General features: G+C 40.5%; 1 protein-coding gene across 11 annotated transcripts; it reads left to right on the top strand.

The window, feature by feature from the left end:
• Window positions 1-29368: 29368 nt before the first annotated feature.
• On the top strand, window positions 29369-71773 carry b4galnt1a (beta-1,4-N-acetyl-galactosaminyl transferase 1a). Of its 11 annotated transcripts, none has more exons than XM_077219185.1 (12): window positions 29922-30018; window positions 48690-48749; window positions 49311-49528; window positions 49830-50006; window positions 50435-50541; window positions 50987-51027; window positions 52497-52677; window positions 53891-53983; window positions 54070-54257; window positions 54357-54497; window positions 70002-70239; window positions 70322-71773. In XM_077219185.1, exons 3-12 carry the CDS (start codon window positions 49317-49319, stop codon window positions 70537-70539), a joined length of 1596 nt encoding a protein of 531 aa, XP_077075300.1. In that variant the 5' UTR covers window positions 29922-30018; window positions 48690-48749; window positions 49311-49316; the 3' UTR covers window positions 70540-71773. The 11 variants fall into 11 exon arrangements, with proteins under 11 accessions (XP_077075296.1, XP_077075294.1, XP_077075299.1 ...); XM_077219188.1 differs by having other exon boundaries at window positions 48690-48758; XM_077219182.1 differs by lacking the exon at window positions 29922-30018 and adding an exon at window positions 46731-46777.
• Window positions 71774-72089: the final 316 nt, after the last annotated feature.

Below are 72089 nucleotides of genomic sequence, written 5' to 3'. Positions count from 1 at the left end.
TCTACCATTATTTTGTAAACCACAACTTCATGCTCATTGGCCTGCACGCAGGGTCAACAGTTTTTCATCAGCCATGGTCCCAATTATTTTAAACATTTGAATATAACAGGATTAGGCTATCATGTCGTAACTTGAATAACCCTTCTCATCAGTGTCTATAACGGTGGACTATGTACTGCAGACACTTTAGTTAGCTTTATGCTACTCACTTGGGAGATCTTTCAAAAAGCGTTGCACTTTGGCTGGAGTGGAAAAAAACTTGACTGTTCCCAGATGTTTAATGCGAAGCTGAGCTGGGAAAATCAGCGCGTAGTCCATCTCCTTCTCTCGCAGTATCCGCTACACGTCACGGAACTCGTCTCTCCTACGTTGCAGGTCTGCGCTGTAATCTGGATAAAACGATATCCTTTTGTTTTTGTGTGTCATCTCTCCTTTACTTCTGGCCAGTCGAAGGGCTTTTTCTTTGTCTCTGAAGTTCAGGAATTTGGCGATGAGGGGCCGCGGTCTGTCAGACTTCTTCCCGATGCGGTGTGCTTTTTCCAGGGTGACATGTGAGGGGAAGTTTTCATTACCCAGGATTTGCGGTATGAACTTTTCTAAAAATCCTACAGTATCACTGTCACGATGTGGGTTTGTGTCCTGTCATGTTCTTTGGTTCCCTGTCTTGTTCATTAGTTTTCCCAGGTGTTTCTGATTTTCCCACGCCCCCTTGTTATCCTGTTAGCTCGTTTGTCCCTGATTATTTAAGCCCTGTGTTTCTGCCCTGTCTTTGTGAGTTGTTATATGTTTCAGGATTAACGTGAGTGTTGGCTTCCCAGTGTTAAGATTCTTGTTCCGCGTTCTGAGTTTCTGTTTGAGTTTATTTAAATAAAGCGTGTAAACTGCGTTTGGATCCAGCCTCCTATCTGCCTTCACCTCGGAACGCTACAGAACAACTCACCGCAAAATGGAACCAGCAGTTGCTCCAGCAGTCTCTCCCATAGTCGTCAGCAACCGGGCCCTGAGAGAATATCTCTCGGTAATGTTTCAAGTGAACCAGTCCGTCCAAAGCTATGCTAAGGACTTCCTCTCCATTTGCCATCTCGGAACGCTCGATGAAATCCAGCTCATAGGCCTGTTTCGGAACGGGCTGGATTACCGGATTGCTCGATGGATGCCGAGCAACATTACCAATTGGACTCTGGACCGGTACATTGCTGAGGCTTGCTTCGTGGACTGTTCCATAGCCAGGTTCCCGTCCTATCCGGCCGAGCCAGCTCCTCACTGCAGTCTTACCAAACCCGCGACTCACGTATGCCCACTCGAGCCCGTATTCCGCACTGGTCCTGTTGGATTTGCCAATCCGGAGACCGCGGAGGTTCCGCCGGCCGAGCCAAGTGAGTCAAGTGCTGCCGAGTCAAGTGAGTCAAGTGCCGCCGAGCCAGGTGCCGCTGAGCCAAGTGAGTCAAGTGCCGCCGAGTCAAGTGAGTCAAGTGCCGCCGAGTCAAGTGAGTCAAGTGCCACCGATTCAAGTGAATCAAGTGCCGCCGAGTCAAGTGAATCAAGTGCCGCCGAGTCAAGTGAGTCAAGTGCCGCCGAGTCAAGTGAGTCAAGTGCCGCCGAGTCAAGTGAGTCAAGCGCCGCCGAGTCAAGTGAGTCAAGTGCCGCCGAGTCAAGTGAGTCAAGTGCCGCCGAGTCAAGTGAGTCAAGTGCCGCCGAGTCAAGTGAGTCGAGTTCCAAGTCAAGTGAGTCGAGTTCCAAGTCAAGTGAGTCGAGTTCCAAGTCAAGTGAGTCGAGTTCCAAGTCAAGTGAGTCGAGTTCCAAGTCAAGTGAGTCAAGTTCCAAGTCAAGTGAATCCAGCCAAGTGATAGTTTCAAGCCCAGTGTAGCGCCGTCGCAGGAGGAGGAGGACTCGTTTTGCTCGCCAGGCTCCGGAGGGCGTTCCCAGATGCCTCGCCCTGCCAGCTTCTCCTCTGCGCCTCGCCCTGCCGGCCCCGCCTCTGCGCCTCGCCCTGCCGGCCCCGCCTCTGCGCCTCGCCCTGCCGGCCCCGCCTCTGCGCCTCGCCCTGCCGGCCCCGCCTCTGCGCCTCGCCCTGCCTGCGCCCTTCAAGCTCCGGGAGGGCTTTCCTGAACCCGTGGATTTCCCCAAGTATTTTTTGGGGGGGGCCAAGGGTCCGGTGAGGAGACCATGAGGGCTGCGCCGCCATGGTCGTCTGCAGGGGCTTCACCTCCATGGCCGCCATCACGTCCTGCTCCGCCCTGGCCTTCGCCTCGTCCTGCTCCGCCCTGGCCTATGCCTCGTCCTGCTCCGCCCTGGCCTTCGCCTCGTCCTGCTCCGCCCTGGCCTTCGGCCCAGTCTGGTCCGCCCACGCTCTGCGGCCCAGGCCCGCCTTGCCTAGGTCCAGGTCCCGTTCCCCTGCATGGGCCTGGCCCCCCATCCCTCCCCCAAGACCGCCCTCCTGGACTTTTGTTTGTTTTATTGGGCTTCAGGAGCCGCCCTTAAGGGGGGGGTTATGTGACGATGTGGGTTTGTGTCCTGTCATGTTCTTTGGTTCCCTGTCTTGTTCATTAGTTTTCCCAGGTGTTTCTGATTTTCCCACGCCCCCTTGTTATCCTGTTAGCTCGTTTGTCCCTGATTATTTAAGCCCTGTGTTTCTGCCCTGTCTTTGTGAGTTGTTATATGTTTCAGGATTAACGTGAGTGTTGGCTTCCCAGTGTTAAGATTCTTGTTCCGCGTTCTGAGTTTCTGTTTGAGTTTATTTAAATAAAGCGTGTAAACTGTGTTTGGATCCAGCCTCCTATCTGCCTTCACCTCGGAACGCTACAATCACGACCCTCTGCTTGTTCCGGCACATTTATTATCCTAATGTTAGACCTCCTGCTGCGGTTTTCTAAATTGTCAGTTTTGTCTTTGAGGTGCGTTATCAGTTTCTCCATTTCGCCAACACGGTCGCGCGTATCTTTGATATTGTCTCCTCGACCTGTTCCGCCAGTGTGGAGAGTGAGGACTCGATTTTTGTTAATGTTGTTTGTATGTCGGCTGTTTTCTTGTCAATATGCTTTGTGAGGTCGTCTTTAGTTTCTTGAATAGCGTAGAGAAGTTTGCTGAAGGATGTTTCCTTTTCCCCCGTCCGCCATGTTTCTTGTGATTACCACGTGTAGTTGTCGCGAAGTTCGAGTTGTAGTTTTTTTTTCGCTTTTTATGTCGAAGATTGTAGCTTGCCATATAAAAGTTCGGCAAAGTTCTTGCGAACAAATTAAAGTGATGAGAGGTTAAATAAGGATAAAGGCAGATGCTAGGTACCACCACCGAGAGCTCACGAACACACGACTACTCTCCTCCGCTGCATCCGGCAACTCTCATATCCTGTTGTTTTTTATTAGATGCTTTGACTTTGCAGATGAGTGTGGGAAAACTTTCCACAAATGGCCAGAAATGGCTCCGAAATGCACCATACCATGTGGGCGGAACTGCACATCAAACAACTGCAACTGTTCCTTCGGTGCCTCCAGAAACAAATTAATTTTTTCTTTTTATGTATTTATTTGCTTCACTTTTGCGTCTGTATGAATTTTTTTTTCATGACATGAAGTGCTTTCAGTTGACTGAATTAAAAGAAAAAAGACTGCAAAAATAAAAAAGAATGTGACTGAACTAGTGGAAGTGTTTTTTCTTATTATTTTTTACTAATATAGTAGATTGAACATTGATTCAATGGTATGAGCATGTTTTTCGCCTTCAATATTAATATTGTTTCAACAAAGGGTGCTAAAGTGATGCTCAAAAAACATCACTGTAATGTGTAATCAATAGTAGCCTACCATTGAATTCTGAAAGAAAATGTCAAAATTGAGTGTGCAAAAATGATGTTGAAAAAATATAGCTTTGTAATGTTGATTTAATAATATAGTCATTGATTTATGGTTGAAATATAAACATTTAAACAATAACTGAGTTTGCAAAAGAGTAATGTTGATAAAATAACAATTTGTAATGTTGAATCAATGCTATTACCGTTGATTTTATGGTTGAAATCTCAACAATATTAACTGAGCGTGCAAAAGTGATGTTGAAAAAATATCACTTTGTAATGTTGAATCAATACTATTACCGTTGATTTATGGTTTAAATCTCAACATTGTTTCAACAGTGCTAAAAAACTCACTCTGGAAAAAAATATCTCTTTGTAATGTTGAATCAATATTATTACCATTGATTTGTGGTTAAAATCTCAGTAGGCTATTCCTATAACATTAACTGAGGGTGCAAGAGTAAAGCTAAAGCAACAACACTTTGTAACGTTAATTCAATGTAAATAGCGTTACCGCACCCGGCGCAAATGACTCTGTACACTGACTCATGTATCATTCCTATTTTGCACCCGCGCAAAGCGGACTTTTCCCTCCACAGACACATGTCGGTTAACTAAGAAATACACTTGCGCTCCCGGGGCGGTTAAGCGCAAAGAGGAGGCGTGTTCCGGCGCAAACTTTCCCTCATGCTATTTTGCTGTCTTATAAAACAATTGTGCCACTGACCAGAAAAAAACTAGTCTAAAGTCAATGGCGCGTTGCGCGTACATTCAGATGCTATTTTAAGCGCGCATGCTTGGCCATAATACAGAGTGTGAACAACGCGCACACACTGAAGATGATTCTCTCATCTTCACAGATGCATTTAACTTTTTGCAAATGATACATTATTATAAGGAAAAATATTAAAACACGATGGAAATCATTGTTGTGTCCATGACGATGGGGAAAATAGGCATAAAGCTTACACATTTACCCAAATTATTATATGCATGTTTAACCGAAGCTAATTTGGGTGGGTTTGTCCCATCCCCAATGTCACTTCTCTTTCTTTTACGGCCCTGACGAGAGCATCGATCTCCTCGGCTGTGAACCGATTCTGAAGCGCGCCTGGTAAATGAGCCATTATAATAGTATTGCGCCATGGAACAAGCGCACCTCGTTCATCATGCTCTTAAAGGGAATGTAATATAAAGCTCTTATTGGTTTGTTTCCCATTACGCCCAAACCACACCTATGAATAATGAAGCTACTTCAGACCAACCCCTTTTAGATTTGCACTATCCCGCCGGGAAAATAGCAACAGCGCCGGGATTCGCCCACAAAGTTACTTGTGCTTTCCGCTTTGACACTTGCGTTTCAGATCGTTAAAATAGGGCCCAATTAGTTTAATATCAACACTTCTATAAACAAAATTCCCTCATAAGCAGTGTTGTGGTAGTTACTAAGATACACAAACACAAAACTGACTTAAACAGAAAGTAATTTTTAAACACTATTTTATTTAAGTCAGACCAGCACAAACGTCTCAGGTTACGACTGTAACCTATGTTCCCTGAGAACAGGGAACGAGACAATACGTCAACGACGCTATGGGGAACGCCTCAGGCGTGACAGGTGTCTGAAATCACTATCAAATCACGTCAATCATATTGACCGGCGACAGCCCGTGAATCATTAGCGTGAATGATTAACGTGCGACCTGGAAGTATAAAAGGGCGCCTTGCAAACATGACAAATCACCTTATCGTCTGAAGGGACTGTACGGTAGGCAAGCACCGCGGCATGGCAGGGAGACGTATTGTCTCGTTCCCTGTTCTCAGGGAACATAGGTTACAGTCGTAACCTGAGACGTTCCCTTTCGAAGGGAACTCAACAATACGTCAACGACGCTATGGGGAACGATATACCAACGCCGCCATGCTAAGGGGAGTGCATGCCAAGTGGCAGTGACAACTGTCAGAACCAGCAACTTCAAATGAAACGCTAGAACCACTCACCCTCAGGTCACACTGGGCTGTCAGTGACAGCATTCCCTACGGTCATAACCCAAGCTACAGCCTCACAGAAAAACCTTCATAAACATGGTTAAATGAAAGGTCTACCTGGGCCGGCTCCGGGCCTGGAACCTCAGCTTCCAATTAGAAGGGGTCCCTTCTAGGGAATGTGGCTAGGGAACCCAAGGGAACCCCAGCCAGTCACTATTCAGGGGAACGTACTCACCCCGAAATGCCACCAGGACGGCCTGACCTGGCGCCAGTACATAGACACTTAGTCAGGCCAAATCCTGTCTGTCTGAAGACAGAGCCTCTGGACAAATGCCTTAAGTAAGGCATCCAACCCGAGGGACTGCGAAGCTGGCAGTGAACCACTCGGCCCGGATCTCAGAGACGGGATATCCCGGAGAGTATGACTCAGCATAGTGCTTTCCGACCCTTGCTAGCGAGGGGAGTTTCTCTACTCGATCCACGGATCAACCCAGTGTCTGTGTTTCAAAACACTGAGGAGGCCTGTGAAGGCCTAAGGGCTGATCTAACTGGGAGGCCTCACGAGAGGCCTACGACCGTCTGACCAGACTCAGGAAGCCGCATGCTCATAGAGACCCTCGTGAGGGGAGCACAAGGTCTGCCTGGTAGGCAAACCAGGCTGTAGGCAGAAAAGGTTCCGGGAGGGAACCTTTAGCAGAGAATGAACACTTTAGCGAGCCAGGGCGCAAGCTCGCCTTCAGCAGCTGCCTATTAAGGCTAGCTGAAACTGATAGCAAGAGACCACTAGCTTCATAAACCCAGCACCACTAGGGAGCGTTACAGGGAGGCCCGGAGAGGCCTACTACCTGATCCTTTAGGGAGGCACGTGAGGCCTACTACCTGATAACCACAGTACGTGGGAACTCACCTTCAGGGAGGCCCGGTGAGGCCTGCTACCCTACGACCACAGTATGTGGGGAGCTCACCTTCAGGGAGGCCTGGAGAGGCCTACTACCTGGTAACCACAAACTGTGGGAACTCACCTTCAGGGAGGCCTGGTGAGGCCTACTACCTGACCGTTCTCAATCAAGGAGGCCTGGAGGAGCCTACTACCTGATAACCCCAGTATGTGAGATGCTCACCTTCAGAGAGGCCAAGAGAGGCCTACTACCTGATAACCACAGTACGTGGGAACTCCTCCTTCAGGGAGGCCCGGTGAGGCCTGCTACCTTACAACCACAGTATGTGGGGAGCTCACCTTCAGGGAGGCCTGGTGAGGCCTACTACCTGGTCACCACTATCTGTGGGAACTCACCTTCAGGGAGGCCTGGTGAGGCCTACTACCTGACCGTTCTCATTCAAGGAGGCCTGGAGGAGCCTACTACCTGATAATCACAGCATGTGGGAACTCACCTTCAGGGAGGCCTGGTGAGGCCTACTACCTGACAGCCAAAATATTTGGGAGCCCACATCCAGGGAGGCCCAGAGCGGCCTACTACCTGACAGCCACAATATTTGGGAGCTCACATTCAGGGAGGCCCAGAGAGGCCTACTACCTGATAGCCAACGTAAGTGGGAATTCGCCTTCAGGGCGGCCGGGGGTGAGGCCTACTACCTGATAACCATCTTAAGTGGGAATTCACCTTCAGGGAGGCCTGAGTGGCCTACTACCTGATAACCACTGGTAGCTTTGAGCCCTGAGTCCGGGTGAAAGTATAAGGTGGCCTGCTAAGGCCAGCCAGCTGGGGACTCGCCTATCAGGGAGGCCTGGTCGGGCCTACTAGCTAATAGCAAGTCATATTCTGCCATAAAGTACACTGTTGGAAACCATACTACACAGCATAATTCACTAATGGGCTTCCAGTAGCGCTATAAGGTATGTCCCACAATGTTGGGACTCACCTCCGAGGAGGCCTGTTTAAGGCCTACTACCCATCAGTGAGTCAACTGCCCGTACCACCAAGGCCAACCACGTAAAGTGAGCTGGCCTACAGTGCCCTCTGGGGGGCTGTCCAATCAAGGAGGCCTGCTGAGGCCTACTACCTAATGGCGCAGCCTTCGTTGGCAGAAAAACTGTTTACACAGCGCCTACAGCATCCTGGTGCCTAATCACATTGCCCATGGCAGTGTACTCCGCAAGAAAACTAGCACCCTTAAAACAAGGGGAGTACAACATACGCCACTCTGCCTCAACGGAGGCCCCAGTTAGCCAGGGGCCTACCATCTATGCATGGGCGTCAGCTCAGGGCAATGCTCTGGCTTCAGGGGAGCGTACTTCGACCAAAGAAGAAGTGAAGCTTACTTCATACTCGACCCGAGCCATAGTGGTGCGAGGTGGGATAAAACAGAACTGGGAGTGAAGTGCTCAGACCTACCCTGTATCACAGGGGAATACTCACACCTCACCCTGAGGTTATCAGGGTGCGGGCCTGCCAGCGGCTCTAGGGGTGACAGAAATGTATCTGTGCCCAACCTAGGGGAGTGGGGCTTGAATGAAAGCCAACCACCTACAACCTAGCGCTCGAGCAGTAGCTCAGCGAGGTGAGTGAAGCCTAAACTGGCGGCCTAAATCCGTAGGCCAGTTCTGCATGGGAGGGTCGGGCAGGAAACCCAGTCTTCTTCGTGAAGCGAAGACGGCCTAACCCTGCTCAATAAAGACATATATACCACGGAGGCCTGTTTGAGGCCTACCATGTCCTTACAAACCATCCTCAGCACCACGCTGCATTACTCTAGTCACCCCAGAATGCAGAGAAGGGGGCGGGCCTTGGCCTAACGACTCCCACGGGAGGAGGCTGTTTATACAGGGATGCTAGAAACCAACATTCACACAGTGAAGGGTCAGAGGAAGAAATGCTAAAATTTTTAGGAGAGCGCCTCTATTATCCCTGGCACAGCCTAGGCCAGCTACAGAGGCGGCCCTGGTAAGGGCCAGCCTGCAAGCATAGACCTATCTGAGGGCTCGGAGGAGCCACAGCCTTACTAAAGAATATAGTCTGTATTATTCCATACAAAGGGCTGCAGAATCGCTCAGCCTAATGAAAACCCAAACAGAGCTCAAGGGGCGACATACTCAGGAAGAAGTCAAACGGACCTGTGGGCCGGACATAAGATCTATCTGAAGCTCTAGCGTCAGTCAACACTCTAAGTAAAACAATTTAAAGAGAGAGACCAACCACTCTACCCTGAGGTGGCTAGCAGCCCGAAGGCTAACACAGTTACCGTTCTGGCCACCTAACGGGGAACTTCAGGGCCCTGATAATCCAATAAAGTTCTCTTACCTTATTACCTTGACATGACCCCATGACTCTATACAGGGAACGAGGTCTGTAGAGAGATACATTTCGGAATTTTAATTCACAAAAATTTACTCTTGAAAAGACCAGACAGCTCACCTGCGGCGTGCGGAGTGAAGACTCGCCAGATAGTTCTTTATGAACCTGGGGTCCACCACTTTACATGCCTGAAAGAGGCGTTTCTACTAACCAAGCCTAGGCGGGCCATTGGAACATCGTTCTTATCATAGGCCCAGCGCCAGGCCTGATGTAATGAACGTCTGGGGAGTCAGAAGAGAGGAGAGGGCTGGATTCTCTTTTTAATGAAGCCCTCCGGGGAGATTATCCATCAGCAACGCTGTATGCGCTTGTGCTGGATAACCTCCCTCAGATCCCTCTTCTAGCGGGAGTCACGCCTTTCCTGCGCAGTGTTCCTCCACAGAGGGGGCGCACGAGAGGCGACACTGGCTCTCTGGCCCTGTCTACGGTCCTCAGATCGTGAAGGGCCAGGCCCTCCCGCCTGCCTGGGCGTGGAACCGGATCTCAGCGGTATGTAGGTTTTTTCCTAAAAGCAGCTGAGCGCGCCTTCGCCTCCCTGAACTTCCCAAGCCCCGCCTCCACGGCGGGGCCAAAGAGTTCAGAGGGCGAAACCGACGAATCGAGGAGAAAGTCCTTCTCTTTCTCCTCAACGTCGGCCAGGTTTAACCAAAGCTGTCTCTCCGTGGCCACCATCGCCGCCATCGACCGACTGATCGTGGCAGCAGTATGTTTGGTGGCCCGGAGCGCAAGAGCCGTGGTTCGGCGCGGCTCAGTAACTGCCTTAGGGGACAACCCTGCCCCCTGGTAGAGATCCTGCAGCAGGTCGGCCCGGTATGCCTGCAGCACCGCCATGGTGTGCAGGGAAGCACCAGCCTGAACTGCTGCCGTGTATGCTCTGCCATTCAAACGCGCTGTTGTCTTTAGCGGTTTGGATGGCAGAGTTGGAGCTCTCAGTGTCGACGCCTGCCCAGACACGAGATAGTTTGCAAACGACTCGTCAAATGGGCGGCATCGACACATACCCATGCTCTGCGATCCCATCAACATCAGCGAAATTAACCCGCTGATGTCAGTGAATACGGGCAGAGCATGGGCTCTTCCATGCCCTCTCGATCTCCGTGTGAAGATCAGGAAGGAATGGAAGGCTCCCTGAGCTGGTGGTGTATGGCCGGGGAGAAACCGATCGCCGAGCCTACCGCGAGCGGTCTCTCCTCTAGCGCGTTGCCACGGCAGCTACAGCCCCACAACATCCACCAGACCTGCATACACGGGGCAGGGTGGCTGAGAGGGTTCAGGATCTACCTGATTATAAACCTCCTCAGCCATCTCCTGCACGTCCTGAAGAGCAGCAACTGCAGGAAACCGTCGGTGAAAAATCCTCGTCATCGACCTGCAGTTCGCCCTCGTCAGCCGTCGAATCATCTGAGAGGTTTACAGCACTCTCAAGATGATCGACGAGCTCTATCTGGAAGCCCATGATGCAAGCCGCCGCTCTGCCTCGGCACGAGCGGGACCATGAGAACCAGACGTTGAACCCCCTTCACTCGAGAAGAGGGCCAGACGAGAGCGAGCGTTTTAAGAGAAAAACGCTCACAGTTCACACAGAGGATTCCCTCGAGAATCTCCCGTGCGCGCTCTTCTCCCAGGCAAGAAAAGCACACTCGTGTGCTGTACATTTAATTTTCTTACCGTTTCATTGAATAGCGTTTTCAAACAGACAGTCCCTGAAGACGATGAGATGATTTGTCATGTTTGCAAGGCGCCCTTTTATACTTCCAGGTCGCACGTTAATCATTCACGCTAATGATTCACGGGCTGTCGCCGGTCAATATGATTGACGTGATTTGATAGTGATTTCAGACACCTGTCACGCCTGAGGCGTTCCCCATAGCGTCGTTGACGTATTGTTGAGTTCCCTTCGAAAGGGAACTGAATATATCACAAGGATTTCTGAGGTGACTTGCTATGCTGACTCGCGAACTTCGCAGTAGTTCGCCAGAGAGAAATGCACATTTCATACGGATTACATAAGCAGAGAGCAGTCTGTAGTCTGTTTTCTTTCGTTTTGAATTGTTCTGTTTAAAAGTAGACACGTCTGTGAGGCAAGTAGGTTACCTTATACGCCGAGCTTCGGTTCATTTATGAGACAAGCTCCAGTTCACGCGCTGGCGCCTCCGTTTCGTGATTATCTATCGTCTGCTATATTTACTTCTTATTTATTAAATCCAGGCAAATGGTTGATGAAACATTGATTAAAATTAAGATACAATTAATACAAAACGAAATTCACTTTAAAGAAAGGTTTTTTGCTTTTTGTTTTATGTCTCTGTGAAAGTTTTCAGAGCGCTCACGTACGGAGAACTGTCACGAAATTGTAAATTGAAATGAAAATTGTTTCTTCCTCATAAATGCGAACACTAAAAATAAATAAAAATAAAATAAAATAAATATTTTGTTCTGTGGAGAGCCAACCCTTCTTCATCCGGTGGGTAGTATTACTTTGGTTTGCGGAGTGTAATTCACAGAATTACTAAATATTTTAGGCCTATAAAATTCAGCCCGTATAAATGTGCATTTTCTAATCTTAGAAAATGGAAAAAATTAATTTGATTCTAATCATAATGTAACATTATTGTGAAATTGATTTCTTTATAGGCTATTTGCTATTAGTATAGTAAATCCTTATGTTTTTATCCGACTAGGCTATGTGTGGGCCTTATGTAAAATACGGGACAAATCGCTTCCCTTATTGATTTGATACAGGACGCATCATTTTACTTGTAAATATGGGACAATTCCTTATTTTAAGGGACGGGTGGCAAGCAACCCTACCACCAATCCTACAATGCGTCGCTGCTGCAAACAGATTAGGCTGTAGGCTATACTTCAGCCAAAATTAATTAATTTAAAAAAGTAACGGACAACGCACCGGTAACGGAGTTAATTTATTTAAAAAATAATGCATTACAGTATGAGTTACTGTCAAAAGTAACTGCGTTACAGTAATGCGTTACTAGTAACGCGTTACTGCCCAACACTGCTCATAAGGCAGTCAACATCATGTTCCTGATATAAATGAAAAGGTTTTGTTACTGTCTCCACAACAAATAATGGCAATCACCTCATGGTATCAGTTGGCTTTTGAAAGCCCATTCCCATTAGCTCTTTATCTATAATCTCCTTTTCTTCAGGGTGTTGTCCCCTGGCATAGTTGCAGGTTGTGGACACATGTCACAATGAAAAACAAGCCATCCAAGGAATGTGGTTTCTGGGGAGTGCGGTGGTGATGGCACAGTGGATAAGACACATGCCTTTGGTGTGAGAGACCTGGGTTCGAATCCACTGTGAACCACCAATGTGTGAGCAAGACATTTAACTCCTAGTTGCTCCAGAGGCGTGCAACCTCTGACATATATAGCAATTGTAAGTCGCTTTGGATAAAAGCGTCAGCTAAATGAATAAATGTAAATGTAAATGAGTGGTATGGAGGAACATTTCTGGGTCAGACTGCTGTAACTTCTCACTGTTCATCCCCCCTTAATGATGCTGCTGGCCTAACAGGCATCTGCTCCACACTCACACACATCTCATATAAAACACCTCCCTCCCTGCCTTAGGTTGTCCCCTGTTTGGCCAAAGAGGATTCTTACCCGTCATTGAGAAATAACCTCATGCACACTGGTAACTGCTCTTTTCCATTACGAAATCTTTGACCTTTTTCTTCAACAGAATGTTTTCTCAAGTTTAGGGAAGGCACATTCAAGAGCCTCCAGAGCCATTTGGACTTCCTAAAAGTGTTAAAACAGTGAGACAGGTTGATGACACCATATTTAATTACTAAAATGAGAATGCAACCTAGCAATGCTGAGATTAAACTCAGTGAATTTAGATCACAACCATCCATTCAGTGTACTGCTACGTCTGTAACAGGAGCCATCAGCCCTGTATCATGGTGGAGACTAAGATAAGATAAAGTTATTGGGCCTGAAATAAACTAGTCAAAATTGTCACTTCTCTTCTAAGGTTTAAGGTCTGTATTATTATTTTAAATATTTCTTTAAAGTCATTCAGTTTTACTTTTAAAACATTTAAATACAAATTACCATCTAAATGTATAAAATCTGAACTGCCTGTAGCATGACTTCTTTTAACATGTCTTGTGTCTATGATTTTCAACTGAAACACTTGTGATTTACTGTAAATAGCTTGTTGTCACTTATGACACAGGGTCAGATAGCAGCTTTTAGCTAACTTTATATGAGAGAGACTGAGGCATTCATGACTCGTACACTGCATTTTCATAAACTTGAAACATCAGATTGTATCTACTATCTTTTGACTCTAGCCCAGTTTAAGACATCTTTGCCAGAAATTATCTACTTTCAAACCCACATTAACATCAGAAAGTTTACAACAACAGTCTGAGAAAAGAGCTCGGGAGAGGAGGGGACAGAAAATACCGGCTTACAACTACTGGTAGTATCTGCTTTTTCAAAAACTACCTCAAGCCCTTTACTCAAACTACCAGATCACATGCCATTTTTTCACCTTTGGCAATCAGGCTGTACAATCCATTACTTCTGGGATTTTTCTTTCTGGGGTTACAGGGACCCCACATATTTTACAAATCCATGAATAGGAGAAAACAGTCAGAAATTAATATTTTTTAGGTTCTTTCTTGGTTTGTAGCCAGTCAAGTTGTTGTGTAACTTGCCAATCAGAATCAAAAGCTGACTAACCATTCAAATTCAAATTCAAAAAAACAGTGATAGAATTTTGTCTTTGGTTAAAAAGGCTCTCATATACACAGTACAATCATACACATCACAAAACACAATTAATACAAAGAAGAAAGTACCTTAAAAATATGTAAATAAATATAGGCTTAAACCCAATATACTAATAAAACTTTTTGGTCTTATTTAAAATAAAAATAGCAGTAGGAATAAAAGAGTTCCTGTAAGCTTTCTTTTTGGCCAAATGAGCTCTAAAGCGGCAACCTGATGGCAGTAACTGAAAAGAGGGTTACAGAGGATGAGAGGGGTCAGTAATGATGGAGACTGCTTTCCTCTTTACTGCACAGTTATAGAGATCTACAAATTGAATCTCCGGGGCCCCAATATTTTTAGATGTCTGTTTGATTACTCTGGATAATTTTTCTTATTTTCAGCAGAAAGAAAATGCGGGGTCCATATACTCAGCTACCTTGGTGGTAAGCTCCCCCGCCACCACCTTCTCCATCCACTTACAAAGAATCGAAGTGAGTGCCCAGGTCTAAAATTTGTTATTTGTTATAAAATCTCCTTGACATGGGTTTTTTAGGAAAAGGAATAATGGTTGTCTCCTATGCTCTAGGTACATACCCTGTGTTCAGTGACAGCTGGAAGATCTGAGTCACCATACCACCTAGTTTGGCCAAGCTTTCTTTCAACATACGGCCCTCAAGTCCGTCCCGACCAGGAGCTTTACTTGTCTATAATTTGGAAAGGATGGAAACAACCCTTTGCTCATCCACACTGATTGGTGTAGAGGTATCAAACTGGTCTCAGTTGTTCCCGGGATTAGTCAAATTAAACCTGGCATAAAAAGTGTTTAGCTGCAACAAAGGAAGCAGGGTCTGGACTATGAACTTGAGTTGAAGCTTTAGTTTTTCCCATCATCATATTAAGATTCTGCCATGCTATATTTCCTCCAATAAACCTCTCCTCCATCTTGTCTTTAAAGCAAATTTTGGCCAGCCTAGTTTTGTCTCTTAGTTCCCTTTTCAGTTCATTAAAATTACTTTTATCTCCCTCCATAAAGGCCAATTTTTTCAGGTTAATACAATGTTTAATTTCCTTAGAAACCCAGGGTTTATTATTTGGGTAAAATTATTTTCTTAATAATTTCTGCAAATTTTTTTGAAGTGCAGAGCTGCTTACACCATTTGCTCTCTTCCGTCTCACTATTCATATCAGGACTGATCAGTTTACTGATCAAGTTACTCAATTTGTGAGCCATATCTGTCACAGTTAGAACTCACCTGAAGTTATAAGATAGGGGTGGCGATCTTTGAAACAACACATCCTTTGCAAAAAACCCTATTAATTTTTTAATTTAGCTCATCTAATACCTAAATCCCAACCTGCCTGAATCACTAAGTTTAGGATACCCCTATCTGGAATGGGAGAGAAATCGAGAGTCACGTTCACGATTTTACACTTAGAACTTCTCTAAGTGTCTTTACACTCTGCTCTACTGGGGGTGCCTACACCCTATGCACGGCCTGTTCTCACTACAGGCCCTTCGTGCTTCCACTCAGAGTGCGTCTGGTGCGCCACAAGCGACTTTAGGACATCATTACCCAATTACATATGTGGTGGTTACAAAAATATGAAAAGAAAAAGAGTATAAATGAATAATGAATGAAAAGAATATGTTGTGATTGAAAAAGAAATTGAATGTCATTAATGCATACTGTATGGTTTTGGATGATGGCGACTGATATTCCTTGCCAATGGACGATCGATTATTTGATTACTTTTGCCTTGGGACTTGTTCACCTGCTGGGGGAGTGGGAGCTGCTCAGACATACAGTGACTCAGAAGATGTTGCAACAGCTCCGTGTCCTGTGTCTTATTGACTGTTATATCTCCCCTTACCAGGTGGTGAGGGTACTACATATACACCACCCAGCAACTCACCGGAGCCGCCGGAACCTGCTGGTCCTCGTGTATATCCACTCATGTCTGAGTGAAACTATCACTGCCCCTTTTCTCAATCTCTTCCACCCAGACAGTCCAACTAAAATAATAAAATCTTCCTACCTTGTTTGTTGATTAGCCAAGGATGTCACAGACGAATAATTGTCAGCTTCAAGACTCACAAAGTCCAGTTCGAAGGCCGCACCCTTACAGTTACAGAGATCACAGCAATTATACCCTTCACCAAGGTCTAAGCTACGTCATTGCTTCAGGTTGAAAGATTCTGATTGGCTAAGAAATAGATAAACATAGTACATTTGCACACATGGAGGCATTAGAAAATCTCCATAGCCTTCAACTCATTTGATATTTAGAAGGAAAAATATTGATTAATACCTTGATTATAATCACTCATTAGATATACATTGAACCAGCAATGGATTCCAGAACTTGTAGTGTACATAGGAATTTACTTCCCGGCCATAGACTGAATTTTCCGGCTATTCATGTTTTCACTGTAGGGGGCTCTATTACGCATCTTCTAAAAGAGTACAGAATCTCCAGATCAAAACACAGATGAAGAAGAAGCATAAACTTGGAAGTGTCATAGGGATGCACAACGGCAGTCTGACAGGTCATGCTGGAGCGCACGCAAACAACATTGCCAAATTTGCCTTCCTACAAAAAACGGATTGTGTTTTAAATATACACACTAAAACCGTAGACTACCCGACATAGTTCAAAGACTATTTGTTTTAAACTTTGTGTTTGTACTACTGCTACTATCCGTGTGAAGTTGCCATTCATGTGTAAGACTGGAAAAACTGGAAGATAGCGCATCTCTCTGAGAGAACAAAGCAAATTAACATTTGAATTTCTCTGTTGTGCACCATTCGAGACCCAAGTCCCTTGACCCCCCCATTCTCCCCCCACTCCTTCTCACTCATACTGAGATCATCTGAAATTCACCCAAGAATCTATATAGTTTAATGTGAATAATTATCATACAGTATCACACATGTTTGATATAATTTGAAATGTCTCAATGCGACTGGTACAAAGGTCTCATTCTCAAATAAGTAAACAAGAAGGTAATAAGGTATTTAAGAGTTTAGAAATAATTCACATACATTGGAGAAGGTGTCTTCCAGGCATATGGCCTCATGTTCTCAGAAGGTGTTAACTCAATTCAAATTCCTTTGTTAGCAAATGGTTCGATGTAAATCCACTTCTGTGAATTCCCACTGTGAACTCATGTTTACATTTGAAATGAGGTCTGTATAATGAAATGCAACTAGAGCTCAGCGCGTTTTCTGTAACCAGATTGGCCCATGATGCGAATTGCACCAAAACACTTCGCATCATGTATTTTATTATGTCAAGGTATTGCATCTTCTCTCTTTATTTCAGAGCATTTGATGTTTGTATCTATTGTCTTTGAACTGGTCATGCAATTGGCGTGATACATTTACTTGACATAATAAATTGTAAACATTTGAATTGATTCTAATCGACTCGGATATTATTTTCAGTAAAGAGTTAAAAAAGAATAATCAAATATTCGTTCACTTTTAATGATGCCCAGATATCATTAAAACCTTTTTCATTTATGGAGTCAGATGAAATAACGAGTTAATACATGAGAAAATGTATTTCATTTAATCAAATTACTTTGTCAAACGGAAAGACGGTAACGCGCCGAGACCTTCACCCGCTGATCAGAAAACCTCCATTTATCCAGCCAGGCTTTACACATGCCAACAACAACAACCTGGCTGTGAACGCGACGTTCGTCGCGGCTTCAATCTCAACCCATGGAGCCAATGTGTAGTCTTTGCGATAATTCTAAACAATGGCCTTGCAAACCAATCACCAACCTGAACAAATACCAGAGGAGCTGAGAACTTTAAACAACCACACAGAAAGATAATCTACCTGATGGCAATCCTCCTGCTGTCTGGTGATATTCAACTAAATCCAAAGCCTCGCCTTTGGATTTTTCCCCTGCTCTGGTAGTGCCTCCGTCAGCGAGTGGAGGTGCACAAGGGGGGTGCCTGTTGTGGCGGGGGACAGGAGTGGTGCACGGCGGAGTGGAGTGGCCTGGATGCTTGGTCCTGGCTGGGGAGCGGCATTCTTGACGAGGTACTTTCCTCTGGTGCCGACGCACAGTGTGCTGTCCCTGCTTTGGATGTTGCGGCCGCAGTTGTCTGGGATTTGCCTCAGATGCTGTGTGGAGAGCGCTTTTGTCCACGAATGCCGGGTAGCGGTGAGTTTCAAACTTTGACTGCTCCACTCTCACAAAAAAATAGGCCCAACCAAACTGCGAATACCGTCAAACAGACCCTTCTCAACCAGCAACACTGGGGACTAAACCCAGCGATTTGGAAAAATCAAAGCATTTTTTTAAACTCTCAATCATGCAAAACTGATCTGGGATCCGCAATCCAAACCCAAAGGATTACTTGGTGGACATTTAAATATACCAAGCCTTGTCTCTAAAAGCAATCAGCTAGAATGTCACAGGCCAAGGAGTTACTGGTACTGAGCCAGCCAACGAACCCCCCGAACTACCACACCCCCTTGAGGAGCTACCCCGCAAGACAGCAGAGGCCAGACAACAGGAGATACAATTTGAACTTTTATTTATTAAAGGAATGTCTCTTTTAAAATCAAGTAGTCTCTTCCTGTGTCTCTCAACCAGCAGTACTTTTCCCTGATTTTGGACTGCACTCCAGATGTCAGCCACCAGGAGCAGATGTCTGTTGTGATCCGTACAGTTGACCTAAAAAACACACCAGAAATCAGAGAGCACTTCCTGGGGTTCCTATTAGCCCATGAATCAACTAGACTCGGCTTATCCACACTGATTCTAAGAAGGCTAGAGGAGCTGAACATCCCCTTTGAGGACTGCAGAGGACAATCTTATGACAATGGTGCCAACATGAAAGGCCGAAATAAAGGGACACAGGCCAGGCTGTTGAAGAAGAATCCTCGAGCTCTCTATGTACCTTGTGCAGCCCACACATTAAATCTGATGGTGGCAGATTCAGCCAAGGGGTCAGTGGATGCTACTAACTTCTTCGGAGTGGTCCAGAAATTGTACACCTTATTTGCAGCTGCTTCCCAGAGGTGGGCCATCTTAAAAGATCATGTGGACCTCACTGTCAAGGCCTGGAGTGAAACAAGGTGGGAGAGCCGAATTAACAGCATTGAGCCTTTACGCTACCACACCGTCAAAGTCAGGGAAGTTTTGCTTGAGGTGAGGGAAAAGACAAATGACCCTATGATTAGAATCGAGGCCCAGTCCCTGGCAGAAGAAATTGGATAATTTAGGTTCCAGATCTGCACAGTTGTCTGGTATGACATTCTATCAAAAATTAACACAGTTAGCAAACTCCTTCAGTCCGTCAACATGCAGCTGGACATAGCAGTAAATCTCATAAATAAAACCAAAGCATCTCTACAGACCTACAGGGCAACTGGGTTTGTAGATGCTCAGACCACTGCAAAAGAGCTCTGTGAAAACATGAATGTTGAGGCAGTGCTGAAAGAGAAGAGGCTGCGAAGTACAAAGAAGCACTTTACCTATGAGGCAGCTGACGAGGTAGTGATCACTGCAATGAAGAGACTGGAAATAGGATTTTTCAATGTTGTGGTGGATTGTAGCATCCAGTCTTTGGAGGACCGATTCAAGTCAATGGGGGAAGTAAAAGATAAATTCGGAGTGCTCCTGAACTTCCACAAACTGGATGAAGAGTTACTCAAAGAGCAATGTGCCCAGCTCGGAAAACACTCACCTGCGGAGCAGAGGCAGATATTGATTGGAGAGAGCTAGCCATGGAGATGCAGAGCCTTCCAGAGCTTCCCAAAGAAGTCACGACAGCGTTGGAGCTACTTATTCATATACATGAAAGGGGGCTGTGTGAGTTATACCCAAATCTTTGGGTAGCGCTGAGGGTAGCCTGCACTCTTCCAGTGACAGTGGCAACTGCAGAGAGAAGCTTCTCTAAGCTAAAACTCATAAAAACCTTCCTGAGGTCCTCCATGTGTCAGGAACGCCTGAGCGGAATGGCAATGATTAGCATCAATCACCAGATAGGCAGCCAAATCTCATATGATGAGGTTATAAATGACTTTGCATCCAGGAAGGCCAGAAGAGAACAATTTTGAGGAATGAGTAAATGGATGCATAGCATCACAGATTTAAAGAACTTCTGAGGGGAAGGCATTTTTAGCTAATTACTTTTTTCCCAAGAAGACCATGCATGCGTGTGCGCGCACACAAATACACAAGTTTGGATTTTAATAGTTCTATCGAAATGTTACCTTATTCTTGTTATTGTTACTATTGATCTTCTTTGTGGTGTTTCAGATGTTATTGTTAATTTATTTTATTTGAAAATTCAAACATTTTAAATGTTCTATTTATTATTTTATAAAATATTTTATTTAAATGTTATTCTATTTGTTCTATTTAATTTAAATTATATATGCTGTAGTTTGTGTGCCTCTTAAACTCTGGTGTCAATTAAAAAATTATATTTGGTCAATGAAAATCACTTTATCAGTCTTTTTATTCAGCAAGTTCATCAGTGTTTGTTCGGTCTTGCACTGCCAGTCAGCTCAGTGGTATCATAATTTTCCTGTTAGACATCAAACACAGTAGATATAATATAGCTGTATAGTATGGTGTAGTTATATGGTAGTCATTGCTTTTCTTTAGGCCTTACTTAAAACGGTCAAAGGGGCCTCCAACCAAATTTTGCTTAGGGCCCCCAAAGGTCTAGGACCGGCTCTGATCTTCTCCCTCGGTGCTGTGATCGTGCACGTGTTTTTGTAGGGCAAATGTGGCACATCAAGGAGAACATGTGGTACCAAACGGCAGAACCTGCCACTCATAGACCACAGGAGGCACATCACGGCAGAGATTCCGCCACACAAACCGAAGAAGGGGCTTGTCCTCAGGCAGAAGGCAGACCTGGTGAAACATTGCCTTTATGTCCCCGCTTATTGCGACGGCATGCTCTCGAAAGCGAAGCAAGACCCCCAGGAGTGATGGGCCAAGGGTAGGCCCAGGAAGGAGAGATTCGTTGAGGTTGCAACCCTGGAACTAGGCGGTTCTTCCCATTATGTTGTACCAGATGATGGGGAATGAACCATGATTCCTCACTCTGTGCAGCCCCCTCCTCAGTCAGCTTACGTACTGAGCCTGCCAGTTCAAGCTTGCTTATTTCTGTAATGTATGCTGAGGCTTTGTCCTCATCTTTAGCAAGTCGCTTCTCCGTACCTCGGAGGCTTGGCATGACTGCATCTTTGGTTGCATGGAAAGAGGAAGTATTTATCCTCCGTAGCAAAGGGGCTGCATAGTGCTGAATCTTGTTATGCTCAACACGGATCGTCTTACTTTCCAGAAGTGAGAGTGCCTCTTGATCCTCTCGTGATGTAGTTACCTGTTTCTCTGATTTGAATGGTAGCGTGTCCACCTGCCACAGCTTCTCCACATTTCTCAGAAGTTCAGCTGTTTCAGAGTTTACTGAGGTCAGGTAACAGTTCTGAGATCTAGGATGCTGTGGTAGACCCCTAGCTGGGCCCTGTAGTGTCCACCCTAACCTGGTCCGTATAGCGACCGGTCCTCCCGGTGGTCCATAAAGCACTGGTTCTGTTGGAGTGATCAAATGGGGCTGGTCAGCTCCAATGAGAAGAAGAGGGTGAACTTGATCAAAGGGCTCAAGTGGCAAACCTCTGAGGTGCTTATACCTTTTCTGCAAGACGGTTAGTTGGTATGAATGATCAGCCAGTCTCAGATTCTGAGCAGTGAATGCTCCACTACTGTGGTAATTCCGGTTTGGCTGTGAGGCAGGGGAAACACTAAAAGAGACAGATGCTCCTTGGAGTACTTGGGTTTCTTGCCTTATTGTTCTCAAGGCCAGTTCCTCAGGAATTCCACGCAGGCCAAGCTTATTTGCTGCCTCGCAGAGGAGTATGGTCCTCTCCGAACCATCGTCGAGTACAGCATAAGTCTCCAGAGCTTGTTCACGATACTGCAGACGAACCTTTACCACCTTCAGCAATACCCGGCTGCAGTCCGTAGGTCGATTTAGATAAGCAGTGCCAACTTCAGAGCTCAACATGCACATGCCCTCTTTACTTTCCTTAGAATTTACTCCATGCAGTATCTGGAGGTGTTTGTTTTGGCAAATGCTGCAGGGTTTCTTGAGAGTGCAGTCTGTAACAACATGAGAACGACCACATTTTATGCACCTCTTGTTCTCAATAATCCACTTACGGATCTGCTCAGGAGTGAAAGTCTGGAAAGTAGCGCACTGACTTAAGAAATGTTCAGAGCTTTCACAATATAGACAATATGGTTGCACTTTACCTCTTTTCTTCCCTTAGGTGAATTTTTTAGGTCCTGATTCTGGTCCCTTCATCTGTGAGGCAGCTTTGGCACCATGGAGAATAGTGGCTGGTCTGGTGAAGCGGGCTGGCTTTGCCCGGCTCTCATGATTTCGCTTGTTGGGTGGTTCAGTATGGCCCTGACACCATTATTCGTACTGGAGCCACTTAGAGAATTCAGGTAATGTATACACTGAATCAGACTGATAATATAGATGTCTGCGGAAGTCTGCACACAACTCTGGAGGTAGTTTACCCAGCAGTCTGGCGACGTGGGAGCCACATTTTAATTCCACTTCTCCCTCTACGCCAAGGGTTTCCAGCATCCCAACAAGTGCTCTGATCTGCAGGGTGAACCTTTGAAATGCCTCATGATCCCCTCACTTGATGTCAGGAGCATCCATGACCTGTGCTATTCTTTTGAGTGCTAACTGATGCTGCTGACCAAACCTCTCATTTAGGGCTGTCATTGTGTCAGAGTATGGAGTGGTAGAGTTCAGGTAAGAGTCAGCGATAAGGGAGGCTTCCTCTAATTTAAGATGGTCGACCAATATTTGGTTTTTGAAGACCTCGGTAGCACCTGATGGCAGTAGGTTCTCCAATGACATCTTCAGCCTGGCGAATTCCGCAGGGTCTCGATGAATCAACATGGGAATTCGTGGCTTAGGGCCTAGATAGACTTTCTCCTGTGCTGGATGCGATGAGGGAAAGATCTCATAAGGTGAGGGTTGTGGCTGCTTGTATGGCATTTCAGGGTGTGTAAGCCATGGTTCAGTTTGTTTCATTGATTGTGGAGCATACACGGATTGTTGCTGAGGTGGCGAAGGAACGACCAACAAGGGGGCAGATTGAGGCGTTAAATATGGAGGATGGGTTGGAGGGCAGGTGAGGGAATGATACGGTGAACTGCCCTTACCCTGTGTATCTTGCAGCATGAGGCTTGACCTGATATCCCCACTGTGAGGCCTGAATGAATGATTATGGAATGAGTTTCCACTGACTGGAGCATACCGTCCATAGTAGGGCTGTGCTACTGCTCTCTCGGCAGCTAGTTTCACTGGGTTTGAATAACTAACAGAAGTAGCGTAAGTGACTGGGAATTCACGCTCTTTCCTAGCTATGTAAGGGACATCATCACATACCGGAGGTGGTGGTTCAGGCCATGACACATCCTCCTGAGGACCTTCTACTGTCGTTATAAGTCTCTGTGGTGTTAGGCGGGTAACTGAATGGGACTCAACCAAGGACACCGATGATACTTGGGACAGGAGTGGTGAGACTTGCGATGATGCAGAGAAGGAAACTGGTGATGATAAGTGAGCAGGGTGTGATTGTGGCTGGCTTGTTACAGGAAAAAAGGCTCGGCCGTCTTCCAGTAATAGGTGAGTATCTGATTCACTTGGTAGTCTGACAAATAGGTTGGCAGTCTGACTTGCCGTTTTGGCCGCACAGATTCTGAAAGGGCTTCACTCATTTCTTTAGAAGTAGCCATCCTTAACCAAGGTAAGCACTGATATCCGTCTCGAAGGACCAATGTTTGAGAGAAAGGACCACAGATGCTTAGGAGGCTATAGTTCTCGCCCTGGAGCGTCGGTCAGAACGCAGGACAGGAGGCAGGAATCAGATTGAACGTTTTACTCAACTTTCTTCAGCAGCAGACAGGTGCAGATTTGAATGTAGTAGCTGCCTCTCAGCTTATATTAATGGAAATGGTAGGTTAACATTTTGTACTTGAGTGTATGCGTGTAGACAGTTCTTAATGTTCAACACAAACACTGCACCGCGACTTCTTGAACAGTCTTGCTGTGGAGAATGCAGCTGTTTGTATCACGCGCATTTCTCGTGCGCAATCACTTCCAGCCCATCCGCTAATGGCCACTAGATGGCGCCTTTGCGCTACCTTTATAACAAGTAGGCCTAAATAATAAATAAAGAAATAAAATAGGCTCAGTAGCTTCTGAAGCATGAACTCAAGGAAGTAGTCGCAGTTGTTGTTGCTGTTAGCCTACTGATTTAGCGCGTCTGACTAGTCGACACATGGGGTGACGACATCATCGTTTCACAAAATATACGGATTGGCCGTACACACGAAGACGCAAGGGTGTCGTTTTCAGATTTATTCACCCTGGGACCCGGTTTCAAAAAATAGCGGTTTCAGTCTCCCAAAACGCCGGATCCGTCTGGACGAAACGCCGATCCGATAAAAAATGTGTCCGTATATAGCTTAAAGCGTCTCCGTGTGGACAGGACCATAGTCTTTGACTTATAGGCTTAAAAAGTAAAATAATATATAAATAGTAAACTTTTGATATATGATGTTATGTTCACTTAAAGAAAACTTATAAACTAATAAAACTATTAAACTAGTAGTTTACTGAAAGTATACTTCAAAGTGTGTTTTCATAAACTAAAAAATGTGCTACAGGTATTTGACTAGTAAACTACCTATAAGTTCACTTAGTATTAGTAATAGGTATATAGCTGCAGTACAAACAAAAAACTGTTGTAAACTAGTTGTGTACTCAAAGTTTACTACTGTTACACTTAAAGTATACGTAAAAGTATATTTTATACACTAAAAAGTTGGCCAATTTAGTCCCAAGCAGAATTGAAACAGTACTTACAAGTATAATTCTAGTACATTAATATTAATACATTTACTATATACACTCACCTAAAGGATTATTAAGAACACCATACTAATATGACCCCCTTTCGCCTTCATGATTTCCATTAGACGAGAGTAGATGTTAAAACTTCATGCTGATTTGTACTCAGCTTTCGCCAAGATAAGCACCAATTAAGACGTAGCTTTACAGTAACCTATGCTTCTCCATCCATTTACGCTTCTTTCCAAATGGTGATGTGAATCTCCTTCTGTCTGGTGTTAATAGTTCCAGTATATTTCTACACACAACGGCTGCAACCACAGTGCGGTCCCCTCATGACAACTTTCTGGATTGAGCAGAGTAGGGGACATCTCTAGGGTCTTCAAGTGGGCACCTTCCGTCCTCAGTGTTACGCGACTAGCCCGCGACACCTCAAGAGGGCTCGACAGTGACTCCCCCCTCCGTCCCCCACTCAACTCAGCCCAGCTTACTGACCTCTACATCCCTCCTGCTGCTGAGGCTGCTCCTTTGACCTAACCACAATCTCTCACAACCTCTCCACACAACCCGACCATACGCGCCAACCCGTTTGACTAAGGCTGTCGAGCCCCACTGGGGACGTTAAATCGGTCAGTGGCAACAGTTCCGTATGGCATACTACCGCAAAACACAATATCTGTCCAAACACCAATCCTCATTCACGCAAAATACACGTAATAACTGTAATTACTATGCAAACTATACAAATAAACCAACATACTCATCAAATTTCAGAACTGCCTTAATTCTACGTGGCATTGATCCAACAAGGTGCTATAAGCATTCTTTAGAAATGTTGGCCCATATTGATAGGATAGCATCTTGCAGTTGATGGAGATTTGTGGGATGCACATCCAGGGCACGAAGCTCCCGTTCCACACATCCCAAATATGCTCTATTGGGTTGAGATCTGGTGACTGTGGGGGGCATTTTAGTACAGTGAACTCATTGTAATGTTCAAGAAACCAATTTGAAATGATTTGAGCTTTGTGACATGGTGCATTATCCTGCTGGAAGTAGCCATCAGAGGATGGGTACATGGTGGCCATAAAGGGATGGACATGGTCAGAAACAATGCTCAAGTAGGCCGTGGCATTTAAACGATGCCCAATTGGCACTAAGGGGCCTAAAGTGTGCCAAGAAAACATCCCCCACACCATTACACCACCACCACCAGCTTGCACAGTCGTAACAAGGCATGATGGATCCATGTTCTCATTCTGTTTACGCCAAATTCTGACTCTACCATCTGAATGTCTCAACAGAAATCGAGACTCATCAGACCAGGCAACATTTTTTCAGTCTTCAACTGTCCAATTTTGGTGAGCTCTTGCAAATTGTAGCTTCTTTTTCCTATTTGTAGTGGAGATGAGTGGTACCCAGTGGGGTCTTCTGCTGTTGTAGCCCATCCGCCTCAAGGTTGTGCGTGTTGTGGCTTCACAAATGCTTTGCTGCATACCTCGGTTGTAACAAGTGGTTATTTCAGTCAAAGTTGCTCTTCTATCAGCTTGAATCAGTCTGCCCATTCTCCTCTGACCTCTAGCATCAACAAGGCATTTTCGCCCACAGGACTGCCGCATACTGGATGTTTTTCCCTTTTCACACCATTCTTTGTAAACCCTAGAAATGGTTGTGCGTGAAAATCCCAGTAACTTCGCAGATTGTGAAATACTCAGACCGGCCCGCCTGGCACCAACAACCATGCCATGCTCAAAATTGCTTAAATCACCTTTCTTTCCTATTCTTACATTCAGTTTGGATTTCAGGAGATTGTCTTGACCAGGACCACACCCCTAAATGCATTGAAGCAACTGCCATGTGATTGGTTGATTAGATAATTGCATTAATGTGAAATTGAACAGGTATTCCTAAAAATCCTTTAGGTGAGTGTAAAGTATACTTAAAAATAGAATTGAACTTTACTTAGGCCAAAATATAGGCCTACTTAGAAAATATAAGTATACATCAAGTTAATTTTATTAAAGGTAGATCTGTAGTCCAACCATAATTCCCTGGGCAATGAATCCACCACTGTTTGGCCCAGTATATCATGGATTTTAGCCACCAGTATCAAGCCATATGTTTTCAAGACATTTGTCAATTCCATTAAATGCTCATGTTTATGAATGTCCACAAGATTCCCAGGGTGTTCCGGCATCCCCTCAGTGTCCACCACTCTCTCAGCAGGCTTTGCGTAATCCAGTAGCTGAAAACGAACATCCTAACAGTCAACCTGTTCCATCTACATCTTCAGCATTTGCCACAATTAATCAATCATCTGTACCCCCCTACAATTCAAATTTAAAATCTGACTCATGTTCAGCAGCAAAGTCAAGTTGGCATATTAGAAAATGTTTTGACTGGTCTAACGGTAACCCAAACTACTGTTCAAGAAGTTCAATCTTCTTCACTTCAATCTGTAATGCCCAGTTCACCTTGTCCTTTGTCTTTGAGACCTACTTTACAACAACAAAATAACAAAATGCTATAAAATTATCCTATACCTTGTGTTTCGCAGTCTTCAGTACATTTGCCTATTTCAAACTCTCAAGCAGGATTGGAGTCAAGAGCCCAAGTGAGCTATCCCCCAAGATATTCCCAAATTGAAGGCCCTTCCTTTCCATATTTTTGTAAAGAGGGTTCTAAACTATTCATAATATTAAAGATGGCACTGGAGAATTTATTACCAGAGGATGAGATTGAGCAGTATAAGTTCCATATTCTCCTAGGCCATTTAAAATTGGCTTATTCTCATTCTCTGCCATTTAGTACAGCGTGGGCAGCCTTCCAGCAGAAATATGGTCAGCTAAATCAACTTGTCCTGAGGGAAATTGCTGATATCATGAGTCTTCCAACCATTAAAACTGGTGATATGGATGTGACATTTGAACCGAGGCGTCGGAGCATGTGTCAAAATGGGCGTGCCAGATGAAGCCGCAATTCAAGGCTTGTGTTGTTAACGTGAAAATCACCTGACTAATGACAGACGAGGCCACGGTTTGTGTGGATACGTCATCAGTTCGGTCTGACTGTCGCTTCCGGATAAAGGGGGTTCGAAACTCGCGCCACCTTGTATGTGTTGTCAGGAGTAGTAGAAACAGTAGTAGGCCTAGAGTCAGAGAGTTAGAGAACTCATTGTAATTGTCGTTATTGTGTCATACAGTATATGTGTTAAGGCTGTATATTATTACATTATATCAGGTTAGAATACTTATAGTATATTGTTATTATTAATTATAGTAGCTATGTTATATTAATTAGATACGATTATATGGATTGCTTTGGATTTTTGGATTTGGACTGGACTGATTTTTGTTTTGGATTGCCCTTTTGGATTTGTTTGCTTTTTGCGACTCTTCCTTTTTCCTGGTAATGGAGCCAGCTAGAAATATTAGATCCTCCCCTGTCTGGCCTCAACAGAAGCATCAGTATCCTCATTTATACAGCTGGCACTGGCATTTTTATGTTCCCCTGCATCCTCTGTTCCTTGTGAAAATATATTTTCCGAGGCTGGAGAGGTTTTGTCCAAGAAGAGGAATCGTCTAAACCCCAGGACACTTGGGAAAAAAAATCTATTGTAATCCTTCCTTCACCCACCCCAAACTGCAGTGTTGCAGTTTGCTCCACTGGGATATAGAGTGCCATAAGCACAACACTGCACTAAAACTAGTAACAGTTCACAGCACAAAACCCCCCAGAAATAATTCTTAACTTTTTCCACCCCAGACTATTCTGTTGCAGTTTACTTTATATACTCGACACTCCCTCCACCATAAGCACTGCACATAAACACAGTCTCACTTTTGTTGTTCATACTGTCACTATCCAAACCATTTATGAATAATTAATTAACTGTGTGTGTGACAGTTGTCTCTGCACAAGTAAATTCTGACAGAGAAAGATACATATTTTATTTTATACCCATACAATGGACAAATGTCTGCTCAGGTCTTTTTTATTATTGCAAATAAAAGGTTATAGACATTAACAGTGAGAAAAAATAAATAACTAAATAAATCAAAATGTGTGTGTGTGGGGGGGGGGGGGGGGTATACGGACATCATAAGTCTGTTCAGGGCATCGGTTCAGAATTAGTTAATTTGTCTGCTACTTCTTTGCACAGTAGCTAGGTGTCACTAGTGAGCAATGCTGAATGAAGCTTCGAGTAATGAACCTTTAGGTCTCAGTGGTTCAAGAAGCCTAATTTTGCCATCACCAGTCTGGTGATTCACAAGCCTTCAGTGGCTTAGTAGTTCATATCCATACCTTGGTGGGCATGTACAGTCTTGCGGCCAAGGGGAAGGAGCAGCATAATTGGCTTGTGCTTCTCATGTGCAACAACTATTGAGGAAACTCCCCCTGAACAAGTTGCTAACTATATCTGGCATAGCAGTCTGTAATGTCATCAGGATTTTCTTGAATTGAAAATATGTTGTCATATTTTAGGGCAGCCTTGTTGAAAATCCCTGTGACAATGCATTGGATGCATTGCAATGCCCCGTCCACTGCTGACAGCTGCAGGCTGTTGTGATTCCAATTAGTGGCCTTTAAGAAGAGTTGCTTTAATAGAGCACTTTACTCCCTGTTCTCCTCTTTGCTGCTCAGGAATTTTCATATGGTGTTGTGGGTGTGTATAAATGTAAGTAGTCTTAATTTGTTTGATATATTGTATAGTTTCAATTGTTTATGCAATATATTGTTAATTTAACTCATCTTTATCCAAATTATTTATGCATTTTAGCAGTGATAGCGAGATGAAGCTTCATAAAGCATTGAAGTGTTCCATCCAATTGGTTCACTCATGTACCGAAGCTTCATGGTGCTTCATTTGCTCTATTGTGCCATCAAGTGGACAATAAATGTAAAACGTGCAGTGTGATTATAATGACATCGCAAAAAAAAGAAGCTTGAATAGATCGCTAACAAACTCGCAAAGTCCCAAGTCCACAAAATGTGAGGGGGAATCCATTGCATTTTGCTGGCCCTTATATTTCAAATAGACCGCCAAACCGCGAACCACTTCCTGAAGCAGTCACGTGGTACAGGCGGCTCGCGAGGCTTCAAACGTCACCACATACGTCACCGACACAAGCTTCAATACGCGCTTCACAGAAATCATCCCGGATTACTCGACACACGCTGCCTTCGAAGCCTCGATACGGGAGGACACATCACTACATTTTAGTTTAGAAACCAGTCTGGTACACCTATGGAATGAGGTAATGGCATTGGTGAAAATAAAACTTTAAAATGTTTTTTTGCCTCAAGGTGTAACTGATGCCTTGTGATCATGCTCCTCCTGCAAATCAGCAGTATCTAAGAGTCTATTATAGCTAAACTAAACATTCAGTATTTGACCACTGTTTTACGATAATGTTAAACAACAACATAAGTAATCAGGGATGCAAACTAATAAACACTTATTGCTTTTCCTTCAGTTTCTGGTTGCAACTGTCCCTACACTGACAGTCATGATAAAACTTGCTATGCTTGATATAGCTTTGACAAATGCTAGCCATGCCTGTTAAAAGCTAAGAAAACATTGATTAGAATATGACTTTATAAGGCGTATTGCAAACTTGGGCAGTATGACACACATTTTGATCATAAAAACTGTTTTAACTTAAAGATTTTTTTGCAGAAGGAATGTTCACATGGGACTGGTTTTTCCAGTAAGGAATAGGCCTAGAGGCTAAATATGTGCAGAATGTACTGTGACAGTTGCAACAGTTTAGACCGTGTAAGATTAGAGAAACTGGAAGATATCGCAACTCTCTGAAGAACAAGGAAATCCGCATTTGAATTTCTCTCTTGTGCTATCATGCTGCGATCACCTGAAATTCACCCAAAAATCTATATAGGTTAATGTGAATAATTATCATACCGTAACAGTGGCGGATGCAGAACGTGACAGATGGGTGGGCCTGGATTAAGTCGAGTTGGGCCTGAATCTAGGGTTTCTAGACTTTGTATTAGCTTTAAGTGAAGCTAATACAAAGTCATGCTGCTCCTGCAAGCGTAGCGTACTGTGGGGTTTCAGTCAGGGCCTTCAGTAACGCACCATCCACCCCAACATATTTTGTGAAACGATGATGTCATCACCCCACGTGTCGACTAGTCAGAGTGACACGCTAAATCAGTAGCCTAACATCAACAACTGCGACTACATGCTTGTGTTCCTGCTTCAGAAGCTAGCCTACTGAGCCTCTTTTATTTCTTTATTTATTATTTAGGCCTACTTTAACATATTTTTATTTCACTACTTTATTTACATTTCTTTTTTATGCTATGATGCTTGTATTTTGTCTGATTAAGACATTTTGTAGGAGATGGGCATTTCAAGCAAAAATAATATTCGACGATCGCTGGCAATAATTTGATTATTCAAAACCCCGCCCCCCCCTTTACATTTCATATCATTACATTACATTTATCTGTACTGTAGGCCTACGTGTTGTAGCCATTAAAGTAAAGTTGGTTTCATATTTATGTTTAAATAATTTTTTCCATTTATATTTTCAGTTATTTTTTCCATTTCATCTATGTTGATTATATGAAAAGTGATCAGCCTATCAGCGAGTATGAGTAGCCTAATCATGCGTAATATTGAGAGACCTCATTTTGACCACTTTATTAAGTTTTGTATAAAGCCTTTCTTTAAAGTGAATTTCGTTTTGTATAAATTGTATCTTAATTTTAATCAATGTTTTAACCTTCTGCCTGGATTTAATAAATAAGAAGCAAATATAGCAGCCTATAATCAGGACATGGAGGCGCCGACGCGATATAACTTGCATCCCACGTGAACTGTAGCTTGTCTCATAAATGAACAGAAACTCAGAAATATATCTAAGCTTGAAATGTCTACTTTTAAACAAAACAATTCAAAACGAAAAGAAACAGAAAACTCTTATAATCCGTATGAAGTGTGCATTTCTCTCTGTAGGCACCTTCACAATACTGCAAAGGTGGCGATTCGGCATCGTCACAGAAAACACTATTTATTAAGAAACAATTAAAATGTCTCCTTGTTATATTTGACACATTCATAATGATTAGGCTACATTTGCCTGTTCTTTGTGGCAAGCTTTATGCGTCTTCTAACTGATCGAATATCGTGACATCCCTATTTTGTACCGGGCCATTTATGGTTTTTCACATTGTTCAATAAAGTTCTTGGTAAAAAAGAAAAGAAGCTACTGTGCCTAATATTATTGTATACAGCTTGTATTTACAATAAGTCGTCTTCTCTATTTAACAAACGGCTCTTAGCCACCAATTACATTAAACTCATAGTTTAGCTAAGGACTTATACTTTAAAAGTGTATATAACATGGATTTAAAAATAATATGAAACACACAACCATGAATGTTGAAAATATTTTTGTGCATTTATTTAAAATGTATTTAAAACTGATTACAATATTTATATACATAAAAAATAATTCATACAACGTAACTTTTTTTATTAATAAGCTAGTCGATGAAAATGCTTGCATAGCGACAAAACTTACTATTACTCTTACAAAACATTTACAAAAACTTGGTCCCAACAGGGGGACCAACGTCGACATGTTGAACAAGTCTAAGCTGGCTCCAGCATTAAACAGACAGACGTGAACGTGGTTCCTCACTGCACTTTGGTTCCTCATCCCGTTCCTCACTGCACTTCCTGTGTGAATGATACTGTGTGTGTGTCTGCGTGCGTGCATGCATGTGAGGGAGAGAGAACGGGACAGCTGACAGCACTGCGAAGGTAACAAGCTTACTAACACCCCTCACAGTGTTGTCAGCTGCACCCATAGACAGTAAAAGAAAGGCTGCACTCCGTTCCTCCCTGCACTTCCTGTGTGAATGATAAATAACCTGTTCCGCTCAGTGCTAGCTGTTAGCCAGTCATAGCGGTCATAGTTACCCTCAGTGAAGTGCCGCACAAAATCTTTTCAGCCCATCCAGTTTAGGTGTAGATCTTCCTTTTTAAATGATCTCTTTCTTCTCTCCAAACATACGCCTTGAAAAAGGCACACGAAGGAGATTGTCAACTGGACCGGTAAGAGGTGTGAAGGCAGCGGCCATAGCTCCGTTCCCTGACATTGCTCACAACCCGCCAACATTTCAAACGGTTGATGACATCAGCGGGGGCTAGCGCTGACACATCGCTGGGCCCTGAGGGCGTTCTGTCACTGCGCATCGAAATTTGATTGGCTAATGATACACGTCAGTCAAAGTTATGATCAAATGGGAAATGGCAGCTTCAACGGAAGGGTAGCTATACTTCAAGTGCTGGTCCACGGAGCTGTGATGCGTTTAGATGACCAAATGGAAAATCCAGCTCAGCCTCACAAAAAATAAACATATTCTTTATGGAAATATAATCGTAAAAATGAAAAATGTATATTTTACATATTATATCATATTTTAGATTCTGACAGGGCCAGCAGAGAAGGCCCTGATGGCCCTGACAGCCCACCTCTGGCTTTACTAGGCTACTAGATGGGCTATATTTATGGAGATGAGAAATAAAGACCGCACTGTAGGCTACAGCTATGACGTTCTTAACGTGCACTTTGTGGTCACGGAAAACGCGCATCAGAAACTCGTGGTTTTGGCATAAAAAACATGAAAAATAAATAATGAATGAAACCTTATTGTAAAGTGTAACTGGAATTACAACTGGAAAATTTGCGAGATGTGTCTCGAACAAAGGGATTAGGGGACAGTCCGTGTTTAAATAAAAAAAAAAAAACAGTGAACGTGAAACCGAGAGTTTTTCTTTTCTTGTTACAAAAACACTTCTGAGGCATAAAACACATGCAGACAGAAACAATCTCATTTACAGAGGTGGAAAGTAACGAAGTACATTTACTCGCGTTACGTAATTGAGTCGTTTTTTTGTGTAGGCCTACTTTTTACTTAAAAGTAGTTTTTACAATCTGTAATTTTATTTTTACTTAAGTACGTTTTGTTTGAAGTATTGTACTTCGCTACATTTGAAATCATATCTGTTACTGAGGAAAAAATAATACAAGGGAGGAAAAAAAATCACACTCCGGAAGCTACTGCATTGATTGAAGGGCGGGAGAACAAACACGCAAAAAAAGGTGACGCAGACCCAGCTGAAGCAGTGTTGCAAACTTAGCGACTTCGTCGCTATATTTAGCGAGTATTTTGACCCCTCTAGCTACACATTTTCAAAAAAGCGACTAGCGACAAATCTAACGACTTTTTCTGATGTTATAGACCAATTTCGAGCAGATGCCACAGTTACGTCACGGCGCTAGCTGGAGGCAAAATGAAGGGAAAACTGCAGGCGGCCAATACAAACCAGCACAGATTCGGCTACATAAGGAGCTTAAATTGTTATTATTATTATTGTTAAATGTCATCTTGTTGTGTTGGGTGCAAGAATCAATGAAAAATGAATATGCTGTATCTGGAATTTTTATTTATAGAAAAAATTAACATCGTTAAAATTGCACCTTAATGTCACTCTTTACATTGTCGTCTTCTTGGGGCTGGCTAGGCAGAACCGCGGATCGTACCACACAAGTTTTGTACATTACCATTCATCACATAGTTCTAGGCATCTAAAGATTTATATGCCCTCAGTTTCTCTATCGGATAGGTGTAGAAGTCAGTGCACTCAACCGGAGGTAGCCTAGCGTTAACGTTAAACCTGTCAAATCGTCCATTGAGTGAGCGTGTAACGGCTATGGGTCGGCCAATCTGGTTCCGTCCGTTAAAATTAACTTTTGCAAATAACAATCGCGGTCCTGGACAGTGAGTGACCTTGAAAATCGGATTTCTCCAATCATTGTTAAACAACCTAACAAAACTTTCATACTAACGTTAGGGAAGCGGCCAGAGGGATCGTTCTGCCACCACCTAAGCTCCGCCTACAAAAAACGTCACCATGTTTACCAACTGAAAAGGGGTCTTTGGAGGGGAAATTGGAGACTTTTGTAGACTCTCTGACGTGAAAGCACATATCGTTCTTACTCTTCTCAACGAGCAGCGGGTGCTGCCGTGGGTCCCACGTCCGTCCCAAAGCACTCACAGGATGCCCAGTCCTCACGCAGCAGCCCCTCCCAGCTGCAGTTAGAGCACCCCTCCGCGTACAGACTGCAAAAGAATCGAGCAAATGAGTCGCTATTTTCAGCGACTTTTCAAACGTCACTCACTCTAGCTACGTCTACCCTGTTCAGTAAATGGCTGAGAGGAGCAGCAGCACATTCATCTGTTGAGCGCACGGCCGCTGAGAGACGTGAATGAGCAGTGTTTTTCCACGGATTTATCACTTATCTGCTTTTCTTTTTTATTTTAATTAAATAATTTAGTTTCCTTCCTTTTCTTGTGCTTACGGTATTACTTGTAATACTCACTATGATCACAAAGCTTTTGTTCATCCGGCTCCCGAACTCTCTCAATTCAGATAATTTTCCACATTGGCCTATAAAAAAAATTTGTCATTCACTAGGCCTATATCATAGCTACTCATTCTATTGTCTGACAAAACATATATAGGAAATGAGAACAGCTTTATTTTACATTCGGCTATATTAAATACAGTATGTGAGCTGAGCATTAATTTATAGAGAAAACACATTAGACAAGCAGAACGCAAGTACGACGTGATGACGTCACGTATATGCTAATTTACGTATGACGTCATCTATCGACATTTAGCGACTTTTAGGGAAGGCGTTAGCTACTTTCCTTTGAAAATAGTTGGCAACACTGAGCTGAAGCTGAAAGCGAAGCGCCCTCGAATTTTTAAGAAGCGAATTATGGCCAGTATGGAAATACTTTGGATGTAGAAAAAAGTGTGGTTGTCCTCGAGGATAGATATCCAATTTGCAAAAAATGTGGACACAAAGTGGCTGCAAAAGGAGGATACACAGGACACCATCCCTCCTGCAGATAAAGGTATGTCCCGATTATAAACGGTGATTTACGTGATGCAGAGGGAATCCCAGAATCCAGTCATGAACATGGAATTGACATAACGCAGAAGATGTCACGTAAAACACGCAAAATGATGGATGGATGAATACGTGGAAAGTAGAACTGTGCAATAAATCCAATCGCGACATGGTCTGTGAATATTTAAGCCCAAAAATACTGCTATGTAAATATAAAACCTGCTTGTTCTGCATACTCAAGTACGCGTGGTGTTTTCAGCGTCTCACAAACAATTTGAATACATGAAGAATACATGAACATTTCCAGAGCTGCTCTGAGGGAACGCCTAATGGGCATTTTCAGTTTTATTTGAGAAATACCATTGTCAAATAGGCTTACACTTTGAAACGGGTCTTCACTACAACCCGTCAAAATAAAAATTTGGTTTAACTAGGAGAAATTATGACAGAAATATATTACTATTGTAGGCATACAATAGAATTTACTTCTCAAAATAATAATAATAACAACAACAATAATAATACAATTTATTTAAACATTATTAAAGGCATATTTTTTTTGTCCATGGATAAATTTAGTAAATCTGTTTTTTGCAGCTCTTCTCCAAAAAATAAAAGGACACAAGTTTAAATTTTCATTTGATTGCCACCGTTTTTGATAATATATTTGGAGTAAATCATAAAAGAAACATTAGTTTTATGAATAAAGTACATTTCATAGGACTATATTATTATTAAAAAAATTAATAAATTATTAATGTTAAAAATGAGTTGTTAATCTAATTCATTATCAATTATTGAATTTAATTGATTAGACAACCATTATTTAATAATACCATTTATTTAATAATTGATTAATACTGTAAACCGTGATATTTTCTGTGACGTTATCATACTGTAAAAATCTCATACCATTACAACCCTACATGGGAGAGTCCCCCCACCCCAACCACTGTTCACCCACCCCCCACTGTTAAAAAAGTAACTCAGTAACTTTTACTTGAGTACATTTTAAATGAGCTACTTTTTAATTTTACTTGAGTAGATTTTTAGACCAATGAAATTTTACTTAAGTACAAGTAAAATTACCGAAGTAGTAGTACTTTTACTTCAGTTGAATATTTTAATACTCTTTCCACCTCTGCTCATTTAAATAGCAGATCACACTTCGAGGACACACGTTTTGAATGCAAAAACCGTGCGTTTCTGGCGCACGTTTTCCATGACCACAAAGCGCACATTAAAGGGACATTGTGTAGGAATTTCTCCCATCTAGTGGTGAAATTGTATTTTGCATTCAAACTAATTGTGCTCTCCAGCGCCTCGGCGTGTTGCATCTACGGTAGCTGTTGTGTACCAAAAAGCTATAACAAACAATGCAAGAACAATCATATGATCTATTAAAAATATATTCTTATCAAATTTCTAGGTTACAAAAAGTAAACTTACAAAACTTGTTTTTAGCGCCTTCTCAACTTTATTCAATAGCTCCTATTCATTAAAGAGCCTTTTAACTATAAATGTTCTACTGTCTATATAATAAAGTACACTACCAGGCAATGAAAAAAGCATGTCGTTTAGACTGTAATATTGACTACCTGTCGAGGAGAAAGCAGGCAACTTCAGCGTCTCTTTTGAAATCTTTCTCCTGCATTAGCTCTTTCCACCTGGAAAAAGCTATCCCGACATTGACTCTTTTTTTTTTTTTTGGTAATCTTCGGTCAAGTTTCCTTTTACATTCAATTTTGGACTTTTTTTGGCGATGAGGATTTCTTCTCCTGTGGCTCGGCGAGTCGGCATATGTATGCCATTAAACTTCCGGGGGCAGTGACAAGCGTCTCTCACTGCTCTGCTCCTCCGTTTCTGCAGACTGATCTCATGAAATGGCGTATGTATGACACGCCAATTCGTATTTCCATTTTTGGCGTGCTATCAACACGCATAACCGCTTTTCAGCGTGTTTATCAACGCCTTTGACTTAACGTTATATTATTGTATTATGTATATATAAATATATGACCTACCCCAACCCCGTCCCTAAACCTACCCGTCACTGGGGTTAATACCATTTATGAGTGTTCTCCTACCATCCTAGGAAAAGAAATATCGCTCCATAGATGTAGATATAGATTTTGCTTCGTTTCGCTCGGACATTTAACGGCGTTCACATACACGCGGAATCACTCGGACATTTAATGGCGTAGACATACACGCAAAAGATTTCGGCGTGGACATACACGCGGATAACTCAATGCGTATAGATAACACGCCACTTGACTTGAAAGTGGCGTGTATGTTTACGCAAAGTCATGATGTCATGTTGGTTTCTGCTTCTTTCAGTTACGTGACGCTGGCTCTGAACGAAAACGCGTTGTGGAAACGCATTGGCCTAGTACTTGTTGACCCTCTCTGCTATTATAGTTTTTCAAGATGGCGGAACGACATTGAAGCATCCGTGGACCTACCCGTTACATGTATATAAAGATAATAAATTCTTCGTTTACGAGGATAAGTCAGATAATTGGCAGAGGTATTTGTACACCATTGAGGACATATTTATGAATAAAAATATTGATTTTAGATAATAAAATACCTAAAAAACTACTCATAGGGATAGTTCACCCAAAAATAAAAATTCTGTCAGTATTTACTCACCCTCATGTTGTTCCAACCCCGTAAGACCTTCGTTCATCTTCGGAACACGTATTAAGATATTTTTGATTAAATCTGGGAGCCAGTACTTCTGTACTTTCTGTCATATTGAAACATTTGATTCAGTTCATTTATTCAGTCATATTGAAACATTTGATTCAGTTCATTTATTCAAATTACATTTCCAGATTAGCTAAATATACTGTACACAGTTAAAGAAATAAAATAGGCTATATTATTAATTTGGCCTGTAGATATGTTTTATAAAGACCAGATTATAATTGGGGCCAGATGGCCCCAGGAGGCTTCTTGCCCCTGTAAAAAGTGATCAGTTTACTTAACTTGTGTTCACATAACTTAATTTTTTTTATTTATGCATGGTTAATTTACTTAATTTTAAGGCAACTGGTTTCCTGACTTTCTTTAAGTGAAGTCAACTGATCACTTTGTACAGTGTAGGGGGTCACATTACTATAATGTTTCCCTCATCTTACCCTATAACTCGCAATTCTTATATATTATTAGTCGAAATTGCGAGGAACAAAAAGTCAGATTTGCCAAATAAAAAGTTGTAATTAGGGAGTGGGGGTTCAATCTTCAGCTGAATGGGAGGAGCCGGCACTGGCATGTCACATGACCGGTCAGTGGCTAGCTGGCAGTCTGATTCTGGCATGTCATGTGACATGTCATGTGACCTGTCAGTGGCTGGTTGGCAGTCTGCCTTGGCAAGTTTCAGAAACCATTTATTTTTTGCAGTTTTTAGGTTCCTCCCTCAAAAAACTCATTTAATATGCATCTGTTGATATGATTGTTCTTTTGATGTTTTCGGGCCGGTTATCCCAATTAAGGCAGTCAAATGGCCGTGATCACGACTGGTTGCTTACTGATGCTTTGCTGGACCCTGTTCAGTGATGTTCTGGGCTGAATATATAATGAGAGAGCGGAAAGAGAAGGGGGCGGAGGTTGACCAACTACGATTTGTTTCCATAGCGGCGTGATCGCTTCGATCACTGTTTCAGCTCTGTCAAGAGCTTAGCGTCCACTGAAGGAGAAGGGCATGAATGGAGTGACGAGAAAGCCCTATGTGTGTCATAATGTTTCCACCAGCCGCTGATAAGCTGTGTTTCAATGTTGTTTGTTTCAGTGTTTTGTTGGTCTATGTTTGTTAATTTCTGTCCATATAATCTGTTGCCTGCTGACACGTGAGTCGTGTTCCAAGAATAAACTGTTAAACGGTTATATTTTGCATCGCGTGTCTTTATGTTGCTTACCCCCTCCTTTAACAAAGCACTTTAATAGTGGGGTTATAACAGCGGGCCTGCATTTTCCACACTGCTTATTTGGAGCTCAGATGAGCCAAAGTATCAGCAGCTGTTGTGGGTTCTTTCTTTTTAATCCATTTTCGAATGTCCATTGTGAAACAATATGATGCAGTATGCAACCTTGTTATTATGGAATGTCCGTAGCCTTCGTGTGAACTTTCCGTAGTGCAAGAAATTTAACATAATGTTAGGGTGAGGGAGCACGCTAAATCAAACGACCAATCAAAATTCGACTTTGCCTAATAGACTGTCCTTAACTAAAATATTGTCATTTTAGCTTAAAGGTGCTCTAAGCGATGTCATGCTTTTTAGGCCAAAACATTTGTCACATACAGCAAACATCTCCTCACTATCCACTAGCTGCCTGTCCCCTGAACACACTGTAAAAAAAACACGGTCTCTCCAGACACCCCAGGCTCCAAAAAGGGTAACAAAAACAAACTAGGCTAACCTGCACCACGGAACATAACAAACTGTTCCAGACAATAACCGACAAGAAGGATTTGGTGGTTAGTGCGCGGATGAGGAGGGAGGGTCTAGCTAGCCTCCGTTTTGTTTGACAATACTTCGAACGTCAACAAGAAGTGACATCACCCAACATCGCTTAGAGCACATTTAATATTCACAAATGGAATTGGCAAATGTCATTGTTAAATAGCATATTTTATCATTAAAAGCCCTTTAACATTCATGGTGATCTGAGGGGGTGGGAGAGTCCCAGTGAGGGGGTCCTCAACCAAGGGCGTAGGAACCGGGGGGGACGGGTCCCCTCCAATATTGGAGACAGTCACATTTGTCCCACCCAAAAATTTTACTGCAGAGGAGAAAAATATTTGATTTTGAAATCTTTAACTCGCATGCTTTTATTTTGAAGGCGCCTCTTCACCATTGGATGTGCAGTACCTATAAAGGAAACCCGAATTCGCCATTTATAGCAGGTTTAAATCGACTGAAGTGACAACTTGCCATAACAAGATGAGGTTCGACAAGTAAAGGCTCGAACAGGACATTTCTGAAAAGAGAGCCAAAGTCCCTCCCCTTCCGGTGGACCACCATGGGACCTTATTTCGGAAAAACATTGTATGGTAGTCACAGTGGCGGATTTAGCAAATTGGGGGCCCAAAGCGAAGGTAGGTATGGGGCCCCCCCATCCCTTCTTTAAAAGAGAACGAAAAAAAATGTACCGACTGAAAGCTAATCTACGGGGAAGTAAAGGTTGGAGAGGAGATAAAAAAAACCTTCCCCTGTAAACCCTGCATACATTTCTTTACTCAAAATGAAGATGGAAAGGAGAGAACACACAAAGTGTAGCACTACACAAACTAATAGTCATGATGGAACACAACAGAGAATACAGTTTCAGATAACACCTGTCTTTGCCAAAATGCCAGGAAAACCAGCACGGTTTATTCTTTTTTTTTTAAATCAAATTAATATCAATATAACCAGCAAGAAAGGTAGTTATGGTAAACCCCCACAAACAGTCATATAGCCTACTTAGCAAAACAGCAAAACATAGCAAATATTGCCAAGATAAATAATTGACTTTGTATGAGTGAGGGAGGTTGCAATATGCATTGCACTTGAGATTGACATTTCAAACATTCTACAAACAAACATTTTTATAGGTTTATATTTTATAATGTAATAATTTCACAGCTAATCTACAAATGAATGTAGAGACAACATAAAGACATTATATTTTAAATACTTGTTTAATGGCATCTTTTTATGAATGAAGGTCAGTAGACCTATGACTGATACTAATACAGCTATTGATGTCTGGATAAAAAATATTTTTTCCCCCTAATTTTAAACATTAATTATGGCCATCCAACCTGACAGTGTAATTGAAAGCCGAAAAAATAACATTTATTAGGCTTCAAAAAATATATAACTTTTTATTTCGGCGAACTTCAAACAATCATCAAATAAACCCATAATAAATGTCATATTTACTTTTGCCCTTTCTGTAGGATGTAACGTTATAACTTACACGCAGAGCCGATCCGCAAGCTGCGTAGGGCCCCGCAAATTACTCAAGGCCCCGCCTCCCCCTCGTGCCGTAGCGCGTCAATTAATGTTTACAACATCCATGACAAAATTAAGTGAAACTATTCTTCTGGTCACGAAAAGAGGGGGGAAAAAACATGAGAGTGAATTGCGGGAAAAACAATCAGGTAAACTTGTGTTCTCTCCTCTCCAAGTTTGATGTCAGCAAAGTTAAGTTTATGTGCATTTCTACTGTGTTTTTTCGGTCTTGCTAACCTAGCTGGGCAGGCAGTCAGTGCATCTCTTGCATCACTTTGTGCCTGACAAAAGTGAGAGTAAAATACAATTATTTATTACGTTTGTTTTTGATGAACGACAAAGTGCAACGGTGTTTGTTTACTGCAGCTCGGAAAAGATAACCGCGTCGCGTGTGTTATCATGCGTTCATTTGCGCGCGCACGAAATGAAACGCGCATTTTTCAAGCAGAAATATATGTGGAGACCACGACCAGACATACTTTACAATATATGGGCGTGAATGATGGCACTCCTCATCAAAGTACACATTATACAGTAAATATACTTTTAAAACAAGACACTGATTATCTAGTCTCAGTCAATGTGTAGTTAAAAACTCTAAACAACTGCACTAATTATACAAGATGGAAAGCAATGTATTGACAATTTGACTACTGATTTATTGGCTATATTGAAGTTTAAATGTTGAATAGCTAGCTGGACATACTGGTCAATATGGATGGACATCCCTCAGTAAATATTAATCATAAATCAAAAATTGCTTCAACATGCATAATAAAAAAAAACTTTAACATGCTATGGCAAGCCATTTTAGATTTTATTCATTTACAGTTCATGCATTTTTGATATCAAGAATTTTTTTTTACTATTTGCAATGTGAATTCTTGATTATTTTTACTATAGGGCCCCTTAGTTACATATTTATTAACCCAATGTCTATTTTTGATATCAGGAATTACATGTTCACTTGTACAAAAGTTAATTTTTTATATCAATGATGTCATCACTCACAGGGATTATTGATATCTGCATCACTAGTTCACTAGTTAAATATTACAAGAGCCAAGTCATAGTATTTTATATTTGAAAATGAATAAAAGGAAATTGGGAGCCAGTTTGAATGGGTCTGATGCAGCTTATAAAAGAGTTATCTATAATTTGCAGGTGCTATGCTTAAGTTTGTCAGTAGAGGAGATGCTGGATCATCAGCCAATATTCTATAGAAATACTCTATTCAATAAATATTGGTTGTTTGAACCTCATTCTGTTCTATATTTTTGTACTTATTCTTTGACTGTTTTGTTTAAACCTTACCAGTCGCCCCCCTTTTGGCAATCGAGTGCAAAATCACATACCCATAATAAAATGGTTGTTGCTAAGGAGTCCTTCTGACTACACACAAAACCAAGGTATCATTTAAAAGCTAACACTTGACAGTTTACTGTGAAATACTCAGAAGTGCTCTAGCAATTACTAATAGAGAGATAAAGCAGCTCAAAAACAATGCACAATTTTTTTTAATGTAAAATTCGGGATCACCAGTGATCCCTGCGGCTCAAGGGGTTAAAGGAGGGAGGATTGTATTGGGAGCACTGAAGTGTCAGGTGTGACTGTGTGTAAATGGCAATCGGTTTACATAGCTTTTGCCAAGTAAGACATGGTCCTGGATCAACATATTTTGTTGATCCTGGATCAACATTCCTGTCCCAAAATGTAGTCCTTACCCAATCCCTACCCTTAAACATAACCCTACCCATAACTTTTCCCTAAAATCGGAGGGTAATGATCAGTGAATAACACTGATGTTTAAGGACTTCACCCTGATTCTAAGCCTAAACTTGACATAAACTGTAAACTTGTCCCTCAAATCTGATTGGTTGATTGGAAAGTTGATCCAGGATCAACAAAGATGTTGATCCAGGAACATGTGGTACTTGGTGAAATCACGTTCACCCACGGGGTCAGGTAGAGGGCCCCTTAGCAGAATTTTGCTTAGGGCCCCAGGGAGGTCAGGATCGGCCCTGCTTACACGTTGGCCCTCATTTATCAAAAGTGCGTACACCAAATTTCCAGCGTACACCTGGCGTACACCCAAAACCACGGTGACTTTGATATTTATCAATATGGACGTTGGCGTACGGCACGCTCAAATCCTACGCCAGGTCAGGAGGTGGTGTACATGTACGCACGTTTTGAGTTAGTGCGGAAATGCGCAGAAAAACAATTCCTAACACCACAAAACGCACTGACAAACTAAAAGATATGAGGAGCTCTTTTCCAAAACGCGATAAACGCCATTTTTAAAAATAAATTTGTATTTTATTTCTATTAATAAACTAGTGTTGTGTCTGCAAAGATGAAATTGATGATCACCATCTCTGAACGCGCCTATAGAGAGAGTAGCCTATTTCTTTCGTTTATAATTGTTTCGTTTAAAGACATTTCAAGCTTTCTTTATAAATATATTTCTCATGTCTGTGAGGCATATACTGAGTTTCGGTTAATTTGTGATGAGATGCGCTCCAGTTCACGTGCAATGCAAGGGTCCGCGCCTTCATGTCATGACTCATGATTATATTGTCTGCTATTTGCTTCTTATTAAATCCAGGCAATTGGTTGATGAAAAAAATATTAAAATTAAGATACAATTTATACAAAACGAAATTCACTTTAAAGAAAGGCTTTCTACAAAACAAAACTTAATTAAGTGGCCAAAATCATGTCTGAGCATGTCACGATATATTGCGCATCCTATCTTAGCCTATGTTCACTTTTCATAATCAACATAGATGGGGAAAAAATAACATTATTATTTTTTAACAAATATGAAACTAAATGCACTTAGTTAATGGCTACAACACGCCTAATAGTAGGCCTGAATATTGTTATCATTACTTTTTTCAAGTTCAAGTTAATTACTATTAGCCTAAATGTGTTAGTAAATGATTTGAATGTATTTTTAACATTGTTGTATTTAAGGACTGTATTTGTGTGTTATTTTTAAATTATTATTTTTTTATGTGGTGGACAATATTGGAACGTGACATTGGAAATATTTATTTTATTTTACTATTTAATTTATTTTACTATTTATTTTGTTTGGCTTTTATTTATTTCATGCAGTTGCACTTATTTAATTTATATTAATTTATAGTATGAGTCCCTGATTATATGTTGCATGTTCTCTTCTTGTTGTTTTTGTTGTTGTTTTTTTATACAAAAAATTGATGGATTTATAGCGTTTTGGAAAAAAAATACAATTAACTTTGAATTCATCATCAACAATATTGTTGTTTGATTTAATAATAATTTTTCATGATGGTGATGGTCTCGATCTCCAGAGAAGTGTCTCCTCTTTGCCGTCTTCCGTGTGTCCATGGCGTAAAATGAGGGTGTGGGGGAAGCGTATACTTGAATATATAGGGGCGTGTTATTCTAATGACGATCGTTTTCAGCCGCGGCATTTATCAAGGGCAGGTATTGCGTACACCTGGATTTCAAAGGTACGCACAGCTTCATAAATCAGGCGGTGAGAGGAGTGTAAGCATAATCTTACGCCAACATATACGCCCGTTTCTACGCAAGAATGATAAATGAGGGCCGTTATCCTCACCTTGCATCACTTCACAAAACAGCTTCTGCTGTAGCGGCATGTATCCCTAACAGAAGGCGTAAAAAAGTTTGTCATTTTTGGCAGCGTTGCCAAATACATATCGGCGTCTTTTTTCTTTTATTTGAGCCGCTTGGGTAACTTCGTTTCATTGTCGCGTTTAGACTCGTCTTGCTTCGTTGTGTACTTCCCAGTCCTCTTGTCATTGTGTGTTTATCTTTCGCCGTTTCGCGTACCGTTACGAACTAGTCAATTCCGTTGAGAAAGTAAGGGGTGTTATGTGTAGGGACCTACCTCTTTTTTTACAGTCCATGGTAGGGACACATAACCTTGAACTGGACATTTTAACTACTACTTAAACATTTCAACGTATTTCTTAAGAATATTAACAACATTTACTATGCTTTTGAAGTGTTCACGATGATAAGAGGCTTTTTCATTTTTTTTTCTATTTTTCTTCTTTTTTTTTTTAGGTTGGTTGGGGGCCGCTCTACTACGACCGCTGTTAGGGGGCCCCAAGCAGCCGCCTACCTATGCCTCTGTTAAGACCGCCACTGGGGTCTTATGTCTCTCTTATGTGAGACTCGCCAATGGCGAGAGACAACAAATATTTGGATCCCATTTGAATTGTGCCCTGAATTACACATATGATGTTTGTCAATTTAAAAGATACGTTTTAAAGTCAAGAAAGTCGCAGTTTGTTGTAAAACTGTTGAGGTATAAGACTGTGAAAATAGGCTACGTAATTACAAAGACTACAAACCCAAAAGGGGCGCATGTGATGTCTTACCTTTTCTCTCAATGAATGAAGCTAACTTTACTGAAGCTAACCATTCATTTTTTTCTATAGTCTAACGTTATAATCGTAACGTTACGCCGTCATGCCTGTGTGTTTTGTACCAGACTGCACACACGAGCTTGGTGACGTACATAGTTGCGAGACGAGAGATGTAGTCCATTGAGTGATTTTCACATAAAACTAAATGTTACTCTTCTGTTTTTTGACAAACTGTGACTTTATTGACTTTCATAATTATCTTTTAAATTGACAAACATCATATGTGTAGTTCAGGGCACAGTTCAGACGGAATAAAAAGATAAGTTGTCTCTCGCCATTGACTAACCCCCCCCCAGCCCCCGTAACGGCAACTGCAAACTGCAAAGAGACCTTTCCTGCGTTCACTGTGCAAGATGAGAGGGAGAGGCTGACGACTGCTCAGCATTGGAATAATTTACAATGTTCTAGACTTGTGTTTTCGGAATAACTCGCAGCTGTAGCCTACGGTGTAGCCTGCTATGTCTTGTCTGTGTCCTGCGGGTTTTTTTTTTTTTTTTTTTTTTTTTTTACTGCGTAATAGCAGTCTCACATCCCTGAGGGTTTTTTGTTTATTTTTATTGCTTCTGCTGTAAGCATCCGGGTTACCAGCAATACTGGACTTGCGTAAGTTTAACGTTAAGTATAAAGGAGTTTTGTTTTGTTTTTCGATTAAATTAGCAACCTACTGTAGTCTACGTCTTTCAGTGTAGGCCTATGATAAATGTTCTAAAAGTAGTTCTTTATTCTAATCGATCAGTTCTGGTTTCAAATATGCATTCACTCTCCACACGTGTCACTTGAAGCAATTTAATCGATTTTGGAATTAAACTCGTTTTAGGTTAAGACATTATATGCTAAATATTTTATTATTAAATTAATATGTCAAACTATACGTGATTGAAAAAAAATTAAACTTGACGTGAAGGTCCACAAAATAAAACTGAAACTGCAATAGCTTACTTCATAACCTGTTACGTGCGTGGTATTTCAAAGCTGAGATTGTGAAAAGTAGCCTAAATGGGTCTGTTTAATACAGTAATTTCAAGAAATGCTTAACATAATTCATATAAAAAAATAATGTTTCTAAGTGTAAGATCTTTTGACTGTGTCATTCTTATTTGTTGTTGCTGTTCTCAACTTCGGGCAAAATAAATATTAGCCTATTTAAACGTTTCATTAGTGCACATAAGTTCCATTTAGACGTTTGAATAGCTAATTAATCACAATAAACAAATATAGGTGCTTTATATAGGACTATTAGCCTACATTAGGGAAGTTAGTGGTGTTCATTAGAATTCTGGAGGAGTGTTTATTTAAGCTGCTCAGTAGGCTACAATACCCTGTAACATGCCACTATTTTAAAGTTTAAAAATATGATCGATGCACTAATTTTAATTCGTGGTTCAAACGAATATATAGCTAATAACTATTTAGAGTAAAAGCCAAATATAATTTATATTGGCCTGATTTATAAATTGCGAGATGAGAATAGCAGAATATAAAAATTCCAGAATATACTGTATAAAATAAACCAGCTGAGGCCCACAGAAGTCAAAATCTAAAGTCAAAATTTTAGTCTTTTTTTTTGGTGTGTGTGTGTGTGGTGGTGGTCTTGTTTTTTACAATTGCTAGGGCTCATTTTTCAATACTTCGGTCACCTTTTCAAAATTCATCACACAGTGAGCACAACATCAGTGTGCTTAACTGTGGATTGTTATTAGTTTGGCACAAAATACATTTGATAACATCCTAAATTCTTTTCTAAATTAGACCTGTATGCAGGCCAATTTGCACGTTTACACAAGCTTTTGTAAATTTGTTAAACTTAAGATCAAAACCTTGCATAATACATATATGAATAAGATGGCGTATTATTTCTGTAGTATTAGCATTTAAGTTTTTAGATTTTAGATTCGGAATATATATCAATATGGTATCAAAAAAATTAGATGTAGCTAAACACATGCAGGTGTTAGTCTTTCAATTTCATTACCATCTATACAAAAGGGGAAACTTCAGAATTATTTTGAACTGTAATGATAACATGGAATATGTAACACACTGCAGTGAATTATAAACAGTAGATGGTGTTATTCTTGTTTTGTAAAGACATTTTACAAAAGAAAACACTCTATAATGCTGCCTGTTGTTAGTGATTTTAGGTCTTTGTTTTATGAGTAACAAAGTGTGTTTGTTGGTTGTCGACAACCTTTGCTATTGTTATGAAAGAATGAGTCGATCTGAGACATGTATGAATTGTTTTGGTAGATTTAGTGCATTTTGAATGTGAACCTAACTGCTGTGCCAAAGTTAAAAGTAAACCCTACGTGTGTGCGTTTGTGTGGATTGCTTTGTAGGGTTTTTTCTTCCTTTTTCTTTTGAATCTGGCAAGAACAGCGTTTAATAAATTCCTTAGTTTATGCAGTCGTCATAAATTGATGGTATCACTTGGCATTTGTCTTTTGATATAAAACCACATTAGGTCTGTTGTTTCTAGCTGGCCAGAAGGTGAACTAACCTTGTTTACACTATCCAGACTGGCAGAATGGAAATGCCTCCCACTCACTGAACAGATGCTTCACCACAAACTACAAAGGTGATTTAGGTGAGGGTGTGTGTGCAGAGTGGGTTTTATTTGGTAAAAAACAAACACAAACAAAACCAAACTGAGGCATGGCTGGAGTAAACTCCTTACATTTAAGCTTAAAAAAACAATATACAAGTACTGTGAATAGCCTAAGTGTCTAATGTTGTATGCTTTAAATGTATATTTTTATAGTGTTTTTGGTCATAGATTTGAGTTTGGGTACAGAATGAAATATGAAAATTAGGTCCTTGTTTTGTGTTTTAACTGATGCTGCAGTTGGTTGGTTGGGTTTAATCACATTGAAATGCAATGCTTTGGATAAAAGCGTCTGCCAAATGCATAAATGTAATCATCTGCTTTGAGAATCAGAATTCTGTACTAATCAGAATTCTGTACTGATCAGAATACAAGATGAATGCAAAGCAGTGACCGGACTGGTTAATTTGGCCTAACTAATAATTATACACCTTATCTTCAGGATACGGTTGATATTAATGATGTTTTTAAAATGACTCTAGCTCTAAATACGAATGCGATAGCCAATACATCTCCTGTCTTTTTGTGCTTTAGGCAATTATGCGTTTCACAAACAAGAAATCATTGGTGGTTTTGCTGGTGTTCTTGTCGGTCACAGCCATGCTTATTTACCACTGGAACTCATACACCATTACAACGATTAAAGTGCCACAGGGAGACGACTCTTTAAACGTGCTACTGGAGGAAAGGATACGAAGCATGGACCGTGGAAATAACCACATCCCTTACCATATCAAAGATGGCATGTCAAAGTAAGTAATTGATACACTCAAACTTGTCTGCCAGCTTTGCATAGCTACAGTATAACATCACTTCCTGATCAGGACATATTGGAGATGCATTTTGGGATTCGGTGACACTGGAAAAAGATCTTCTGTTTTCAGGCTGGAAATTAAAAATATTATTTGAAATTAAAATCTCCACCTTAACAGTCATAGTGGCACCTCTTCCACTTTACTCTCTTTTTGTTGTGCATGGAATGAATGACATGATTAGTGGCTAAATTTTAGCCCATCATTTTTAAATGTTTTTTTTTTTTTTACATTTGATCAGGTTACTTGCTGTTAATGGGTGTGTTTGTGAAGGCGACAAACCAAGCATTAATTTTCCATTTGCTCAGCTGCTGTTCCCTCAAGTATCAGCTTCACAGCTGCATGCATCTCTCCAAGAATCAGACCTGCAAAAAGCAAAGCAATACAGAAATAAAGAGTATCGCAGTTTCATTAAGAGGTGGTCCATCATTTCACTATATTTCAGAATTCAAAAAAATGTCTTTGCTCATTTTGAGTACAGTTTTTGTAAAAAGATACCATTGTTTTGTGTGTTTTTCTTTGGCTTTGTCTCTTTACCCATTTAAAGGGAGAGTTCACTAAAATATGAAAATTCTGTCATTCTTTACTCGCCCTCATTGACTATCTAGTAAACCTGTTTGACTATCTTTTAACACAAAAGAAGGTATTTGAAGAATGTTGGGGTCCAAACTACATTGGACACTAATGAATTTCATTGTAAAGGTAAAAATGTATATAATAATGTAAATGTATATATGTTTTGTTCCACTGTATTTTTTGGAATAACATGAAGATATAATGACAGAATTTTTATTTTGTGTGTAAGTAGGACCTTAACTGTTAAATTAATAGTGGTTGTCTATTCAGGATGCATACAGCTGCAGACTCACTTATCTTATCTGAAGCCAACAGCCCTCTTCAGTACCCTACGCAAGGTGTGGAAGTCAGGCCAACAAGGACCATTCTGATTCCTGGTAAAACACTAAATGTTTTTGATATAGACAGAAGATAAACCGAATTCTCCAACTTGTCATAACTGGTTTCACCATGTGGTTGCTATTTAGAATTATTATTATTTAAAAAAAAATTTTGATGTGTCATTTACAATCAGAGATGTGGACTTAAGTCAAATTTGTTACCATTTTGAAGACTTAGTATGCCTTGAGCTGAATTACCTGAGAACTTAATTTCCATTCCACAGGAAATATATATATATATATATATATATATATATATATACATGCATGCATGCGTGCGTGTTACATAATAGCCATTTTAACACCTGCCTACTTTGCATCAAAGATTATGATCAGTAAAACTTGGAACAGTTTTTTTTATTTATTTTTTGCATATAAGCTATATCTATGTGCTAAAGCACAAGACTGCACATTAAGTCTGTTAATGTTCTGTTCTGTACAGGGTTGAGTCTGAACCAAATAGACAAAGTGGACCATTATTTGGTAAGTCGATCATTCTGTTTGCTTCATAAATGGTAACTCATTACATATATATTTTTCCTAAACTATTAATTTAATGCAGAGGTCTTCAATCCTCCTCCTGGAGGGCCACTGTCCTGCAGAGTTTAGTTCCAATCCTAATCAAACACACCTGAATCAGCTCATCAAGCTCTTCAGGATCGCTTGAATATACAAAGGTGTGCTGACGCAGGTTAGAACTAAACTCTGCAGGACAGTGGCCCTCCAGGAGCAGGATTGAAGACCTCTGATTTAATCTATAGCTTGTTTTGGTTTCATGTTACAGTCATGTTTCCTGTCTTGCCATGTGATTCCTTTGCCCTCATGTGATCCTGCCATGTGCTTATCTTGTCTCTTGTCATGTTGTCATTGGTTAATTGTCTTGATTATGGTCTTGATTATGTTCACTGGTGTGTCTTGTTTAGTCACTAGAGCTTGTATATTTAAGCCCTCATGTTTGCCATGCATCTTTGTCTAGTACTGTTTGTGTAACCAATGTTTGGTGAGTTTTCTGTTAATGTTTAAGTTTATACCTCCATGCCAAGTTAAGTCAAGTCTTTGTCATGTCATTCCAAACCTAAATTCCCTTACAGCTTTGATTCATACAATGGTGACAATGGGCCGTTAAATGGTCAGTTCATCCAAAAATGAAATTTCTGTCATTAATTACTCACCCTTGTGCCGTTCAAAACACGTAAGACATTCATTCATCTTCGGAAAACACAAATGAAGATATTTTTGATGAAATCCAAGAGCTTTCTGACCAACGTCATAACCTCGTTCAAAGCCCAGAAAGGTAGTGAAAACATTGTTAAAAAAGTCCATGTCACTACAGTGTTAACCTTAATGTTATGAAGCAACAAGAATACTTTTTGTGTGCAAAAAAACAAACAAAAATAACTTACAACGACTATTTCTTCTCTGATGCTGTTCACATTGTAAACACATTTCAGCGCTTCCGGGTTACAGTATATGTCAGAACTCCAGCTCAGTATTGGCTGGCTCCTGCGTCAGCAGCACACGCATGCGTCGTGGTGCTCACTTGAGTCAGAGACTGATTGTTGAATGTCATTGTTTTTGTTTTGTTTTTTTGTGCACAAAAAGTCGTCTTGTCGCTTCATAACATTAAGGTTGGACCACTGTAGTCACATGGACTATTTTAACAGTTTCTTTCTACTATCATGTGACTTCAGTGTTAAATATATCACAAAAATGAGCGTGGACTGCTTTTTATGAATCTTGTTAGCCCATGGTCATCCCAATATTCTTGATTCATGTTCCAGCATACACTTTTTAAGTGAGGGTAAATTTACACAATTATCATTTTTGGGCTGAACTATCCCATAAATGGAGATATGATTCAAAGAAAGCTACATGACTGAACGAGTGAATTTGTTCTATGATGAAGTAATTAAGTTATTTTGGCCCCATTATTCATACAACATCATCTGCAGGTATATCTGAATGCTACAATGGGAACATTCAATACGGCAGCAGTGGTTGATGGAGTGCAAGTCAAAGGGGAAGGAGAGATGCATATTAGTTTTATGAGCAGATCTCTGGCCTCACTAAACAGACAGCTTGAGTTTGTTACCTACACAAACACACTGTTCCATCCCAACACAGCAGATGTAGGTGAGACCCCAGAACACATTCTTTTAATCTAATATGGTTATGTTCTTTAATTCAGCAATGATAAAAAATTGAACATCAGCAATTGGATATAATGAATGCAGATGTCTATGCAAACAACAAAAATGTATCCTCATTGGCTTGACAAAAAAAAAAGTTTGCCCTCAGAAACATGTTCTCTGCTCAATCTACATTTACAAAAAAACCCAGCACTGAGCAAACAGCTTCATTATTGCCTTTATGACTGTACAGTAGCACTGCATAGAGAAGGATTTGGTCAATGCAAATATTTATTATCTGGACAGCATACTGTATGTTCCCTGTCGTCTTGTATTACAGGTTCATGTGATTTTATCTTGTAATAACACAGAGGATAGAGACATCTATAAGGATTTATAAAATAGAATAATATAGAATTAAATAATCCAAAGTGCAAAAATCATCAAATAAGGCAAGATCATCAGGATCAGGACGTGATGCATTTCAACAAAAAGAAATGCAAAAAACTGTGAAAACTTTGGAGATTAGACGCATAACACAGATGAAATTAATGATGGCTGAAAACAGAACCATATCTTATGGTTTTCTATGTCTCATGTTTGAGCTCTATTTGATATAAACATAGTTTACTGACAATACTTGGTACAAAATATCATTTGAGAGTGAATAATGACTTGGGTCTGTTTCTCAAACAAACCTTTCATGTGAATTCAGAATCACAAAATTAGTTTGGGCTACTTTTTATGGATTTTGTTAGCCCATGGTCACCAAATTGTTGAATCGAGAGAGCTGCATAAAGATTTGTGAAGAATTATTCTTAATTCCTCTTTTGTGTTCCACATAATAAAATTACCGCAAACAGTTCTGAAACGAGGGTAAATATTGACATAATTGTCCTGTGTAGTGACAGAGGGTAAAACCATCTACAGGGATTTATAGAGGATAATGACATTGGATTAAAAAAAAATCCAAAGCACACAATTCAGTGAATAATGCAGGGTCATCAAGAAGATGCATTTCAACAGAAAGACTAAGAAATGCAGACATTAGGCATTTATGACATGATATAGTATGTGTAATTTCCATAGACTGTTTGATTAAACAAAATTTACTGACAATACATGTCATTTAGTATTTATTTATGCTGTATCACATTTTTAGCTCTATATTCAGTAGTCTTTTTAATTATATAACACTTTTATTTTGTCTGTGACAGTACAATTTAAAGCAGGTATTTTCCTGGCCACCTTCACAATTAAGATCAGATATCCACCAATGCCTAAATTCTATAATCCTGGCCCCAGAAAAGGTAAAACCGATATATATTAAATTAGTCTTTTCAACTGTGAAACAAAATTTCACAATTCTCATGTTTTGATATTTTCCTTCCCACAGAATACAATGTAAGCACTCTGGTCACCATTGCCACAAAAACATTTCTACGATATGATAAACTTCAGGATTTGATCAACAGCATTCGACAGTACTACCCCACTATTACTATAGTGATAGCTGATGACACCAGGGATCCTAAACCTGTAACTGGACCCTACATCGAGCATTATATCATGCCCTTCGGCAAGGTATGGATGTTATTAAATAGTAGCTCAAAAAGTCCATGCCGAGTTCATGTTTCCTTCTCAGGACAAATAGATTGTTTGTCTGTCTGCTCATCATTACAGGGCTGGTTTGCTGGTCGTAATCTGGCAGTCTCTCAGGTAACAACCAAATATGTGCTTTGGGTGGATGATGACTTCATTTTCACCTCAAGCACCAAACTGGAAAAGATGGTGGATATTTTGGAGAGAACCACTTTGGACCTGGTGAGAGAGCAATTTTTGTTGCATTTTTGCATGTTAGTAAGGAGAAAGTGATGAATAATGTGATAGTGAAATAATGGCAACCCAACTGTCACACAGTTGCCGTTTCTCACTCCCAGATATGAAGCTACAACAAAAAGTGATTTAGAAACCGGGATGTATAAGAAACTGCTTTACAAAATCTCTGAAACATTGTGTGAAACATAGTTGTGCATTTGCAGCTGGCTAAATTGAGTCCATTTTTATTATCATAAAGGAACACGTACATTTGCATATTACAAAACCAAAGGTGACATTTAAAAAAAAAAAAAGCATTCTGCAAGCTGTGTTGTTTGGCTAGTTGTGGCAAACAAATGAAATTCAAAGATAACATAAACAGAAATTTGAAAGATGCAAAGCAAGCGGGAGGTATTATGCACCTGGGGTTTGGTTCACCTGCCTCAGCAAACACAAACATTCTATAGTTAAAGGCTGTTGGATGTAGTATGTTGAGAAACATTGCGGCTGTTTTCACATTACACAAACAAACACCACCATTAACAAATACTCAAGTGTGTTTGGCTTATTGAGGGATTGTGAACTAGAAAACACATGTTTGAACGTGATTCTACATAAAATATCAAATCACTGATTGGTAAAATAATAGAGATAGCCCTACTTTTGTTTCATTTAAGAAACATCTTAAAAGATGGCTGAATAACAATCAAAAATGTAATCATTTGGTATGAAGGTAGAATTTGATAGGGAGTTTCATTTATATATTTATGATGAGCACTTTGGGATGTCTACGCACAGACATTTATGAGCTTTGAATGGATATTGCAATGAATTCTCTATAAGGTATAGGAACTTTTTTATTTATTTGTTCATTTTTTTTTTTTTTGGTTTTTAGCCCTATATGTGTTTTGTTGATATGTATATTGTTTGTTTTTTGGTTTGTATTTGTCTATGTTTGGGACTACGGATGGAAATTAGCATTGTGCTAAATCCGGCGTATTTACGTTCAACTTTTATTGTACGTTCATGAATATGCATTGTCCCATATAAATAAATAAATAAATAAAATAATCGCCTCACTGCAGCTGCCGTTAGAAGCTCTGGGTGCTATTGAAACGACAGTAATAATAATAATATATTATATTAATAATAATTAGTGCTGTGCGTTAAACGCGTTATTAACGGCGTTAACGCAAACACATTTTAACGGCGTCAATTTTTTTATCGCGAGATTAAAGCTCTTTTTGGCCTAGCAAACAACATCACACCGGATAGCTAGACCGGAAACAAAACAAACGCCGCACGTACTTGTTTGGGCTTGCGCGCCGGCCAAAGAGTAGTAGGCTAACGTTACGTTTTGAGTGGATGGCGCGAGCGCGAGACGCCGATCTAGAGACGTGCACTCTCAACGCAGTAGAGTGCGGCGCGGGACTAGATTTGATGGCCGAGTGCGAGGGCGGGCTCGAGCGGTAATGCACTCACTCTGTGTGCGGATACGGGAGAATAAAACGATTCGCGGGACTCCCGCAAACTAGAAATATCTATGAATAAAACATAAAAACTAATACATTTTTATTCATATGTTGCAGAAAAGCAACAAGAACAACTAAAACAAAATAGAAACGATTCACAGGCCAGAGTTTCTTTTTATAACATGTTTGCAGCGTTGAGGGATGTAGCCAATCACAGACATTTGAAGAAGAATCAGAAGCATTTAAAATAGACTCCCCCACCGCTCAAAACAGACTTTTTGTTCAGTGCTGAATTCTGTAAGCTGGCAAATCCTCAAATTATAACAAACAAAGTGTATATATTATGAAAGATGCATTGTGCAGTCAGCTTCACTGATAATAACAGATGTGTGAGATTGCGATGAACTGATGTCAGCTTTTTAGGAATTATTAAGGGAGCGCACTTTGCGCGCATTCAGTCATGCCAAACCATGCACTCAGTAGCCTGCTTGCTTTTATGTTATAACAGTGGTTTGTGTGTTAATGCTTTAATAACAAATAATTTATCAGGAGCATTTATGCTGATGTGTATGGTGGCGACACGTAGGCGAAAGTATTTGGAGGTAGCCTACAAAAAAAAGAGTGTATTTGCGGGCGGGAGCGGGACAAAAATGTTGCGGGCGGGAGAAAGTAACATAGAAAGTAGTTGAGAACGTCAGTTATAACGACCCACGTATTAAACAAATTGACGGGTTTAAATCGGGCTTGGGCTCATAATTACAGTTTATGTGTCGGGCCGGGCTCGGACACAATAATGCGCACGGGCTCGGGTCGGGCTTGATTTTTTGGGCCCGATCTAAGCTCTACAATGGATGACTTCAGACAGAAGCACATGGATACCACAGCTAAGAACAAACTTACTGCTGATCCACTTTTCCATGTTGATAAGAGCATTAAAATTAGAAAAAATAATGAGACAAATAGAAATCAAGGGACATTTATAATAGATAAAATTGTGCGATTAATCGCGAGTTAACTATGGCATTAATGCGATTAATCGCGATTAAATATTTTAATCGTTTGACAGCACTAATAATATAATAATAAAAATAGGTCTTATTTATAAAGCACCTTTCCCATGCTCAAGGTCACTGTACAAGGAGATAACAAACACAGCATCAAACAGAGGTATGCATCACATAGTACACATACAAATATACAGTAACAACAGTAGAACACTAAACAGGAGGGTTGGAAATAATGTAAGTAAAGATGATATTTGAATGAGGATATAGTAGAAGTGCCACAAGGAGTTAGAGGAAGAGAATTCCAGAGTTTCGGAGCCACGGCACTGAATGATCTACCACCCATTGTTGAAAGACGAACCTGAGGTACAGTAAGCGGTTTGAAGTCAGATGACCGGAGAGTGCAAAGAGCTGAATAATAGTGTAGAAGTTCAGATAAAACTGACTGGAGAGAGCAAAGAGCTGAATAATAGTGTAGAAGTTCAGATAAAGCTGACTGGAGAGAGCAAAGAGCTGAATAATAGTGCAGAAGTTCAGATAAATAATTGGGAGCAACTCCATGAAGACATTTAAAAGTTAACAAGAGAACTTTATACTGAATGCGGACAGGAACGGGTAACCAATGTAGGTTATAGAGCAAAGGGGTAATTTGATTAGATTTATTGACTTGATGATTGACTGGCAGCAGAATTTTGAACGTATTGTAGTCTAGTGATTGTTTTAGCAGCAAAGTTAAGTTACTGTAAGCGAGTTACAGTAGTCAATAAGTGAGTTACAGTAGTCAAGAGGAGAGGTTATCAAAGCAGAAATTATAGTTTAATTGTTTTATGGCTCTCGACCTACTCTCAGCACTATTGAACTGTATTGCAGACATTAAAATTATGTCCAGAGGAAGAGCAGAGACGGAGCGAGCTGATTTGTAAATTTGCATATTGCATTTGCATAGATTTGAATCGACATAACAGCGATAGCTGAGACCATAACTATGGATAATGTGACCAAGAGGTAACAAATAAATATTGAACACAAATGGTCCAAGAAAAGAGCCTTGAGGGTCACCTCAATACAGTACATAGAGTAAAGAAATATTGTTCTGAAAGATGGGCTAGATGAGTAAACACTGTTACAGCATTCTTGACATGGGTCAGACCCTCAGTCATTTCACAGATACATCGAACATTATTTATTCAGTCTCTCCCTCATTAGAGTGGTGGCCAATCGTCGAGCACATGCAATAATCCCTGAAGTCGGGAATGAGACATTAAAAAAAGCTGATGAATTCTCCATCACTCCCAAGAGACCCACCTGACAAAAAACCTCCTCCCCCTTTATAGACAATTTTGGGAACAGTAAAAAGATCTGACCTCTTCTTTCCCTGTGACCACTTTAGCACTGGATATCCCCACACAACTGTACAGCAGGAGGAGTCAGGGTGATATCATTGTGTTTCAGAAGCTGTAGACATGTGGTAACACGGTGCCTGGTTCAGTCAGCTTGCATGTATGCACTGAGGCTGGTAGTCAGTAAGAACGTCTGTTCTGGTTACCACGATCGCTGTAGTTGGATCTGGGTATTTGGGCTCACCCACCTTCACTGGTTTCAAATTTCGGATCATTACCTGCTGGTTAGGTACAAAATTATGGGTTGGCTTATCTGAGGGAACAGGCGTTAGAGTTAGTGAGACATCATTATGTATAAAACTTATACTTGGTAGATAAACTTGGTAGTTTATCTACCAATTCAGCAGCGTAGTCGGCCAGGATGACTCCCAGGATTCCTGTGGAAAGACAGCATGCGGGGCCTTTGATCCACGGGGTCGGGAAAGGTCTACTCATAAGTATTTCAAATGGTGACAGTATTGTTGTTGAGGATGGGGTCATTTCTTATTTCCTCCAATACAGAGGGCATTTTCTTCCTATTTCAATACACGCCTTGTCAACCTATTCTTTAATGCACTATTTGTTCTTTACACTGCTCCAGTGGATTGTGGGGGATAGGCAATGTTGAAATGCCAATCAATTGCAAATGCGTACGGCAATTGTGGAGTCACTTTTGAAGCAAAAGGAGTGCCATTATCGCTTTTAGTTACACTTGATATGCCAAACCTAGGAATAATTTCCTGTGCTAATTTATTGCAAAACGAGTGCTATTATCGCGTTCAGTCACACTTGATATGCCAAATCTAGGAATAATTTTCTGTGCTAATATATTGCCTCTGGCCAATTTGAGATTCTATCAGTCATTACTAGCACACTTTTTAGATTAACTACAGGAGGCATGTGCGTAAACTCAATTTGTAGATGTTGGAATGGTGCTTCCAGGTGTGGTAACGCGTCGTGTTTGTGCAAAAACAAACAGGCCAGGTTAAACTAGAATCAAACTGACTGTTTTCCTCACTTATGGTACACAGTACAGTTCATTGATGGCCTCACACACTTAATGCTTACTCACATGTGATAGAATAGTCCATGATATTGTCATGTGAGCAAAATTAGCGCTGTCTTAGGTTATACAGTTTTATTTGTCTCGCATAATGCCATCTTCATCCATCTTGCATTAGTTTGCAGACCATTGCCCTAAATCTTCTGGAATAGGTTGATTTTGAAGTGGTTTACATAATCTAGTTAATGCAACTAATTCAGCTGCCTGACATGTGTGGAATTATAAAGAAGGGGACTCTATAAAGTAGAGGTTTCATTCTGCTCTGGTGCAGGAAGTCGCTGCAGCTCAGTCAAGAGCATGAGAGTCAAGGGGACAGAGACAAATGTTAGATTCAGAGAAAACATTTCCATGACCATTTCGTGCATCAAATCTCGTCCGAGCAAATTTTATGTACTGTTCAATATTATTGTGAAACGATGTGTCGGACACAAATCAGGCTTTGATATGGCTCTAACATTTAAAGTATTCGTTATTGGACATGAGGGACCCCATCTATTCCCACAGATTGAGTGGTTTTAGCAGACACTGGTCCACAGTAATTATAATTTGAGTTTATTTTTAACCTTGTACACATTTTGATTTTGCTCATCTGAATATGTACATGGCTTGGTCTTGATCGGAGTGGATTTCGAGAATTCGCCTGCTGCGTCCAAGTCTTTGACGTGTGCAGAATTCATTGACACTTAATTCATGTAAATTGTTAGTAATACGGATTAATTGGGCTTTTGTGTTATTCATGCTGTGTAAACGGGTGTTTATAAAAAAAAAATGGAGTGACTTCCATATAAAGGCAACTTTGATTCTTCTTCTCATTCTCGTTTAAATAGAGTTAGAAAGGTGCTAGGAGTCTCTTTACTTGTCTATTTGGTATTGGCAGCATGGGAGATGTCTCGTGGCACGGTGTGGGTTTTGTGTCTTGTTCCTTGTTCTTGACTGTCATGTGATTTCCTGTTTCTCATGCAATCTCATGCAATCCTGCCATGTGTCTTGTGATTTCCTGTTTCTCATGCAATCTCATGCAATCCTGCCATGTGTCTTGTCATTTGTTAATCGTCTGGTCATTGACTAATTACAAGACAAGGAACACCTGTGAACAGTGTATTTAATGCCGCGTTCCAGGCAACCTTATACCCGTGAAAGTGCACTGGAACGGCAGTCAAACCCGTGACTTCGTTCCCACCCGTGAACTCGTACTAGATCGATGTACTCCCAGTTACGAGCTCTGACGTCACATAGCCCGCAAAACCATACAAAACAACAATGGCAGCCCCTACGGATGCAGTGTTTCTGCAGGCGGTACACTGTGAGAATACACTTTAGGACAATATAACGTTGCAGTCAAATGAATAATAATATAATATGATGATAATCCACACGCGATTATGTATTACAATGTTATGTGTCTGAAACAATAAGTATGTATATTGCGCTCAGGTAGTTTGGCGTGACTGGCCTGGAACGCTACAAAGTCATGAGTCATGGTTTGAAGTCGTGATTTACGTGCTCAAAAACCACTCCTGGATGTTCATGTTTGCCCTGTGTCTTTGTCGTAGATTGTATGTTTTTGCACTGTATCTCTGAGCATTTCTCTGGTTCCCTGTATTTCGGTTTTTGGACTTTGTGCCTGCCTCTGGCTTACCCGTTTGCCTTGTTCCCAACCTTGTGTGTTTTGTTTGTTTGGACTGCCAGCCTGTGTTTTGACCTGTTGCCTGTACATTGTATTACGTGTCTGGATTACCCCATTATATTAAAAGCTGCATTTGGAGCTCAACATTGGAACACAGAGGGGTAGTTTTTGCAGGATCGCATGACAAACAGGGAATCACATGACAGACAAGAACAAGAAACAAGACACAAAACCCACACCGTGACATCTCGTCTAGACATGCACCTTTTTTTAAGCAGCACGCTTTGCTCGTCGAAAAAATCTTTGACATGGCTCTGATCTTCCCATTTACATATATTTTGGTAATCAGCGGTACCCCAGTCTCCCAATTTGTCATTTTGCTGATTTAGAGTGGGGCACTCATTGATCTGATATTCTTCGGTCACGTCGTCGCCTAATGTACGGGGTAAAATAGTATGAAATTCGGGCCCAGTCAGTTGCTTTCAACGAGTTTGATTGCGCAGAGTTTGTACAAATTTATGTATGGCAATGAAGAACAAATCAAATATGTGGTCTCGATCTACACAAAATATTTCTTGATTTAAGGGCTTTATGAACTCTTTTTTTGGTATAAAGAGGTCTCTTAAACTTTCCAAATTCATATTGCCAACAATTGTCAACAATTTCAATTTGACAAATAATCAATACAAATGAATGTGTGTTCTAAACATCTGGAGGATTACTGGGAACCCTTAATCATATCCCTTTTACAGGAGGAAAACCTTCGATAAATACTATGCCTAGTGATATATTACTGCTATTACTAGTAATAACCCTTTCTATGGTAGGTTATATTTATCAGGATGAATGCTAAATCTAAAGGTACACTTAGGGCTGTGCAATATAGCTAAAACATTTATCACAATATAATGTTTCATATTGTTTGGAATCGATAATTATTGACATTTTTTAGAACCTTTTTTTAGTAGAAAATAGAAAAGTTTGATTTTAAACCACTTTTTTATTTATTTATCCACATTATTAAGGCAGCCAACAAATTATATTAGTTTTAGCAGTCAAGAACAAAAATAAAATGTAAACAAAAATATTATATTTATGTCTTGTATAAAGATAGAAAAGTAAGTGTTTAAAGAAACTCTTACACTTAAATAAAATGTTACAAAATGTGTGCAATGTAAAAGTGTAAACGTAGAACAATCAAGGCAAAATTTGAGATAGATCAACATCTGTAATACGTAGAGGTGTAACGATTCACAAAATTCACAGTTCTGTTCGAAATGACACCGTAGTGTCACGGTTAGGGAGGTTTTTAATACTGAAAAAAAAAAAAGCCAGAGAAATTTTCTTGATTTAAAAAAAATATTTATTAAAAGAAAAATTATTTGTAAATAAGTGTGAGTTTTCCTACATCTTGAAACATAGTTTTATAAATCGGGGTAATCTTTGAAGGATGGACAAATAATGTTTTGGACATCACATTAAAAATAACATTTAAATATGATAATATTTGAGTTTTGAAGTGCTGGAAAAATATATGACGTACTTGAAAGCATTTTACTATTCCTGCCAAACTTCCATGGTTACAATTAGTGTTACTACATTAAATCCATGGTGAATGTTGCTGATCTGTGGACTTAAAAGCCTATAACTAGTTCATTCATGGCACAATGTTTCTCTTGGTTTCCACATCAGCGCTGTTTTCTCCTGGTTTCCACATCAGCGCTGTTTTCTCCTGGTTTCCACATCAGTGCTGTTTGATCCGTAATGGAGAAATTTAAATGCTTCTCATTTACATTTACATTTATTCATTTAGCTGACGCTTTTATCCAAAGCGACTTACAATTGCTATATTTCAGAGGTCGCACGCCTCTGGAGCAACTAGGGTTAAGTGTCTTGCTCAGGGACACATTGGTGTCTCACAGTGGATTCGAACCCGGGTCTCTCGCACCAAAGGTGAGAAGATCTTCTCACTAGATCTTGGAGCGATGTTATTACTTCTGTGGTGAATTCAAATGCTTTCTTTACTGTATCTCTTAGCGCTGTGAAGTAACAGTGTCGCTTGATCAAGATCGACTTGCGCTGCACTGGCATTGTTCCAAACTGATAAACGGTCCATGAAGCACAAAATAGGGAGTAGCGCAGTTTAGTTCCGCTTTCATTACATTTGCCATTTGATGTTGGGCAACGTTGTTGTGGTCGTGCCAGCGATACACGCATTTTAATGAAAATGTCGAGCGCTATATTAAACACTTTTTTTATATTGTTTACAACAATGCTGTACTGTCGATAAATCCTGATACTGTTTTATTGCCAAGCCCTAGGTACATTACTACTATTTCAATTAATAATCCATTTTCATGGTAGATTTATTCTTTAAAAATCACAGATTTTTTTTAACTCTAATTGAGCATAAGAAATAACATTTATGAGACAGTTATTGTCAGATTTCAGTGATGATATCAAATATTAAATTTAATCTGAGCTTGGTGAACAGCTTTGGGAAATTTGATGTTTTCCCATTCAAAGAGATAGGAGCTGTACTTGCATGACTGAAATAGCTGTCCGAGAGGCGTTTCAAAGATGGCTGCCGAGTGAAATTAATTGCCTTAAAGGGATTAGAGAACTAGATAAGTCGTCAAAGTTAGTTGATTATTTCTCTGCATTGTTATATTTTGTCACTGTTTGCAGTTGAGGCTGTTCTAACATACTCATTGCCACCCGTTTAACAGACACATAATTTTATGGTGTGTTAAGGCCCTTTCACACTGAGCGCGACGAGATAAAGCTAAGCAAATTCCAGACAAAAGGAGCTTTCAAACTGAACGTGAAACGAATGCTTGCCTTTAGATAATTCACTCCTGCACGATAGGTGGCTCTGATCGAGAATTTTTTTTTTCTCATGCATGCATCTCGTAGGTTTTCCCATTTGGCTTTAATCTCATCTGGTGCACAAGATACAACAGTAAATTAAGATAAATACTACACAGAAACCATCATCGAGTGCAGTCTTGAGTAGATTTTGATTCAATAATGGGCAGATGTGCATTATTTGTTGTGTATTATAATAAACTAAATGCTACACCTGCTTAGCATTTCTCATGTAAGCATTTCTTATTTTATTGTCATAAAAATACACCGAGCCGCATGAAAAACACATACAGAACATATATCGTCGTAATCATTAAATATTTCGCTTCATGTTTCAGCTGTAGAAACGTTTCTCTCAGTTGTTTATGTGCGGAACTCAGAATGAGGAAATTAACACAACATTGTCATTCGGAAGGGCAGGAGTTATGATTACATAATTCAGTGGTAAATTAATCGAAATGATAATCTGTATTAAGAACATATGAAAAAAATCTGTTTACAGACACCAATAATAACAAGAACTCAACATTCTCTTCTGGAATACTTTTCTTCTGTGTTCAAAACCGTTTTCAAAACCGTGCCACCATATTTACACTTCTGAGCAACAGCAGTGGCTTGGGTAAGCTCAAATCTAATTGGACGCCTCATTTCATTGTGGGGCGGCGGAAAAAATCAGGACACTGGTAAAAAAAAAAAAAATCTTTCTTTATTGACCTGCTACTGATCTATTGTTGTGCATTCACGCGATTTAATCGTGCTCCATGTAAAAGAGATTTTACATGTTAGGCTGGGTTCAGACTACACAATATTTCAGACTAGATTCTGCGTTTTTGACTCCTAAATTCTTGTCCTGTCGTGGACAAGAAACATGTCAGACTACAAGTTGCTTCCTGACCAATCATCGTTTGCCATCTTTAACAACGTGTGTGATGTCACAGAGAAGGCCTGAACTAGCGATTGACTTCACAAGAGCGTAAACAAACAATGGTTGTACTAGCCTAATGCTAATTCCAGTATTCACTGGGTTGCTGAAGTGCCTCTGCTATGAACAGTGACCTCTAGTCAACTTTATCTAGATCACTGATAAAGGCACAACAGATTATCCGGTTTTTAAGAATGCTAAGCACTTAAAATTACATTCCATAAAGGTTCCCATAATGGAAACTTGTGAAAACCTCATGTAGTGATTGATTTACAGCCGAAGACACACCTCTTCCACCAGCACTTAACTAATTCTTAAACATAAACAAAGGCACTTTCTACTTTAACTCTTGTTTTCTGCTTTATTTGTTTAAATGTTTATACTTTAAATTCTCCTTCTCCCTTGTTGCATCATCTCTGCTTCAGCTAGTTTACTAGTGTTGTTTTCACTGAACTATAATGCTGTAATATTGTTCTCCCTGTGACAAATTGCCTGCCACTTGTCAACTTCATTTAACACACAATGTATTTTCTATTTATTAGCCTATATTCTTTCCTTTAAACCAGTGAGCCCCATCATCAGCAAACTGTGATTTTACCCATACTTTTATGTTTCCTTGAGAAAACATCATATAACCATGATGATAAATAAAAGTGGACTTATTACACTGCCCTTATTACACTTTCATTATCAGTTATACCACTAGAGGATATAGCTCCGCCAACCCTCACCCTAATGCTTCTCTCAGTTAAAAACCCTTTAATCCAGTTATACATTCTTCCTTTTATACTCATCTTTCCTATCTTTATTAATAATCCCTCCTTCCACACTCATCTTTCTTAGCTTTATTAATAATCCCTCCTTCCACAACATATCATATACGCCTTTTCTATATCAAGGAAACAAGTGATGACACTTTCCTTATTTATAAATGCCTTCTTTATTTCAGCTTCTTAAGATACTATCGGATCCAAAGTCCCTCTTCCACACTTAAACGCACTTTGACCAGGATAATTTTTCCAAGATATGGCAACCTTTCAGTTATCATTCTCTCCATTAAATTCTCATTCAATAGCTCTAACCTCACATTTTCGAAGATATGGGATTATTTGAATCTTTTTAATGGATATAATTAATGTTTCCTTCCGACTTTGAGGAATTCTATGGACCTTCCATCCATATTCTATTATAAAATGCTAAAATCACCTTCATAGAAACTTCACCTTCACTAAAATACTTCATCACTCCATCCAATCCTGGAGTAGATTGTCTCATTCTTCACACTGCACTCTAATTCCCTCATACTGTAGAGAATGGGACATCCAACAGATGATTTGCGGTCATTTGAGAACTACTAAACACTAATAACTTTCTGGGGTAAGTTGTATATAAACATAACTGCTAAGTGTGTCTTAACTAGTCTGGCCAACCTAGCAATTAGTTAGGGCTAAAGCATATTTCTCTAATGTGAACAGCTATTTTAGACACTTCACTCTGGTGATATCTAATTGCCTCAGACCCCAAAAAGCATAATAATCTGTGTCCAGTCAGTCCTCACTTCACACTATCATCCACATGCACAGACTCTTTATTTTGGGAGCGGGAAGAGGCGTTTTTACTGTTTGCTAAATAGAAGCAGCAAGGCACAATGGTTCACGTGCTCGTCGTCTCTTAATCAGGACCCGAAACAGATAAATATTAACCCTTTCACACATAAGTTTAAAATATTCTAACTGATCCCCCAGAGTGAGTTTTTCAAGGCCACCGTTATTTAAAACTTGTCACTTTAATAGAGTGGCGAAGTTATGACGTCACTCTGTAGGCCAAAAACGCGGAAGTGAGTTAGCATTTTTGCACTTCCGTTTCCCTCGCCCTAAAGTCTATGGGTTTTTTGAATGGGTTTTTGCTAAATCGCCTGAAATAAGGTCTGTGGTTAACAAAGCCTCTGAATATTTTCACGTTTTGATCTATGACATAAAACACACCAGTTATAACCTGCTTGTGGTTTTTTAAACTTTATTGTGTCTGCTTGTGGTTTTTTAAACTTTATATAGGCTTCAAAATAATACATTTTGGATTAACTTGTAAAGATTATCTTGATAGACAAAACGTGTAAGGGTCACAACTCTTTTGCAAACACAGATCTTTTTTTTTTGCGAACACAGATCTTATTTTTTGCGACTTTTCCAAAAGACTATGGGGAAAATGCATAGCTTTTCGATCGAGGGAACCCATGCGCCGCTAACTTCCGAGTTGTCCTACAAAGTGACGTCATAACTTCGGCAAAAAAATATACACAAATGTATTAGCTATAGCATGAAACACTGATATTCCGATTGTCAAATATGTGCAAGTGGATGTGTTTTGTTGTTTAAACACCTTTATAACGATCGTGTTAGTTGAGCTGTATGCGCAATGGGCGGCGCCATGTTAGTTTGTTTCACAGTTCAGAGAATCGGATCTGTTGGATTTACAACACGTCAATTCCTCCACTTCTCACGAAATACATGAAAGTAAGTGGCTGGTGTACTGGGAGAAGAATATGGTTAAATGTAAAACTGCTTACACAATGTGTATCTGATATGAATAAAACTGTCGTCTTATTATGATGGAAAGGGTTATTATTGCCGCTTCCATAGACATCTGTGTGTATTTTACAAACTTATAATCATTGTTTTGCTAGTACTTATGTGTATTTAAGTGTCTGAAACCTAAAATAAACATTATGTGGTTGAAAACACTCAGTAGTTGTGATGCATGACAGCACCAAGCGTGCCGCACAAGCCCTGAAAAGTGAAGCCAAAGCGTCTCAATCGCCCCCCCGGTAACCGGTCCTAGTATAGCTCATAAACTGGCTCTGGCTCAGTGCCAGTCAACGCCCGAAAGCACGTTTGAATTTAGCAGTTGATCACGTGATGCCGGTGTGATCGTACGTGCGAAAGGGTTAAAGGGATAGTTCACCCAAAAATTAAAATTCTGTCAGTATTTACTCACCCTCGTGTTGTTCCAACCCCGTAAGACCTTCGTTCATCTTCGGAACACAAATTAAGATATTTTTGATGAAATCTGAGAGCTGGATCACTTCTCCATACTAGTCGATAGGCTTCTTCAGGGATTGAACTTGCCGGCCTCAAAGTTATTAAAGAAATCGTTAAAATAGTCCAAGTGACTACAGTGGCTCAATCATAAGTTTATCAAGCGATGAGAATAATTTTTGTGCGTCAAAACAAAAAAAAATAATAACTTTATTTCAACTATTCACAGGGTTCTCAAGTTTTATCAAAAGCTTGGAGTGAGATCACATGCGGTTAGGGGAGGAGCCTTAATGGAGCCCTGACCCCGCCCATCCCCACCCCCCAATTTTACCCATTGTTCATAATTAACCAGCACAAATTGAAATTCTAACAATTGGTAAATCTGATAAATGACAGCGCACTTCATCACATCAAATATACTCTTTAATGTTATATTTAAAAATTACAAATATAACATGTCAAAAAAATAAATTCTGATTATAAGCTTGTGGCATTTAAACCCTCACATGAACGATAAATAATGTGATCAGGTTGATGTAACACTTTGTTCGGATTTATCAATCGGAATTAATTAATTGAATTCAACAAAAGGTGTACATGTAGACATAGCCAGCGACTGACTTGTTGCCACTTTTAAAAAAATCCCATGCACAGGCGGCCAGAGAATAACATTTAAAAAGTGTATTATAATAAAAAATAATAATAAATTATAATAGGTTTGATAAGAATACTTCTAATGAAATATAAAAATAGACTATTATTAACTGATATAGCCTATGTATAGCTTTAATGTAATACAGCATGCCTGTACTATATATATATACACTCACCTAAAGGATTATTAGGAACACCTGTTCAATTTCTCATTAATGCAATTATCTAATCAACCAATCACATGGCAGTTACTTCAATGCATTTAGGGGTGTGGTCCTGGTCAAGACAATCTCCTGAACAAACTGAATGTCAGAATGGGAAAGAAAGGTGATTTAAGGAATTTTGAGCGTGGCATGGTTGTTGGTGCCAGACGGGCCGGTCTGAGTATTTCACAATCTGCTCAGTTACTGGGATTTTCACGCACAACCATTTCTAGGGTTTACAAAGAATGGTGTGAAAAGGGAAAAACATCCAGTGTGCGGCAGTCCTGTGGGCGAAAATGCCTTGTTGATTCTAGAGGGCAGAGGAGAATGGGCCGACTGATTCAAGCTGATAGAAGAGCAACTTTGACTGAAATAACCACTCGTTACCACCGAGGTATGCAGTAAAGCATTTGTGAAGCCACAACACGCACAACCTTGAAGCGGATGGGCTACAACAGCAGAAGACCCCACCGGGTACCACTCATCTCCACTACAAATAGAAAAAAGAGGCTACAATTTGCAAGAGCTCACCAAAATTGGACAGTTGAAGACTGGAAAAATGCTGCCTGGTCTGAGTCAGAATTTGGCATAAACTGAATGAGAACATGGATCCATCATGCCTTGTTACCACTGTGCAGGCTAGTGGTGATGGTGTAATGGTGTGGGGGATGTTTTCTTGGCACACTTTAGGCCCCTTAGTGCCAATTGGGCATCGTTTAAATGCCAAGGCCTACCTGAGCATTGTTTCTGACCATGTCCATCCCTTTATGGCCACCATGTACCCATCCTCTGATAGCTACTTCCAGCAGGATAATGCACCATGTCACAAAGCTTGAATCATTTCAAATTGGTTTATTGAACACGACAATGAGTTCACTGTACTAAAATGGCCCCTACAGTCACCAGATCTCAACCCAATAGAGCATCTTTGGGATGTGGTGGAACGGGAGCTTCATGCCCTGGATGTTCATCCCACAAATCTCCGTCAACTGCAAGATGCTATCCTATCAATATGGGCCCACATTTCTACAGAATGCTTTCAGCACCTTGTTGAATCAATGCCATGTAGAATTAAGGCAGTTCTGAAGGCGAAAGGGGGTCAAACACAGTATTAGTATGGTGTTCCTAATAATCCTTTAGGTGAGTGTGTGTGTATATATATATATATAATTATTTTATTTTTTTTAAAATAGTGTTGGGAATACTGGTGTGCAATTGTCATGAATGTACTTTCAATAATCTGACTGACAAACTTCTTCCTGGGTTTGTGTTTGCTATGTGAGGTGGGGGGAGCAGTCAGAGAAGTGACGGGATACACTGCCACCTATCGACACATCATCTCCACAGACACAGGTGATGAAGAGGGAGATTGCTTACACATAAGGACAGGATTCCACCACGCCATCGAGGGATTTTCCAATTGTGTTGTTGCAGATGCCGTCATTAATTTTTTCATGGCTCGCACAGAAAAGATACGAGAAGTAGGCTTTGACCCTCGTCTGGCTCGAGTTGGTCATTTAGGTAAGAGGTCTAATGCAAAGTAGTTCATGCATGCATGTGGCGATGTTTTAGTATTACCCTGATGTTTTTGTTCTTTCTTCAGCATTTTATATTGATGGGCTTGGTTCCCTTCATGTGGGCTCCTGTGATGATGTTGTTATCAGTCATGCATCGAAGATCAAGGCGATGTTGCCATGGGGACAGTCTGAGGTTGAAAAAGCCTATTCCAAGTTCCGTTATCATTCCACTGAAGAGAACGCTATGAATGAATATGTTCTTTATTATCTCAAGAATCATTTTAAATGTGTCACTAGCGACTAAATGTTCTGTGAACACATCCATGGCAATCACCCTTTGATAAAGAGCCGACAAGCCTTTTCAAACATGACTGCAGAATGAATGGACACGAAGAAGATTAGGATAAGATTAACAAAACGACGCCAGAACAAAATGAATGGCCTCCTTAATTTTTTCTCTTGACAATAAATGGCACAACATATTTAACATAACACATTTTATGAATGGCTATGCTCTTTTTAATTTGGTCATTTTGCAATTATCAACATGAGATCTTGTACACTAAGTCTGTGTCTTATTTGTAAAATAGTGATCTGTGACATTGTATTATGCTGAATATTAAAAGTCTATTTATCAATGAGGGGTTTGAGGGAACATTAACATCGAGTACAAAAATTGAGAAAATATAAAATTAGACCCCTGGGGTAAGATTGCCCCCCTGAAGTAACATGTTTTTACGTGTTGTTATTTTTTTTATTTAATATCAAATTATTGAATAACCATGAAATACAATGAGTAAAATCGACAATTTAGACATCCTGGCTGTTCATTAACCCTCTAGTCTACAGAACAGCGTTGCCCTCAGGCAACAGAAAGTTTTCTTAAACCCCATGTTCAGCACATGTTTCTTTAAATGGTTGCAAGCAATTAGGTCAAAACAGTATCAAAGAACAGTCCATTTGAAAGCGGTCCTTCCTTTTCTTACACATGGTCACACCGTCACAGGAGCACATGGTGTGAGAAGGCGGCAATATCATTTGCTTTAGTAATCTTATTGAAAATGACTTGAACTGTACAGAAATATGTGTGTGTGACTGTGCATGAAGGTGTAGAGAAGCTTTCATGAAGTTTTTTTTATTTTGCATGGTCAGAAATTAAGGTTTTCTTCACAAGGGTTACTTTACAAGGATGTCTTTGTTGATAATGTGTATGGCCGTTAACACATCACGTATTAGTGCACAACATATGCTCTAGATATATGTGTGTGATTGTGTATGAAGGTGTAGAGAAACTTTGATGAATTTTTTTTTTTTTTTTTTGCATGGTCAGAAATTAAGGTTTTCTTCATAAGGGGTACTTGTCAAGGATGTCTCTGTTGACAATGTGTTTGGACGTTTTAGTGCACAATATATGCTCTAAATATTTGTATTTTTGTATTCTCTACATATTTTTTAAAAAGATTTGTGATTTTTGTATTGCTCTGACCATTGTCAAAAAAGATTTTTATCAATAAAATTTTTATAAATGAACCAAGAAATGATGTGGAATTATTTTTCTCATACCATCAAAATTTATGCAGTACAGGGTTAAAATGCATTAAACTAGTTTATTAAAATAGCAAATTGTGTTGCTATTATGAGATTCAATAAAAATATGGATGCATGAATATGTATATATTTATATGGCTGTATGTCATGTAATGCATTTACTTTTTAGATTAATCTCTTTTAGGCCTACTGGGATTCTCCCTGGTCTGTCATAGGTTATTCAATTGTTGCTAAGGCCAATTTACCCAATTAGTGGGCCTCTTGAATCATTTTACATTTTGTACTACATCTTAATTAGTGTCTATT

Source organism: Siphateles boraxobius, unplaced genomic scaffold, assembly GCF_051911475.1.
Source record: "Siphateles boraxobius isolate OS27281-9 unplaced genomic scaffold, OSU_SipBor_1 77, whole genome shotgun sequence".
In the NCBI taxonomy this organism is placed as follows: domain Eukaryota; kingdom Metazoa; phylum Chordata; class Actinopteri; order Cypriniformes; family Leuciscidae; genus Siphateles; species Siphateles boraxobius.
This window is presented reverse-complemented; position numbering and strand designations above follow the sequence as displayed.

Bases quoted from the DNA above. Each gene is read 5' to 3' on its own strand.
- b4galnt1a (XM_077219179.1), top strand. From the start codon at position 29,415: ATGGTGTTGTGGGTGTGTATAAAT. The intron at 51,028-52,496 runs GTAAGTCGATCA...CATCATCTGCAG, and splicing joins ACAAAGTGGACCATTATTTG to GTATATCTGAATGCTACAAT. The intron at 53,984-54,069 runs GTAAAACCGATA...TCCTTCCCACAG, and splicing joins TAATCCTGGCCCCAGAAAAG to AATACAATGTAAGCACTCTG.